General features: G+C 37.1%; 1 protein-coding gene across 1 annotated transcript; it reads left to right on the top strand.

The window, feature by feature from the left end:
* The first annotated feature begins 2,046 nt into the window (after positions 1-2,046).
* On the top strand, positions 2,047-45,745 carry hic2 (hypermethylated in cancer 2). The gene is made up of 2 exons (XM_028824366.2): positions 2,047-2,351; positions 38,238-45,745. Exon 2 carries the CDS (start codon positions 38,265-38,267, stop codon positions 39,927-39,929), a length of 1,665 nt encoding a protein of 554 aa, XP_028680199.1. The 5' UTR covers positions 2,047-2,351; positions 38,238-38,264; the 3' UTR covers positions 39,930-45,745.
* The last annotated feature ends 26,344 nt before the right edge of the window (positions 45,746-72,089 follow it).

Consider the following 72,089-nt stretch of genomic DNA (forward strand, 5'->3'; position numbering starts at 1 on the left):
ATTGGCAGATCAAAAATTGGCCCCATAAGGCACCAGGGTTAGTGCCAACTTTGTACTTGATGCTTCCGAGAACAGGGTTTAGTTCACGTGACCTTCACCATGATAGGTGGGTGCATTATTTGTAAACCACCCATGAATTTTGAACAGGTAATGATTTTACCTTGCTGTTCACATAGTTAATTAATGACTAAGAAAGTGATACTTAAAAATTTTATTTACTATTAGTATTTTGTTCCAGAGACAAATTTAAAATGGGTATCTGAAAATAAAAAAACATTCTTAGAATCTCATATTAAGTGGCAAATCTGTGCTTTATAGTCCAATCACAAGTGAAAAACTGCATTTTTATAAAACCCACTGTTGTCTTCATTTATGACCCCAAGCAATAAACAAGTCCACTTGAGTATAGGTTCAGATTCAATCTGGCAGTACTCTGAGATGGTAATCAACACAAATGGCATTATGTAAGCAAAGAATGATTAATATAACTTGTCATAAATAGATGACCACATGGAAAAAAATCCCTAGCATGTTGCACTTATGGTCATACCTGCCCTATCCAATACGGCTATATTTCCATCCATTCATCCATCATCCAACCCGCTATATCCTAACTACAGGGTCACGGGGGTCTGTGGGAGCCAATCCCAGCCAACACAGCGTGCAAGGCAGGAAACAAACCCCAGGCAGGGCGCCAGCCCACCGCAGACGGCTATATTTTGGTGTTGCTAATCAAAATGCCAATGAAACTTGCAACAAATCTTTGAACCTTAAACTGAAACTCACATAAACAAAAAGAAAATCAACAGAATTCTAGTGTAACGTAAAGTAGAGAAGGGAGCCCGAGCAGTGTAAATCACTTTTAGCATTCCAGTTATTTTTGTAAATGTAAAGAAATATAAACAAGCCTATATTTGCATGTAGTAATGAAAAAACACAGGCACACCCACCACTTTGTTGTGAAATGTGGCGTGCACAAGTCTATCTGTATAGTAATGAATACAAACAATACAAGAATGGCTAGCACCTACCATGTCCATTCCACTGTACAAAAACACTTGACATGCCAATGAACATGATGGCATGGACAGTGAGGAATCCAGAAAGAAAATGAAAGCTCAAAACAGAACAGAAAAAAAGAGCAGCTGGAATTAAAATAGGGGTCCCTGTGTGTGAGTAAATTGATATACTTAGACTAATAATGATAGATAGATAGATAGATAGATAGATAGATAGATAGATAGATAGATAGATAGATAGATAGATAGATAGATAGATAGATAGATAGTGAATGGTGCTATATGACTAATAGATGAATAGACAGATGAACAGGAAAGGTGTTATATTAGAGATAAACATGAAAGGTGTTATATAAAGAATAGCAGATAATATGACACAATTCAATAGATAGAAAAGAAAGACACTATATAATAGACAAGCATGAAAGGTACTATATAAAGGACAGCATAAAACAAAATTTATCATAGATAGATAGATAGATAGATAGATAGATAGATAGATAGATAGATAGATAGATAGATAGATCCTATAATTCTGCACAGTAGTCCTTTTTGAATATTTGATTTCTACCTTCCCATTGATATTAACTTTAGATTTTCCGTGAACCGGTTTCTGCGGTGTCGTTTTGACGTGTACATTAAAATGATTTCTCTAAGTCGTATTTTTCTCTAGGGTATCGATAATAGATATTCTGTTATTATGCTTATAATACAATTCAGCCTTGGTACGATGGATTTTAGACTCGATTGGTAATAAACTGTTTTACAGAGTGCTTTTTTTTACTTATTATTTTATTGATTTTATTATCATCCTTCAATTATTTTAGAGAGTCCTGTGACCCTTTTAAAACAAGCAGTATGCTTAAACCTATTTCTAGTCTCTGTGGACGGGGTGCCTCAAAGAAGACGTTGTGGAAATGAAAACCAATTAAACTCATAAACGCAATAGTCCAAATGTAGCAATCAGTGCTCATCGATATTAATATAAGACGTCGCTGGGCGGGCGGGCGCGCGCGCATTTAAAAGCCTTTCTCCTTCTTTAAAGTGCAATCCGCAGCGCGAGTGCGTGTCGCTGAGATATCAGTGAGGAAGTTGGCAGCTACGAGGGATGAAAAAAGACGGGTAGAGAGAGAATGAGAGAGAGAGAATGAGAGGGATGGTCCGGCGCCGGCTGCGGGCTGTTTTTTCCCCCTTCCTTTTTTTCTCCAGTTGGCTTCTATTCAAATTTGGGTCAGGGGTGAGATCTCGACGTCACAAGCTTGCAAGATGGCGCTGGGAAGGCTGTGAGATGAGAGGGTGGTAAACCGAGAAAGCGCTTACAGATGTATTAAGGTACCTTAACGTTATCTTTTTGCTTGTATTTTTTGTGTTCGGCGTTTGGGTGTGTGTTCCCTTTGGGCTCGTTTCTGCTGTTTTCGGTGGAATTGGTGCTTTTTGGAGTAAATAGTGGGGTTGCAGTCGTCGTGCCAACAAAAAAGGGTCTTGTCTTTCAGAGTGAGTGCCTACTCGGGGAAGCCAGTAATACCAGCTTGGCAAGATATGGCCAGGGCTTTGTGTCTTCGTGAACCTGCGGCAGCAGCAGCAGCAACAGCGGCGTCGGCGTCTCCCGGATCTTCGAAGCGTTTCGCGGTCACGTTTGTTTAGAGCTTGTATTGCATTTGAAAGATAGCGTCCCATCAGGAAACTGGCATAATATTCTATACTAATACTTTAAGTGCCGAAAAAAAGGAAAAAGCGGAGCCTGCTGTAGCTTTAAGAAGGGGGCAGTTTCCCCCCTCTTGTTTGGCTATCCAAAAGGGAGGGGGTGTTTTTCACGTATATTATTTAATATTATTGTTATCGATAGGCGTTCCTGTTTGATTTTTCACTGTTTTTTTTTATTGGAATCGCTTCGCTTTAAATATTAGCCCATTTTTTATTGGCGACGCTTAAATGGTATTGGGATAATTAAAACATAATAAGCAATGGGCGCAATTCGATGAATCAGGTAGAGTATCGATTTTTTTTTTCATTTTTTAACTCAGTTACAACTTAAAAAAATATTGTGGATGTGCACTTTTCTTAAGAGTGCTCGAACCGCTCCAATTTATTTGAATTTGTATAACTGCGCAAATAAAATGGTAATTCTTTTGTTCATTAAAAAAATAACTTGGACGTCAATTTTGAAACCCATCCAAACAGAGAACCGCTCGATTTGAATACCGGGTAATAAAACATAATTGTGCCCTCATTAAGACAACAAAGTCGCATTTATTTCCTGGTATTTAGAGCATGACCTTATGTATCATTTAGTTAGCTGAACCTTTGGAGAAAACGGAGCGTTGTGTGCGATGCTTACGATTCAGTTGGCATTATTTACTACACGCGGCTATTATTAATGTGAAAGACCTAGCGTAACTGCCTTGATATGGACAGGACTTGTGTGTCTATCGGGAATGTGGGCATTTGGATCCGTGCAAGCTCGCTGTTCTGTCTGTACGGGTGGACAGACACTGGCGTGTACAGCTGGACCCCTCTAGCTCAGTTGTGGAGCTCCCAAAATGCCTGGTCCTTTCACTTTGGGACACAAGCATCTCCGAGGCTTAGCAGCTTTGTTTTATGACACCCATTTCTTCTGTTGTATATAGTCTATTCTGCTTCTGTCATATGTGTGGCAGCATCACAGTATGTGTGTATATCGGGTTATATCTACAGATGTGTGTAATTTTGGAGGAGTGGGTGTGTGTATGCATGTGTGAAATAAATAACTAAAAATAAAATCAGTCATCCACTGGTGGGTGGCTTTAGCATTTTGTGGTCTCATTTTCTTTTAGGACAGTGCTGCATGTCTGCTGTTTCATTTCAGTATTCTAAACACAGATAAACATGTCTGTGTCCAAAAATGGATGTTTAAATTCAATTTCATGCATTTTTTTTTTTTCATTTAATATGTCATTTGTGTTTGGTATGTGTTGCTGGAGTAGATTTTATTATTGTGTAGAATCCATATTTACTGCCCTTCTTTTACGGTGAGGTATTTTGAAGATTATTATTGGTGGACTAGTATCATTACATGTGCAGAGTAAAGTGAAAGTTTCACTTTGATGTCCAACAAACATGCATCCATTTAGCTTATCAAAGATGAAAGAAAGAAAGACTGTGTGTCATAGAGAGAGTCTCCGTCTCTGTCCCGTTGTCACAGTACAGATTTCATTCATGGCCTCTTAGTAGTTTTTTTTTTTTTTTGATTTCCTGACACTTTTTTGTTTTTAAAGAGTTTTGCCTTTCAGTTTTAATGACTACATTTTATTTGAATTGATTTGATGGACTTGGCAATTCCTCCAGTTTGAGAAGAAGTTAGTGTGGCATTTTGTATTTATATTTAGTTACTTCCACCAGTGCCACTGGAAAATTGACTTGCAGATTGGCAACATTGTCCATGAAAGCATCATTTTATAACCTTTTTTCTTTATAAGCTTGCATTTGAAGAGTTGATATGAGATTTGTTTCTCTGCCAGTTGTGTCTTCATACTCTTGTAAAGTGCATTGGAGTTGTGTTCCTCAAAATGAAAAGAGGTAACCCTGGTTGTTTGTCAAAAAATAATTTTTTGTACTTCTAGTCTTGCAGTGTGTTGGGTTTAGTAATACTCTTAAGGGTGAGATATCAGAATTAAAGAATAACACTTTTTCCAAGAAGGCAGATTAAAGGAGTTGGATTTAACTACACCATTGCCTGTACTTGCATCTCGGGCACAGCTAGTAAACTATAGTAAACTTTGTCAATGAAGCTGTTCAGAAGCCAAGCATGTACACTTGTTTAAGGTGGTGTTCACTATGAAGGATGCTTTGTAAATTGTTGATTTAGTTAGCTTCCAGTTATGGTGACAGTAGAAATATGGAGACTTTCAGAGAGAGAATGGAAGTGACGCCAGGCTGGCATAAATTGAGATGTGTAGAAGTGAGCAGGATGACAGGAGCCCAAGGTTTTGTCCAGATTGTGCCTTTGGTCCAGTTTAGTCTCTCTTAATGTTCCATGACTTCCTGTCATCTTTATGGATGTGCTCAATGACGTTCCTAGCTGCATAAGCCTTAATAGACATAGATTTACTATCCTTTAAATATGTTAGTGGCTGCAGAAAGAAACATGAAGTGATTTTTGCATCTCCCTCTAAATGCAATTATTGGAGAGTCTCATCCGTGTTACGTTTTGTTTGTCCGAGAGGTCATTACTAATGCAGATAGTTTCCAGTCTCGAAGCAGGTTGCATTATGTTAAAGTGGCACATCAGTCAGGCAATTTATAGTGCCCAGTTGGGGGTGGGTTAGAACAATGGAGTGTTGAATCACAGTGCTGTCTTCACTTGCTGGCTAAAGTACTTGTAACAGACGTTACTTATGCAGATAGTTTAAATACTGAAATCTTTCTTTCAGGTTATTATTTCAAGTAAATCTAAAATGGCACAGGTAGTAATGTGCTATGTAGTGTAAGAAGATTTATAACTGACCTCTCCAGTGCATATTCCGAGGGCTTTCAGAGCACTGAGCACCTTCACCTCTGGGCTTGTCTACATGTTGCGGCTGTGGCGATGACACTGTTTTTCTTTGCTCCAAGTTCACTTTGCAGTGACTAGGTCCAGGATGCCTCAGGACATGCGTGTGTTAACATGAAGGGGAATTCTGCTTTGTACACATTTTGCCTCCCCTGTACCTTATACTATTGTATTTATTTTGTTCCTATTAGTGAGAGTGTATTGTACAAGTTGTATTTTAAGAGGCGTGAGACATTAGTTTGTTGTGTCTAAGTGAACATTATTTTTGTCTTTAATTAGAAGAAGTAGGTCATCTTTACCGCAGTTGAATACATTGGTGATGTTTCATTTTTTATGTGACCACAACCGGAGGCCGTCAGAGTAGTGCTTACTGTCCACCCTGCAAGATATTCTCAGGCTTTTCCCGTCATTGGTGTAGTTTTGACTTTATGTACAGCGTTTAGCTGGCAGCTGGTTTTGTGACTTTTCTAGGTCCATCATATTGCCAATGGACTTATTTCCATGTCATTAATATTTTTAAATTATATTTAACTATTTTTTGCATTGTCTTGATTCAAACCACCACATTTGTGCACCATGGCTGTAAGTGACTGCAAATACAGAAGCAAATGCTTTTTTTTTGTCTTTACAAAATCATTTCTGCAGCTTTGGTTTCTTATATAGGTATTTTTACGTGGTTGGTGGATGACCTTGTAAGTCTGCTTGTTTGTCACTTCCTAACTATCTTGCGCATGATAAACTCACAAGTTACATTTGAGATGTAAAGTTATATGGTTGAAGAGCCTACTTGGTCTTGTTTACTAAAAGTTAAACAGACTAACTGGCACTTCAGTGCTGATCTATGCTACTGCCTAACTGCAGACTGCTCTTTTCCAGAGCGTCACTGCTTGGGTTCTGCAGAAAAATATGACTTCTGCAGACTCTGCCCCAACTACTTTTACCAAATGTGGTCTGCCGCCAGTCCTTAATCTGCAAAATTTACCTCATCTGTTTGTGTATAGTTGTACGGGGGGATTTATTTTCATTGTGCAAAGCACTTTATGAAGCCCTTTACTCAATCCTCAATCTTGTTTTTATTTCGACAAAATGCCCCGCTCATCTTGCGGTAGCTGCACTTTCCTTGTCTGGAAATGCTATTGATATTCTGAGAAGGGAATTCATTTCTTTTGTACTATAGGACAGTTCTTTAGGGTTTTTAAGGTAACTGTTGTGAATGGTGATAAACTGCCTAATGTTTGGTGCCATTAAACAAACTCCTTCTCTACCCCTCCCAACACACAAGCCAGTCTGATGGTTTTTCACAACTATTGGCAGGAAAAGCGTAACAATAGGGCTTCTTCCTACCCAAGTTGAAAGTGCAACTAGCTGGTGGAGTTCAACCTTGTTTTATTGGGGGTGGGGGTGGTGGCAGTAGCTGAATATAAGTAGTACAGATACCAAGCTAAATTAAAAATTTAGCATTCATATAGTTAAGAAGGGTGGAAACTAAAGAAGGTAACTGTGGCTGAAGAGGATGTGTGTGTGTGTGCGTGTGATGAGGCTGGCGTGTCTGAACTTATTTGCTCAGCTCTGTCACAAGTTAATGATGGCCTGATGGATTGTGATTTTCTCCAGCTTGCTCTAAAGGTAAATGTCCAACTCTGTCTTTCCTTATAAAACTAACAGAAGTGAGGAGTATATTTTTTGAACTGAGCCTCCAACCAGGTTGTTCTGACACTGGCCCAGTGTTTTTACCTCCGTTGCTGTTTTTTTTTTATATAACCTTTTCCAGCAAATTCATCCACTCGTTGGTTTAGTTATGAAATAGAGGCTTGAATGCACACTAGTGGAGTGTTGGGAGTGACTGTGTCTGCACATCTTGTTACTAAACATAAAGTTGGCCTTGCTAAGTCATCATTCACCTCAAAGGTTAAGGTGATGGTCCACTTGCAGGCACAGTCCGCTAAGCCACAGCTTCTAGTCAATAAGTGCACCTCTTATATTCTACTATTCCACACCCACCTGAGCATTCATGTCACGGTGCATTTTAATGAAGACTTCCTGCTTGGAGTCCTGAATGAGCAGCTGTGGAAGATGTAATTTTCTCTCTCTATCCTCTTGTCCTTAGTTTGTACTTTGGGTTGCGGATGATGTTGGAATAGCTTATACTGCGTTGTAGAACATGCAGGTTAAAATCAAATCAATGATGTTTGTGTGTTGTGAATCTTGTTACACACCAGGTAATTTTGTCTTAAATGACAAATTTGTTCTACTTTAAATATGCAAGTAAATCTGCTAGATGGTCTACAATGGTTGATAACCAATTTTAGCTTAGTCTGTTACTTGGCATCATGAGTCATTATGGGTAAGATGGAGCTCACTGGCAAACATCTAATTTTGTGGTTTGTGCTGGAATTTGTTCTACAGAATTTAGTCATATTAAGTGAAGTGGCTTAATAAAAAATAGATTTGTTAAATATAATTTTTTTTTTTTTTGCTTTCAATGATAGCCAGACCAGGGTTGTTATACAAGATGTGTATTGGCAAATGGTGGACAGATCGGCCTAATGCCAGGAATTTTCCCTCGGGTATAGCAGCAGAAGCTGGCTGTTTTTTATTAATGTACCTGTCAGGATGTAAAGCTTTTTATTCACAAGTGGCCCATGGAGGCCAGTGAAGAGAAAAAGTTCCACAATATTATTGAAGAATACCACACAAATCCTTGCATAGTAATAAAGTAGCTCTCCCTGAATGGTGCTAACCCATTCTTGCTTGGGATACACCAAGTTTTGTTTATTTTTAAGGTCTTCTTAAAAAAAAAAAAAAAAAAAAAAAAAAAAAAAAAAAGCTTGCTTGAGATGTCCGATCCTTCGAAATGAAAAACTGCTAATAGCATGTGGATATCAAAGCAGTAAAATGTTAGAAATTTTTAATATTTTGTCTCCATTCCCGGGCAGTTGTAATACTCCGTAGCCTGGAGGTTTGATTTGTTTAAATGTTTCTAGATAGATGCATTATAGCAGACAAACTCAAAGCTTTTATGTAATTTCTGAAGATGGACATATTTTCACGTGGATTGGTATTTCAGAAAGAAATCCGTTAAAGCATGAAACGCCTGCTTATATTAAAGGAACACATGGGATGTGGGGGGCTTTCCTTGTTACACAAGGTGCTTTATGAAGTGATGGTTATATAATTGACACATAAAAAAAATCTTTGTTTTCATGAATATTTTGGGGAATGAATAAAAGACAAAATAAACAGCAGTGTTGATTTAGTATATTTTATCATTATCTGTTTTTGTCACCCATCTACTACACACAGTCTTGTGTAATTATATTGGGTATTTTTCTCTGTAATATGAGAAAACTGTAAGGGCTCCCTTAAATTAACCGTACTAGCCTGCACTTTTGGAAAACCCTTTACGTGGGTTTTTTTTTTTTTTTTTTTAAACAACAAAATAAATTAAACATTTATTTAGTCATGGGTTGAGCTTTATTAATAGTGTACAGTATTTGTGCCATTGCGTTATGTATGCCTACATACATGTTCTACCCTGCTTTTCCAGAGTCTTTCCTGGCAGTACTGGGCCCAATAAAAGCAAGAACCAACCCTGACTGGGGGTTGGTCCAGTCCATGACAGGGCACTGTGGGTTAGCGGTTAGAAGTGGGGGGAAAAAAATGATACCTGACAGTGTAAGATAAGATTCTCAGGGAGGTACGTATGGGTGAAACATGTATATATAAAAGAATTATGGAGAAAGTTATCCTTTGCACACTGTATAGTTTGATTTCAGTAATCGTGTTTCCATGTTATCCCTTCCATTCCGTACCAAGCCTGCTTTTTGTTGAGAGAGCTGCAGGCGCAGGTAATGAGGCCTTTTACTGGACCTGCTGAACCCAAGCCTGCAATTGTGGGCAGTGGCCGTAACAGATACCCCAGAGTAATTATATGTGACGCATCGGGTTACAGCAAGATGAAAGATATTTGGAGGTTAGCCCAGCAGTTCACGTGCCCCTTGAGGCTGTGCCCTGCTGCAGCTTATCACATGCGCACGTATAAAAATCGTTGTGGGCTTTCACAGTGGAGGATGAGCCTCTTGAATTTCTTCATTGTGCCACAGCTGTGCATGAGGTTTATTTATTTATTTTCTAACCTGGGTATCTGTTGTTTCTGAAGGGGTGTGGCTATGGTGGGGGTGAAAATAGAATGTAGAATTTTCTTGAAAGTGGTCACTCAATATGGCTTTATAGCTTCTGTCTACCATTAGTGGATAGGAAAATGTAGTGCATGAATTTTTTATTAAGGCTTGAAAAGGATCTTTCCAGTGTGCACGGTGTTTGCGTGAATGCAAGCAAAAAAAAATCCCTGCCTATACCTTCATGCATTTTAATCATAATTGCCAGGAGAGATCAAGCACTAGGCTTACTTTTAAACCTGCCTATGTAAATGGAACAACTTTACAGGACTTATGTTTCTAATTTCTGGCATGCTATGTGAACAGACGGAACAACTTAACAATTGCACACATCTTTGCTATTGGCAAGTGGGGGTGATCCCCTGACACTTATCTGTGTATGGTTGGTCTACCATGCACAGTGTAAGCCAATGTCATGTTGTGCGATGTCCTGTCATGGGGTATATCAGTTCTGACAATCGCAGCCACAATCACTGATCTCATCGCTGCACCATATCAAACTACCCAGCTGAAAATCGCTGCACATTTATCAATCGAGTGCAATCTCTGCCCTTTATTTTTTTTTTTACTTTTTGTCGTGGTATGTAAAATACAAGACATCAGACAGACCAGCTGCTCTTCTGTGTATGAGGTTCACAATCCCAATGCTGCACAATGGAGCTGGCAGTATACAAAGGGTTAATAGCTGTGGTGTGTTCAGCAACAATGTCAGCCTTTTTTCATTTTACTTTCTATTTTAGTACATAAAACACAAGACATCAGATAGACAAGCCTCTCTATTTGTGAGGTTCAAAACACACGAGTCCCTACTTTCTATGTATTGTACTTCTCGCTGACTGCTCATTGGTTCTTAACTCTTGCACACAGAGAGCCCACCCTTCCAACCAAAAAGAAAATAAGACCTGTTAGATTTTATCCTAGCCAGTCACAGACTATATGGTCTCAGGAGTTAGGTATGTCACATTATTGGCTTTATAGGAGCACTCCTGTGACTGGCTAAGATTATATAAATGAAGGCAACAACTTAAAATTTCAGGAAAAGTTGTCTAGAGAGAGATCATAGCTTAAGTGTTAAACAGTACTGACTGGCAGCCATATTTTGTAGTTTCCTTGAAACCCTCATTGGTTTACTGTGAATATCATTACTGTTTATTAGTTTAATATAGAAATAGGAGACCTTTTAACAACCAGCATTTCTGGTTATGCCTACACTTCAGGTATGGCTAGAGGGTATACCTTTTTTTTTTTATACAAAGATTACGAAAGAGGTTTGTGGCAATTTTTAAGTTCAGCACTTTGTTTTAAAGCTGCTGTTCAACTTTCTTTGATTCATTGAGACTGGTAATAATTATAAAAACATTTTTAACTGAGGAAAGATGTTATTAGCATTCTGCTTAAATGTGAGCTATCTATTTCATGACAACAAAGTTCAGCCTTGTGTTTAGGTTAGTCTGCCTTAATTTCCTTTTAGATGGCTGTTTTGTTTTTTGTTGGTTATGATACTAGCAGACAAAGAAGTGATTTCTTTGTACATCTGTTAACACAATCTGGAGAGTATAATGTGGTTCTACCTTGTCAAGAATCTGGAGGTGTGTGATGATTCTTTATAGGGAATAGAAGCAGCTAAAAACTTATCCTGTGTTTGATCAATGAAAGTTAAAGCTGTTCACTTGTAGACGGTCCTGTTTCTTTATACTTTGAAGTGCATTAGTGTGCTGTATATATTGAACTGTACGAATCCTTTTTTTTTATTTTATTTATTTTTTTGCACAATACTTATCTCTACTGGAAATGTTTTAGGTCCATCAAAGTTGAAAGGAAATAAAATATTAAAGTTGTCACTTTAAGACTATGGATAGAATTCTTATTGTTTTGCTGGACTATTCTCATTTTACCTGTTATTCGTGAAGCATAAAATATATATATTTGTCATTCACACCACAAGGCAGCTGCAGCAGTTTCAGCTTAAGGGTCACAAAGGCATCAAATATTGTTTTGTTAAGTACGTTTTTGAAACAAGGATGAATATCATGTGTAGTGATTAGAACAAGTTGCTGGAAGAATTTATTTCTGCTATAGGTGAAAATGCAAAAAATGAGGAAAAGCAAATGAAATAACCTAACAGCTTTCTAGTTCAAATTCCACTACCAAACCAATTCAAACAGCATACATTTTAAAGATTTTGATATGTACTTGTGCCATACTTTGATGTTCTGAAAATCAGTTTGCTGTCTTATCCTTGGTTTAAATAACATACAAGTGAAATTTTGAAGAAGTTTGAGGTGAGTACGTGAACAGGAACGTCTTGGGTTTTCCATATTATCACCTGAAGCTTTTCTGAAGGTGATAGTTTCCATTTGTGAGATAGTATTTAGTTTCTGGTTTTTACTGTCACCCAAGCAAATGTGTGTAACTATAGACCTGATGGCTGTGATGTACTTCAAGACCTTGAGAAATGGGGTGGGGGGATTGCATTCTGATCTTTATGTGCCGTTTTCCTCGCCAAAAACAGTGTATTAGCATGTGGTTTGGATGTAAAACAAACCTTCTGGTTTTGCTTTGCCACTGTTAGGAATTTAAAGAAAGTGCCCCCGATCTCAATCCCCCCAAAACCCCCCCCCCCCCCCCCCCCCCCCCCGCCAAATTCTCTCTCAAATTGGCATATAAATACTGAAATTTGTCAACATATACACTCCTTTAAATTACTTCCAGCACACACTAACTTTTCTTACAGTTTTGGAAGCAGTGAATGCAGGAAGTCCTGGATTTCAGATGTCTCTGTAAAAGTCTTTTTATTTAATTTTTTTTTTTGTGTGTGTGTGTAACTTCCTGCTCAGACTTGTCTTAGGCATGTGAGTATGGGATGGCAGGTGTCTGTTTTTGTCCCTAAACCCCCAAAACAAGCTCTTCCTAAGGTGCTATACTTCAGAATGGACATTCCTCATTATCACTCTTTATTTGTATACAAAATAAATGTGAATTTCCTTTTTCTTTCCACCAAAATGAAAGCTCTGAATCCTTGCTTTTTATTATTTATATTTAGAAGCAGGGAGCACCGGTCTGATTGCATTGAAGTTCTTTCTTTTAATTTATAAAATCCTTTTTCACAACTATTGCTCCCCTTTGCTATCCTTTTTTAAATTAACAATGGGATGTCTTATTTATTCTATGCTTCCCCATCATGGACTGTGTCCTTGCCTTTCAGGTTGTCTAAAACAAGGATGCTTGTGTGTTTTTTTTTTTTTTTTTGTTTTTTTTTTTTCTTGATCTGTATTCATGTATTTCCTGAACCCACTTAATCAAATTAATGATCCTAAATGTATATGTATATACATACGTGTTTTAGCCTTGTATTTTTAGTGTGGAACTAGAGGAATTTATGCTTCTTATTGGGGGACATGGAGGAAAATCCTGCTACTCTTATTTTAAAAGTGTTCATTATTACCAGTGATATCCCATTATGGTGTAAGCTTGGGGGATTGTCTGTGATTTGTGCATTCTTTGAAACATGATGATGTGACCAAACCACTGTAAATCACAACCATTTTAGTGTCTCATAGGTGAAAGGAATTAATAAAATAATGTAACAAACTGATGGCTAATATAAATGCCATACCAAGCTCAAATAGCAAAATTAAGTCTTTGTTCATCCTCTGATTGTAATGAACATAGTTATAGTTGTCTGCCCATCCATTTTTTCATTTTGTAATCTGTGTATATTGTTCGGGATTGTTGGAAACTTTTGCATATCACAGCACCACCTTATGCTAGGTAGCAGCCAGCCCTTGATGGAATGTCACACTTGTTGACACGCTCACATTTCCTCATACATGGACATTTTAGAGTCTTTAAATTGCCCTGGTTTGCTGAGACATGATGGAAATTTCACAAAGGGAAAGCTAGCTACAGTTATGACAGATAAAAATCCAGGCAAGTTCTAAACCAAGGGACTGTCATTGTACCTGATGCTGGTCTTTTAAAAAAAATAGAAAAAAAATGAAACGCTCTTTGTGCTCATTTAAAAAAGACAACTCTGATGGTTCAATGTCTGATCTGTATATTAATAGCAGCCTTGAAGTGCTGCTAGTGGGGCTTCTAGAAAAATTTGTATTAAATTTGTGATGCCACTTTGATTTTTTTCAAAGGCAAATAAGTGACTGTTAGTGCCACTAAAATTTCATGAATACAGTAAAAGCATGTACAGGAATTGTACTGGAGCATCTAGAATATACCCCTTTTCCTCGTGAGGCCATTACTGGTGTCCTGGGATAGCCTAAAGGCATAAGCAGTAGTGAGTGTCTGTTTTCATAGGAATTCTGAAATACTTAACCTTCTACTGAAAGATTCATTTCATGAAGGCAACTTTAACATGGCAGTGGTGGACAAATCTGTAGTCCAGACACCCGGGACTATCAGTTTTAAATTCCAGACAAACAAGCTATAGACTTGCAAAGCCAAGTGAACCACCAGGTGCTCCTTACTATCAGCCCAAACACTGCAGGGTGTGAACATGTTTTTGTCTGCCTAAACCTTACCTTTACCTACATGAGGACACTGGCTGTGGTCAATTAAAGCTGTATGACACTGTAAAGGACATATTGCACCCTGAAGGTCAAACCGCTGATGGTTTTTGATAGAGACACTAATTGCTGGGGTTAAACTTAGGTCTGAAAACAGAATTTGAGAACACAATGTTCATGTAGTATGTCAGGTTATTGTTAATATTTTTGTATACATTGGAAAAAGACCACACATTTAAAAATCGTCGATTTATTAAAATGTTCTATTCCATGATGCTGAATGTGTTGAAATTATGGTAGAAAAGTACAATGCATAAGTTTACAAATAAGTAAACAAATAAACATTGCTGTAAACAGCAGCAGGTAACCATCCACCCCGTATATAAAGCTGGGCTATCAGAAAGTGTACCTGGACTACCAGAATTGCAACGCTGATAACCCAGTAGGATACCGTATGCATTTAAAATGTGTTGCTTGGATGGTGAAGTAAAATGGGGAGATCTGGAATACTTAGCCCTCAGTAGTTTGTGGCAGTGCAAATTTGCTTTGTCAGCTAAATGTTACCTTTTCAGTCAGTGTTTATTTAAGTAGCTACTGTTTGTTGCATGAACTGATATAAATCTTGGTCTCACAACACCAAATGTCATAAACCTGACAGTGACAAATGTTACGAAAACAGTAAACCTGTATTCTTACGATAAATGAAATTATCCTGAATAATCTTTGTATTTACTACTTGATGTGGTACTGATATACTGTAATGTTGGGAGTTTGACTTATTACAGATGTAAGCAGTATTTTCTCTTTGAGATTTGAAAAATTGCTATATTTAGTACATGCACTTTGTTAATATAAAGTGAGTTGTCCATGGTGGTTCATAATTTTATTTATTTTTTTTATCTGTATGAAACTGATGCTGAAATCTCACACTCTTAACTTATAAAAAGAAACGTTCAGGCCTTGTGTGCATATATGTTTAATAATTTGTTTTGCATATTGTCAGTTTTCTTTTGCAAGGAATGGTGATCTCATGGGTTTTCTTATGGCTTTATATGCATGTTAATTTACGTGCCAGAATCTAGTCGGGTGCTGTTCCCGTGTTCTGAAATTCTCAAAGCCTTGCCCTTAAGTGTTCCGATGGACATAAATGAGTGCTTGCCAAGCTGTGCTTTTATGTCTTGTGTTGTGTTAGGACTTGTTTAGAAGCTCATTAATAATACAGTACAGAACAGTGGTTAGTTTATTGACTTGCATGATGCATCTTTTTTTTTTTTTTTTTTTTTTATTATATAAAGTTTCTTAGGTCCTGTTGCAAATACAGTAGGTAGTTGAGAAGATACTATTAAGAATGTTTTTTTCCCTGGTGCACATCTCACAAAAAAAATGCTTTGTATGGCACTAGACGCAAAGGTTTTTCATTCTTTAATGCCAACTTAAATACCCTCGACAGATAATCCTGTCAAGTCACAATTGAATTTTAAAAGGCATTTGCTGGTGCAGAGTTACTTGCTGGGCCTCTTATCTTTGTTATCCCCCCATCCCCCACCTAAAAGGAGTATGCTAATGCCTGGCATATAATGTGGCCAAGGCCTTGTTACACTCTGGAGCTGAACATTCATATCGCACATGCATGTCTTAGGACTGCTGCTTAAACAGCATGAATGATGTGAACTGGACTTAGGGTTGGTGGTCTCAGTGATAATGAACTAACTCATAAACTGCCAATCCTTAACGGTATCAGTTGCCCACATAACTGTAATTATTACTGCTTTGCCTGTATTACCTTGAGGTACTGTATTCATTTTCAGAATTCAGAAGCCTGTTGTCATGGTTGAATGCTTAAATTCAATATTTGTCGTGTTGTGGCTTTGTCCAGAATGCCTCATTCCACTTTCAAATTTTAAGATGTGGGTTTGCTTTAGATAAAACAGTATTTTATTATTTATATTGCTCTTAATGCTCATCTTATTGTGTGTGAAGTGTCTTTATAATTGTACTTCTATAAAAGTAGCAGGCATATACATTTTATTATTTTTATATGATTTGTTTTTCTTTTATAGAAATACATTTTAATTTCTAATGCAATGTTTCTTTGGCCACCTGCCTTGGTAAATGTGGGGGCTGAATCTGTGGACATGGAAAGTGTACAAGATAGGTTATAATGGGTTTTGTGAACAAGCTTTGTAAATCCTTCTTGCCCAAAACAGTAAGGTTTGGTTTTACATACCCTCCTTTCCTTTGTGTGTTTATGCCACCTGTTGAGTCTTAATGCTTCTTGGCTTCAGCTCTCTTAGACATGTTAGTGCAGTTATTTCCATTTGACTTGATTTCCAGAATGAATTTTTGTTTTCATAAAATTGAAGGAAACCAGCACGCCAAAGTCTTTTGTTTTGTAATTGTTCTTGTTTTAAATAAATGAAACCCACCAATAATTACATGCCTCATCACACCTTGGCACAACATATAGAGGCCTCCTTCCTGTTTTGGAGCAAATGTCTCACCCTTGCACCTGGCATAAACACTAAATGCATTATGCTTCTTTTTCAGGCAGGAGGCTCACTAAGGCTGCAGTTTTCTTTTTTTTTTGTATATGTAACTGTGTGTTTTGGTGTGTGGTTTAGTTTGATTTGCTTGTCAAATGATCTTAAAACTTGAACAAAATTCCCATTTGATCCCGTGTGCCCAGGGTCATCATTGCCAGCTGGCCCATTATTCACATGACTCCTCGGGATGTGCACTGTCACTGTTTACTCCCAGTCATATGCCTTTTTAACATCCCCCTTCCCTTTTTCATGTATCTTTTCATTTCTATTGTAGGTTACTGGGACTGGGCAGAGTGGTGGAGTATCTTTTCGCAGCATATTTCCTGTTTGTTTTGTTGGCATGTACTTGAAAGTGGGTGATAGATTTTTTTTTTTTTTTTTTTTTTTTTAAAGCTTCCACATTGTTAGAGTTTTACAGCAACTGAAAATGTTTATCATCTTCTGTGCATATAGTATGGGAGGAAAATATGCCTGTCACCATTTTACTTTGTTGTATTCATCATCGGCTTTTGTCATTTGGTTTTAAGGAATATTTTGGCAATGTTAGAGGGCAAAATGTGTCACATGCACAGCTTTTCAGTTTCTTCAGCCAACTTTTAACTCTGGCAAATAAGGAAACGTTAATGTGTGACACTTGGGAGTTTTTTTTTTGTTTTTTTTTGTTTTTCTCAGCCATGACACACTCCCAATATGCCAGTGTTGTCTGTAGTCGTGTCTTTCCCATCAACACTGAGCACAAATCAGACTCAGCCCATTGTAAGTCATAAATACCACTTACTGATACCAAATAGTGACACGTTTCTTTGTTGTAATGCTGGCTCCTTGGTAACAAAAGAGAGTGCATCCTGCCATATCTGTTTGTAGCATCTGTGCTGTTTGGCGCTCATTTTTCATGTTTTTCCAAAGAAAGATTTCCACCAAAAGATTTTTGAATTCTGAACAGATGTGTAGTTGGATTTCCGCTTCTTCCAAACTATTTGTGATGGGAGGCAAATTCTTAATCGGCACCTTCCAAAGAGTGTTAAGGCAGCATATTTTAGAAATAATATATACTGTATAATGTGTACTTGGATTCCAAAGCAGCCACCATTACCCTTGCTGTATTCATGGTGCACTTGGAAATCTTCCATTGGCCAGCCTTAAAATTTGTGTTTGGTGCTTTTGCTTATGAACTCTTACCAGAAAAGAAACCTATTATGTGCTGTACTACTTGGTTTTAAAACCCCTCTTCCAATCCACATGGCCAGGATTGAACAGAGCACCATGAAGATTGGATGTTTGTACTTTTATGCCTGGCAAAGATTGTGGTTTGTAAGATCACAGGCTCTGCATTATGCTGTTCCCCAGAAGGGTGTAATGTATGTGTCCTTTATTGATGCAGCATTTCAATAGGTTTCCAAGAACTTTTGATTCATATAGGTTCACTTGGACATGCGTACTCGTGTTGTGGTCTTAACACCCCAACATTTCGTACATTTTCCCAATGCTACCTTGTATTTTCCACATCACGGGTATACATGTATCTAGAAATCGGTCTGCTCCTAAACCAACAGTGTTTCTCCAAAATTTCTGTAGTATAAACAGGCTAATGTTGTGAAATTCAGTTTGAAATGATTTATTTTCCCACCTTCATTCATAGGCATAGGAATTGGAGTGCAGCATAATTGTGTGGAGTAGATGTGAAATTACTTTGTGATTTACCAGCTACAGTTAATGGATGATAAAGCTGTGGTACTTGCAGGACTAGAGAGCTGGAGGCTGAGAGCAAAGAACATTGGGTGAGGGGGAATAGTAATGCCACCATTGGAGCAGTAATAAGTGAAGCACTGATGTTTAACATCTAACTCATTTCACATATGCTGCAGTAATGTTTCAAATAGTCTGTGTTCATTTACAAGGATTCTTACACCACTTTGGCTGCTGCAGTGTGAGAAGTTATGTTTACTTTTAACCATTTTGTCACACAACACAATCTTCCCTATACCCCCCCCCCCCCCCCCCCACCACCACCACCACACCTGCCATAGAAAGTTTTACTAATGTCATGCCTTCTGCATAAACGGGGTGGCAACTTGAAAAAGGTACCACCTGCCTAATGCCAATTTTTTTTTTATTTATATTTTTTTTATTTATAATACTATGTTGACTTATGTACCCCACAGATGTTGCAAGATGGCAGCTGTTAGGTCTGTTCTGTGAATAGCTTGTTTCATTTCACCTTTTTATATAATGAATTTCATTGGAGTGTTCTCCCTCCGTTACCAGACCTCATTAAGTGCAGTTTAAAAATATATTCTAGGAAGCATTGTAGGGTTGGCCTAGCCTTATGGTATGTTGTTTTAATAACATCACATGATTTTCCAGTTTGGACCATGTGGTGAGCTGTCCAGGTAGTTGTCTTACAACTTGTGCATCTTATGACAATTTGACTTACGACCTCTATCGTGTCTCACGTGCAAGCGACATTTTTCGCCATGGCAGCTCTGTATGCCATGACTCATTCATCTCAAGCTCAGTTTATTACCTGCAGCGGTTTCAACTACATTCAGTTACATTTGTTTTACAATTACTGGAAAAAAGGCAATTGATCTTTACACAAAAATGAAGGTGATCAAGCAATATGAGGGAGGAAAGAAAGCGAATGCGATTGCATGTGACTTTATCCCATGTTAACCGGTGTGCACCACATGTGCTGTACTGCTGGGAAAGGCTCATGCTGATGACGTAACATAATACAGATGAAGAAAGGATTTGTGAAGAGGTTAAATGTTTGGCACTCGTGAGCAATAGTAATGAAGAAAAAAAATGAAATAGTAGAAAATCTACACAATGTGCTAAGAATGAGGTTAATAAAGGATATAAAACAAACAATATGACTTAAGGAACTTCTACATTACTATACATATGGTCAAGTTTAAATACATATACCAGTCTGTCTTATATCCTGATCTACTTGTGACCAGTCTATTGAAACCGAACATGGTTGTAAGGCGATGACTACCTGTATTTACAATCCAATCCTCTAGTTTTTATGTTCCTTAGTCTGTCTTTATTTTGAATGACCAGAATGGAACATGTTTTGGTATGTATTTTGGGCGCTAATGTTGGCACTGATCTCCTTTGTGCCAGTTTTATCAGCCTTTATCTGCCTATTGCATTAACCATCAACTTCCATTTCAAATTGTCAATTGGATTTGATTTTTGGGTGGATACAACTTTGATGCTGTTGTGTGGGTTAATTGCAAGAAAGTCAGCAGCCCGTCACCCTTTATTCACTCAGAACAAAGAAAATCTTTATATAGTGGTGTATTATTTATTTATTTTTTTTTCCTTTTTCTCTCATTAGTCTTCAACTGAACTGCTCACACACAATTGATACCTGGCTGTACATACCATGTGATTGCGTCACTGATGGAGTCAGTGTGTTGATCATTTAGTATTTGGTTTTATGCATCATGATTCAGTTTTGATACTGGATGAGATGCATGAGGCTGGAGCTCTGGCTGCTCAAAATGCACCATAGTGTATTTACTAGACTATGCATACTACTTTGTATTGGGCCCATTTCAAAAATATGGGTGTATGTATCTGCTTTTTCTAACATACACTCATTGTGACCACTTTATAAGCAATAAGTATCAGGTGACCCTGTTACATTTGATCTGGAAATGATGTAGGATAGATACGCTCAATGTCTGCTTTATTCAAGGCAGTACAAACAATATACACACACACACACAATTACTGTATATTTCCCTTGAAAACCCATTTATTCAAATGAGGGTTTTTGAGGAGTGGAAGCTATCTGGGCAGCATTGGGTCAAAGGCAAGAGCAACTGTGTGGTTAAAGTGCCTTTCCAAAGTTAGTGGGGTACTTTGGTAAAAGTGCCACTGCATGACACCAAGAAGAGAGAATGTGAGAAACTTGGTAACAGTAAGTCAAGACTGCCACAGCTGTATTCCGAAATGAACAGTAGTGCAGTGTGAACAGCAAAAACAGTAGGTCTAACAACAACATGCTTTGCTAAAGTAATGGGTCTTCATGTTGACAATAATGGCATGTCTATTAATAGATTGATCCAAAGTTTGTTGGCCCTGTACCTAAAAGACAGCCTTTAACATTAATTTATCCCTTGAATTTGTAAGCAGATAGACCTATCCTGCGATCAAAATATCAGTTTTGTATTATACACATTAATTCTGTAAAATAAAGTAGCAGCAGAGTGATTAACACCAATGTAACAGTAGCATTTAGATCTGCTCCAGTCTTGTAAAATTGTTTTTGGATTGCCTTCGACAAAGACCGTTGTTTGCCTTTGTGAAGTTTTGATGTTTATTTCCATTGCCCATAAGAAGCTGGGGAGATGAAGTGCATCTCCAATAGGCTTTGGCCAGAAAAGAAAATGGTCTTAATTATTGAGTCCAGACTGCTCGACATAACACTGGTCTTGACAACAGTAGTAGGTGGTCAGTGGCCTGTGTCCTAGTAAACATCATCTTTGAAGTTCCACTTTTGCAAATCATTGGCCTGTGGTCAAAGGCATTAATTGTCTGGAAAACTTTTTGGTTTTGATACTAGTACAACATTGTCACATGATCGACTTGACCTCATATAGAAATGTTTCTTTGGGCCTCATAAGTTCCTCCCAACAAGTGGGTAAGTCTTTTTGCAATTGTTGCCTTATCATCCTTGTGACCTCTGTAAAATAAAGATGCTATGATGTGTCACGCTAGCCACCTTGCCTCATGAACAGCCAACAATTTGGATGTCGTCATGCTCCCTTGGTTGGTAAGACATTTGTGAAACAAGTTGTTAATCTACTGACCCTGTAGTGTTCATGATTTTGAGAGCAAAGAAGTAATTGCATAATTAAGTCATTAATTTGGATTATATCTTTAAACATAATAATTTAATACATTTCATGAATAATGTATTAATGTATTGATTCTAGAATAATGGGAAGCCAGGAGATTAACAGTTCTCAGATTTCTGTGATTCAAGTCCAACTGTAGATTGGACAGGATTTATAAGTATGTCAGTATCTTATACACTGAGCACAGGAAAAGTGGTGTCAGGATCACGTTCGTTCTCAATTCCACCACAAAAAAAAAAAAAATCACAAAAACAAAACATTTTACATGGAAACTATACTGATTTCTCTGTTATGTTACAAAAAGATTTGTGAAAGATTTTGTCACTTCTGTCAACTTCCCAAGACAAATGCTGCCTCTTGTTAAAGTAACTTGAAGAGGGGAGCTGAACAGCCCGGTCATATCATCACTTCATTGGCTGTTTTCCATATGTGTGCATGAGCGGCGTATGCTTGCTATTGTGGAAAATTTGCTTTTTTAGGTGAGGCTGTATTGTTTTCAGTATTACCACTCATAATTTACTGCAGTCTGCACCTGCTTACAATAAGAACATCTGTCAGTAGATATAGTAATTGATTACAAACTTGTACTATGAAATTAGCAACATGGTTTAGGTTCAGCTACACCAGTCCACTTAGCTGCATGATGCTCTTGGATTTATTCTCCTACTTATAAAATTGTCTTTGACAACTACTTTTAGGTTTTGCAGATAGCTTATTTAGTTTTGTTTAAACTCCTTTGCTTGCAGGTTTACTTCACAGTCCTTCTGGTCCTTTTCGTATGCATAGATTTGGACTAGTTGTACTCTTGCAGCTTTGTTCTTAACCATGCAGTATTCATTTTGTACCATGACAAGTGAATAGTACAAGTTAAGTAACAAGCAGCGAACAATGCTTAAATAAGTACAAGGGTTCTAGCCAGTGCCAACCCTAAAGCACATAAATGCCATTTACATTGTGTGGGTGTTTATTAAAAAGTAATATTAATTCAGGTTTGAAATTTAATCAATTTCTGGTTAACGTTACATGTAGTTGTAAGTTACAACTGTTTTTTCATTTATACTGATGCACATGGCAAGCCATTTTTACATAATGCTTTCCTTTGACTAGCCAAAACTTGAATGAGATACTGCAATATATAATAGTGTAGTGCCATGTTAGTGTGCATCTACAGTGAAGAAAAGAGTTAAATGTTACTTCCATGTTGAAAAGGGAAGAAGGTTAAAGACGCAATGCTGTGTCTGTATAGCCCTCATCAGGTGTGCCTGACACACAAAGAAAGGTGTTAAACTATTTTAAATATTTTGTGTTTAAATATTTTGTAATGGAGATGGGAATCCTCAAACTCCTTTCCTGTTACTTGTAGGTGTTTTTGTGGTTGTATTGTTCGTACGATGCATGCTTTTCCATTAACAATACTCTTGGTGATTGCAGTTCTAAAGATGAGTCAGAAGTGGAGCGATATGTGATACCTTCCTGTACAGTGCTTTGAGTTTGCATATCTGCAGCCTCTTCTGCACAAATCCAGAAACAGGAAGGGATGATTGCTAGGTTACGGCAAGGTGTGAGCTACCATGTTCTATATAGTGTATGTTTTATTTATTTGCAGAGAAAATGCAGTAACGTGCATTTAAGGTTGTGTGTTTTTTTTTTTTTTTTTTTTTTTTCCTTTTTAAATGCGTGTATGTCTTTGTGTGGAAAAGATGCAGCATGTCACATTTTTAAAAAATGCACTGCACTTCTCTGTGGTATATTTAAAGAGTCCTTACATATACATGTTTATATTGGTGCTCTGTGGATTACCTGCATTTACACATCTGTGGAAAAACCTCTAGTGTGAGCAAGGCCTTAGGCGTCAATATTCCTTGTTGTACGCCTCAAGTTTTTTGAGTGAGATTTGTGATTGTGAAATTGCATTGCAAACTGAATTATATATTATTAATTTCACACAACAGTGTGAGAAGCAAAACTCAACAGTTTGGCTCCTCACTACTAATTTTATTATGACTAGTTAAAATTTCATTGTAGAAATCATATTTAATGTAATTTTGAATTCGTAAACCTTAAGTGTTTTCTTACATGAGTCTGAAGGGGGGAAAAAAAAACACCTGTCAAATATTAAGTACCTATATTTAAAACATTGTGGCTTGAAAGGTGTGTTAACACTGCAGCTCTCGGGCAGAGGTGTCAAGCACTCCATGATCATGAAGAATGTTTAGGCTTTCAGTCACTTGGCTCTTCTCTTGCATCCACAGCTGTATAACCTCGAACTGTTGCTTAACTTAAAAATCATTAGGTTTCCATTTGACTGGGAGTGGGAATTAAAGTGCTAGGAGTATTTTGGTCCACTTTAAAAATCTTGTTTTTCCTTTGTTGGCATTTTCCTTTGAATCCCTTGATCACATTGCTTAAACTTTTCAGCAAAATAATGGCAAAACACTTGCTAATCATTTCAACATCACATTTAGTATAAACATTGATTCCATTTGACCAACATATGACGATCCATAGTGCTTCTAGAGACCGAGAAATAGCAAGAGTGTGTGCACTTATGCATGGTAGCGACATAATGTGTTCTACCCTATGACAGAACAGGCCAGCAGTGAGAAGCACAAATGCATTGACAACATAAGAAATTTCACTAAGCCCACCTGATTTTTTTTTTTTTCCCCCCTCATCCCCATTTCTTCCCCTTTTTAACATATTAGTTGTATGCATGCCTGTTTGTCTAGTTGAAAAAGAAGATGGTGACAAACTAACGCAGCTGTCTAAGTAGCATTGATTTGCAACTAGTTGTATTAACCGGCTTCACTCAGGAAATTTAAGACAATGGGCCTCGGTTAAAATGCTTTTGGTTAATTGGATGTATCAGAAGTACTATATAACTAAGTACCTTTCTGTGTACTTTTTTAAATCCGCTCTAATTTTTTCAGCTGCTACACGTAATTGCCAATATGCAGAACATTTCTGCTGTAGGTCAATTCCTGCTTTTCTTAGTGATTGATTTTTGTTAGTGATCTTTGCAAAACAGAATTTTACAGGAAACTATATTCGTTTGAATTAAAAAGGGTATTTAGTAGGAACAAATTAAGTATATATTATCATTATTAGATGTTTAAAATTTTCACTTGTTACAATGTTCACTCAAGCATTTGTTTTCAGTCCGTTCTATGGTCAAGCTATTTTTTTTTTTTTAATGCCAAAAGCCAGAAAAAGTAATAATATTTGTGTTTTACTCTTAACTTATTATAAACAATGTTTAGAGGCTGCACATTTACATGGCCCATGTAATGAACTGAACATTTTAAACATTGTACAGAAAAGAACAGGTGTAAATAAACAGTTTGTGAACTACAAACAGCATGGACTATGGAAAGCTTCTTCAGTCAGAAAGGCAGATTAAGTTCTGGAGGGTCTGTATGAAAGAACATTGCCAATTAGTAGTGCTATTCAAATAAATCAAATGTATTTGCCACATACAAATTATACATACAGTATGATATGCAGTGAAATGCTCAGTTGTTTACATCTGTCTCAAAGCACAGTCATTGCAGTTAAACAGATAATTATGCATAACTTTACTGAATTTTTATAAAATTTTAATTTATAATGTTACAAAGGTGATTTAAAGTTGATTCATTCAAAGCCTAAAAACTACTAAAAATCTATACTCTCCATTAGCCTCAAAGCCTAAAATCAGTGCCGCCTCATTATACAGTGGGTATGAATAAATGTCTGCTTACCAAAGAAAAAAAAAAAAAAAGTTACGATCTTTCTTAGCTGAGCATTGCCCTATTCTCTTATCAAATTCTGAAAAACCAGCATCTCATTTGGCTAAAAAAAAAAAAAAAAAAAAATTGTGCTTCATTCTGTTCAATTGTGGCTTGGCTGTGGTTTTTTTTATTTTATTTTTTTTTGCTTAACAATCTTCATTGATTTGGTACTCCAAACTTAATGACAAGCTGTGCACTGTAAAATGAAATGCATGTCCATTGTCTGAATCATCTCGCTTTATAAAGTATGTCAAATATAACATCCCAACGATTTCCTTTTGAGTACGTTACATTTTGTATGCGAGTTTGCAGCAGGGTTTTGGAGTAAAGAAAGAAAAGATTGCTTCTTAACGGCTTGGCAACATATTCATTTGTATTGGCTGCATGCCCTATTTATCTCCATGATCATAGCTGAAGCAAAAAAGAATATGCTGCTAATGAATACCCACTCTGTTCAGCTTTACTGCCATCAAACATTAACAAATTTAAAAAAAAATGTGTTGGCTATTTGTCTTTTTTTCTATAACATTGCCAAGTTTCACTTAAACCTGTCAAACGGTTTGAGATTTTGGGATATTACTTTTTTCTGAAGGAGACGGTGGATTTTACTCTTACATCAATACTTCTCAAAATACCCTGTCTTAGCAGATATGTACTGCCCTGGATATAAAATCCTGCTAAATTTCAGCTTTTTATCTTAATGGGTGATAGTGTCTTTATTGATGATAGAAAGAGAGAGAGAGATCGATCTTCTTTCTCATGGTGCAGAAAGGTTTCTTTCCATGGCCTGGCTAGAGCCTATGTAGTGCTTAGAGTATGCATTGGACTATGACAAAAGGAAGCTTAGTTGGTTTATTCTGATGTGGTGTTGAGCAGAAGATTACAAATAAAATGTCCTGTGAATATTAAATATAAAAATACTAGGCCTGAGAAATGTTTTCAATTAATGTGCCCTATTTAACGTTTTAAAAAATATCATTGGCAAACTCCTCGGGCAGTGCTTTGCTGAGGGCAGCATTTTCATGTTTTTTTTTTCCCTCTACCATTATGAAACAATAATGCAAAAATGTTAAGTGTGTACCTAAATTACATACATATCCAGTATCATATTTATATACTACCTTTATTATGAAATTTTTCATTTAAAGGATTAGATTCATATTATGTGATTCTCAGTTATGCACCACGTCAGTATGTAGCACTGTTGCTTGTTTTCTTGATTTATACATACTAACAAAGGTGCATGGGAGTGGGGGCTATGGCAGCCCTGGTGCAATGCTAAAGAAAAGTTGTGAGGGTAAAACTTAATGTGCTTCCCCCCCCCCCCCCCCCCCAATTAATTGTTTCTGTAAGAAGATTGAATCAATGTTATATCACATAAGTGCTAAATAAGTTATCTTTGCGTGGCACAGAAACAAAAATAAAGCTCTAGTACAGGCATCGCTAAATGATGGACCTGCACTGAGTGACAGCACTATCTGGACCATGACACATTTCTGATACTATGAATTAGAATGACTGATAACATTCCTGCAGCAATTTTTTTTTTCCTTTTTGAGTTAGAAGCGTCTATACTTGTCACTCAATGGCGAGAGAATCAATTGGATTGTTACAATGTAAGGGAAAAACATGCAGATGCCGCAGAAGGAAATATCGGGGAACATGGCTTGTTCCAACCAAAGGAAAGTACAGTAGATACAGAAAACTGAACTTTTAAAGATGAATGGACAAACCAAGATATGTTCATTCTTTTTTGCAGGTAGTTCAAAAGCAGTTTGTGTCAAGTGTTCTGAAACCATGGCTTTAGTAAAAAGTTGCAATGTGAAATGCCACTAGAAGAGAAAACATGGATTGTTTGTGCAAACAAATCCGTGGCAGTCTGAAGTGAGGGCACGTAAAATAACCAGACTGAGAGCCCACTATGACAGATTCATCAGAATCCTCTCATATTCATTCCAGCAGCGTGCAAATGGATGTTCAATTAAAGTAGCGTGGATTTTTGGCAATGTAAAATATTTTTTCTGATAGGATCGTTGTAAAGGAGTGCACTTTTTAGTTTTATTCATATACCTGTGTTTTCTTTTACTTAAAATGTGAACGTGATAGGCCTACTTTTATTTTTTTATTAAATAGTTATTTGTTTTAGATGTTATGTTAAAGATATCTATTTGTATTCCATACAGCTACAGGGCCTATAAAATTCAATGGGTCCACATGTTTAAATTGCTTACTGAAAATTTAGTATAAATATATTGTGGAAATGCTGTGGTAATTATACCTTGTTTACTTTTTTATAGACATTCAATGACTATATATAGGGATCTGAATCATGGCACAAGCGTGAGGTTCAGACCTTTTAATAGGAGAAATTTTTTGTTGGTCAGACCTCTTTAAATTTTAATTCAGTACCCTTGCTGTAGTACCTCTGTGATTAACAAGCCGGTCTACCAGGTAGCTTACAGTGCTTACTGCCATAATGTAATGACAAAATTGTCCAAAATAGCAGTGAAATGCTTTATCCCAACCCTTTTTTTCAGTGTGTAGTATCTTTTCTAATTTATGCAAAGAACACAACATAATCATCCAAGTAATAGTGTTAGTTTTCAAGTGAGATAGCGGCTATGGAAATCTTTTTTTAGTGTGCCAGCAGCAAAGGTCTAGGTAGAGCAGTGTTTTCCAACCACACTTTTTGTAACCCCAAAAATCCCAAGCACACCATGATTCTACCAACTAAAAACAGCATTAAATCTCTTAGACGTGACAAACTGTCTAAAAGAGCGGGACAGTGGGGCAGCAAAAAAAGCAGCTCAGAGATTGTCGCTAGCAGACACAGCAGTTAGTGAGCACTTAGGACACATTTCCCAGCTGCTTCATCCCTTTGTCTACTCACAAAGGTGGTCCTTTCTCTGCCTCACTCCACTGACCCAGAGTCTGAGTCAACTCCTATGCCCACTGGCCCTTAGTTCTGTGAAAGGTCCTGGCAAACATGCACCCAGGTAGATGGACCCCCAACACATCTCCTGGCTGCTAAAGTGCTCTCTATGTGGTGTGTCTGCAAAACGCCAATCGCAGAGCTGCTTTTATTTCTGCTTCTTCATGTAGCCCCATCCTCCTTGGACAGGACTTGACCACCTGAGGAGCCTGTCACACTCCGGTTTGGACCTGGGGCACTACACTGTTATTTCCATTGTGCACCAGTTGAAAAACACTTGTGCAGCGTATAATTATCAAGTCGTTGATGGTGTTTAACAATTGGATAGTATTTGCGGAGTTCTAACAACTTACAGGGAAAACTTGAGGCTTGGTGGCAGGATTGGTGCTCCAGCTGCAGTAAGAAAAATCGCACACTGTTCCAGTGTGGTGTTACGATGTCACCTGCCGCACTCTGGTCCTAATCCAGGTGCTTCTTTGTCTGGTGAGTATGGCAACACACTATCTGTGCATGCTCCCAAGCTGCCTACTAACAAGTTTTAATGTATGCCCATTTATGAGATTTGTATGATTTCTGTTAAATCCGTCTTTAGCAGTGCATTCAAAGTCAACAGTCATTTTGATCGTTTAATTTTTATTTTGACACATTTGTGGCTCATACACTACAGCAATTTGAGAATGAATACATTGGCCTTGTTTTCTTTTTTGCCGCCTTTTCAACTTGCGTTTTAGGAAGGCATTCAAATTCAAGTTGTACTTACTCAAGTAGTATTTTTTGTTAAAGTTCATGTTTAAAGTCTTTGTTTAAGTTTAAATTATGGCATTATTTTTTTTAAATTTTGTTTAAATGTGTATTTCATGATTTATGTATTTTATAATTACATGTTTTAATGTTGGATGTAAATAATTGCTTCCCATCCCTAATCAAAACATATTTTCAATGTCAGATACTGTAAGTTTTTGCTTTAGTCTAATACTTGTTAAAAACAAAACAAAACAAAAAAACTGTACCATGCTGAACTTCTGCACACATGTCACTTGTTTGTTAGTGTTTTTCCTTTCAGTACTATCAGTGTACTGTGGTGTGATGGGTGCAAGGAGGTTAAACTTTCCCACTGGTTCATATAGTGAGACACTAGCAAGAAATGAACTTTGAGTTCAGCACCTTATAGCGTTACAAAATGACCTGTGCCCTCTCTAATTTAGTGTATATTTTCACTGAGTGTTCACCAAGAAAAATCAGGCAGACCTAGTGAAATTTCTTATGTTGTCAGTGCATTTGTTTGCTGCTACCCTATTCTGTCAGTGGCTGGAACACCCAGAGTCACTACCTTGCACGTGTTCTCTCCCTCTCCCTCCTTAAGAGGCACTATTGATCTTAATGAGAGAGAGTCATATTGACTCACTGTAGTAGATGACACTGAAATTATTATAAACTGTTATTATTTAACAGATACTTTTAACCAATGACATCACAAGATTAAAAGAAAAATGCAAGCTAATAATGGGGGAAAAAGTGGAGCAAAATATTCTTAGCACTTAAATTTCTCTCCACCCATCCCAGTCACATAAAAACTAGGAAATTAAAATTAGGCTATACATCTGTGGATATAGAAAAAGAGCAGAGGGCTAGTCTGGATGTCTTCAACACTTTATTGTAAAAAGTAATTAAAGAAGAAAAAAAGTCACTCGTCAAAATGATATAGCAAATTTTATTTTTTTTGGTTTTTAAATATTCAAGGTTTTGTATTTTCTGTGTAACATAAATGTGAGAAAATTGTTATACATTCTTTTTGTGTTTTTGTTCAGCGATGATTTCACTTGAACAATGCAAAATTGCTGACAGTATTTACATACAACAGTTCAAATATCTTGGGCTGTTACTGTATAGTTAAATATTTGACTTGGGGAACTTTGTGGCATCCTACACTCGAGCTGGTATGTGAACAGATTCTATGAACTACATCCCTTTGCTCAGTTCTTCACATATTAAATCATTACTTATTTTTACTGATTGTGTGGTTTGCTGTTTATAGTGGTGATTTTTAAGATTATAGAAGTACAGTGCAGGGTTTTGTGGATACTTTTTTGTGTAACTTTTTCTTTGCGCAATGTTCCATTTTCTGTGCAGCATTTTACAATTAATATGCTCTACTACTTCATTTTGTCCATGTACATTATAAACTATGATTTATGCTGAAGTTTTAATTTTAAAATGGCACACTTATTTAAATCTTTCCTACCCTACTCTAGTTGGCACAAAATCTACAAATGCTGAAACTGGGAATTCAAAATCGTCCATTCAGACTTTCTGCTGTATTATTGCTGTGTGACTCTGTCTGGCATTTAATCTGCTGATGTTCTGCTTCCTGCAACATGTGACTTGGTGCATCTGTAAAGCACCCTCATAGTTTGATTATTGAGGCTTGTCTTTGTCAACTTAAGAATGCGCACCACCTTCCAGAGTCCTGTGCCACAAGATCATAGCAGCTACTTTCTTTTTACCTAACTTCTGTTTCCACAGTGGTTAAGTTTTTATATGTAAATCAAAAAGGGAAAAAAACAAGGTCCCTATTAAATTTTTTAGTTGGAACACAGAAAATTGACATTGAAGAATTTTAAAATCTTTTAAACTAATAAGGTAAAGAGTATAAGTACCAAGTATACAAAGTTTTGTAATTTTTAAGTTGATGGATGTTTCAGGTTATGAATAATAAGTGTTGATGAGTGTATTGATTTTGCAGGGAAAGTGGAATTTGTTAGTAATGAAGTTACCCATTTTTATTTTTGGCACATCATGGTTCGGTAGGCTATAGACATTGTTCTAATTTAAAATTTTATTTATTTTTAACAAGCAAGTTATTTTAATGAAGTAATTCAGATCTAAATGTATCTTACTATATTGACCATTGAAATTTGAGTTGTTTGCTCAGAAGTGGTCCAAGTATATAAGCCCATTTGGTGCAAAGCTTGACACTTTGAAAACATGAATATATATATATATATATTCATACTACAGTGATAGTGACAGTCTTTGTATCCTTTGTCTCTCCACTTTCTTGTACTTAGTTTCAGCTGTCTCTGATCAGCAATAGAATTGTAAATGAGGGTTGTATTCAGGGCTCACAGAACTCCTTCTTGGCAATAGTTAGCTTTGAACCTTCTCTTGGGGCACATGAGAGAGCAGCAGATTTACAGGTGCACTATCATGCAGCAATGTTTCAGTTCATTTAAGGAAGCACTGTGCAGAAGTTAGGTGTATCATGCCTTCAGATTAAAACATTGGAAACCTCTTACTGGTCGTGTTTTCAAGTAAATGAAGTCAAGCAGCAATGAGTAGCTCTTGAGTAAAAATGAATGCATTGGCGATGAATCCATTGCCATACACTACATATTTTAACTTGCGAATTACAGTCTAAATTATTAGTTTTGTTAATACTGAAACTTGTTTTTCAAGCAAGAGTTTCTAGCCTGCGGTAGATATCTATAAAATTAAAATTACTTCTGCTGGTGAAATATTTACACGGAAGCGGCCAAAATGTGGTGACTGATTAGTATCACAGGATGCAAACTTGTAACTCCAGAGTGTTGGGATTCTTTGGGTGTTTTTCCTAGAGTGTACACATTCCTCAGTTTTTTTAAATTTATTCACTCCAATGTTTTAGTTTAAAATCAAAATTTCAGCTTAATTTATTAAAAAAAAAAATAATAATAAATCAGTGGTTCTTGACTCCTTTCCTGGGGACTCCATGTAGCTGCAATTTTATTGTTCAGACCAGTTTTGCAAGCAGTGAGTCATTTTACTTTTAATCAATCTTGTTTAATTAGCTGTCCTTTTTTCTGTTTCTTTTGGTGTTCTGCAGTCGGAAAAGCACAGCTGGTTGACATTTACATTTAATAAGAAATTTAGAAATCTTTATATCTTTGTTTTAGCTTCAAATCTTAACTGTTTTTTATTTTCATATTTATGCTCCCTCAGGTGTATCCTAATAATGACAAAGTTAGAGCAGGCACCCCGGTAAAGGACAAATGCTGGAAGGTTACAATTATTTTACCATTAGACTCCCTAATCTGTCAATTAGTAAATTAAGGATTAAATAACCAGAACACCTAGAAAGCAGAATGAAACTCCTGCTGATAAATCTTAAAAACCAAGTTTAAGACAACATGAAATTATCCTCATGTAACTTACATAAATGAGGACAATCTTGTAATAACTTAATTTTGTAATTTCTACATTGATCCCAAAATGCTGAAGCTGGGAAGTAACAGCAAGTGTCCATTTATATATTAAAAAAGACATTTGTTTGGAACAAACACTGATTGCCACAGGGGTTCAGCAGGGTGGATTTTGACAGCCACTGATATAAATTATACAGTTATTAGCTGAATTATCGTTCAGTATTTTTGCACTAATCCTAACACAATGTAGAATCTTTTTGCAAAAAGCTACCACTTCAAATTTTAATTTAATAGGTTAGTGACTAGAATAGGTTGGGCATAGAAAATGAATGAATGGTTTTCAAAAAAAAAAAAAAAAAATGTATTTATTTATCCATTTTTTTATTCTCCTTTTATCTATTACAGTCTCTGATGAAAGTTGTGATATACAGATCTAATGGTCATTTTGTAATGGCATTTTTTTCAAGTTGGCCCATTTCTGAAGAATGATCAGTTACCTCACAGTAGTGTAGATGGGTACCAGTAGAATCTGGAAATTTTGTAGGGGGCAACTTGGTCTTTTGAGTTGGTACATACAGTGTTTGCCTGTGTCATCTATTCATTGAGCATAGGACCTGTCAACATTAGTTATACGTGAGCTAACTGTAGGACATCTGTAAACTTTTGTGTCCCTCATCTTGTTAAGGCACTTTTAATTACTGTTTCAGACTTGGCCAGCTATTGAAATCTCTTAATGATTGGAGACTGGTGGATTTATTAAATGTATAAAAAAAAAAACCTGTGAATAGTAAATGGTTCCAAATCAGCTATCACTTTGAAACCTGTTGACCACAAAGAGCATAATTTTAAAACTTTCCTAAAATTGGTCAGGTACCTGAAAGCATCCATTCATCCATTATCCAACCCGCTGACTCCGAACACAGGGTCACGGCGGTCTGCTGGAGCCAATCCCAGCCAACACAGGGCACAAGGCAGGAACCAATCCCGGGCAGGGTGCCAACCCACCGCAGACCTGAAAAGCAAGTTTTTTCAAAGTCTAAGCCTCCTGGATTGCACAATAGCTATTTATTATTTATGGAGCTCTGCAAAAAAACATTTATTTTTTGCTCACTGTGGTGTTTGTGTAAAGTCTCTTATGGAGCATTGTGCACTGTACATTGTAGCTTTTAGTCACAACATGCACAATGAAACGCTCCTAACAGGGGCATGTGATAAACTTAGCATGGCATGATTAATTCGGTAATGCATAAATTACAGACTTAAATGTAGATACTAGATGCACGTAGCACTCAAAATTAGTTTACTTCAATTTAAGAGAAGGTTAATTTACCACAAAATCAATTTAGTGAATCAGTTGCATCAGTTCAACTGTCTAGATTACAATCATTGTAAGGTCTTGTTACATGACATATTCATGCATTTCACTTGATTCATTAATAGCTGTCTTTCCTAACAGAGTTATTTGAGAAAGGCATGTCTAGTTCTTTAATTATAACGTAGATATAAAGAAAGTATGAGGAAGCTTTCTTCAGATATTGATATCAATATTAAGCAGAAATGTTGTCAGCATTTTTATTTATGGACTAATTAGCTTAATAATGCAAAAAACAAATTCTCCATTTTACTAATATACTAAGACACAATTGCTAGGTGCTACAAATGAAACAAGCACAGGAACATGACTCTACAAACTTACTGTGATAAGACACACAATATTAAAAAATTTCCTAAGCAACATGTCCACTAAATCCAGTAGTTTAAATAAAATTTATATATATATATATATATATATATATATATATATATATATATATATATATATATATATATATATATATATATATATATATATATCTATATCTATATATATATATATATATATATATATATCTATATATATATATATATATATATATATCTATATCTATATATATCATTTTTATTTTTTATTTTTTTAAATGCCAGTTTTTGTCTGCTTTCTTCCAAATTATTTGCTTTTTATATTTAAAAAATTATGTTTGAATAGTATCCTTGGTTTCTTTTTTCTAGAAGCATACAAGTTATCTAAATGCATCCCATATAATAACTGAGTTGAAATGTGGATCACCTACCAGCTTATAATAATGGCTCCATAGCCATGCCACTTCTCAGAGTGGGAATAATTCTTGAACTGAAAGAAAATTGGGAAGGATCACTTAGCAGCTTTTTAGTTTTAGGATAGTGCCTTTAACATTAACTTGCTGGGTGAAAATGTACTGGACATTTCTGTAGTTAAACAGTCTAAGCATACTTAACAGAAATGTAAGTGGTTTTAAAATTGAAAACCAAATGCTCTTAGTTGAAATTATATATTTATACTTATGATTGATGTTATTAAGCCATTCTGCCCAGTCAAGCTAACTTGCAAACTTGTAGTGTGTTTTTATGTAATAGTTAAGTTCATCATACTGAAGTATTAATCTGCAACCTTGGATGTCAAAGCAATATTAATGGTGTGTGCCCTTCTGGCGTCATTCCACACCAAGAATAATTTGCAAGACATAGGTTGAACTGAAAGAGGCTTGAGGGTTTATACACATTATATATATATATATATATATATATATATATATATATATATATATATAGGGAGAGACACCATATTCCAAAAAAAATAAACATTTTAAAATTATACTAAGACACCCCTTACTCATTTTTCCACTCTGTTTCCCTTAACTCTTAAAATGCCATTATGTTAAATGGTTTTCTGGCTGGTACTAGCTTGGACAGCTGTTTGTTTTTCTAATTTGGGATTGTGTACCATTACCTAATAGCCTTAAGGACAATGAGTTGACTTCTACCAGTCTTCTGAGAAGCCCCCTGACTTGAAATTATGTTTTCTTCCCTAGGAGGCTTTCTGCCACCCCCCCAGTTGTTTTTTGTTTTTGTTTTTTTTATAAAGGAAAACCTCCTTGTGAGTTTCTTCATTTTGTGTGCCTCTCTTTGCAGACAGTCAGTTGGTCTTTAATGGTAAACCTGTGCTCTAATGTTTGTGTTTCAGATTTTGTCAGTACCAATTTTTTTTATGTACTTTAGGCTGTTGATGTCTCGATGTGTCCAGCCACTAAAAATGGTACCCTGGGGCATTTCACTGCCTGGTGATCTGACTGATCTCAGATGGCATGCAAAGGATTTTTGGTCAGAGTGCACTTTTCTGTCTCTTGCAAATGCCAGATGACATTTCCCCTGCCCTGTGCACAACTATTGGGTTCTTCTACCCTAGTTATTCTTCAGAGATTCGCAATTTGTTGTTTTTAATGGGTTAGGCAAAATAAGTATTTAAATTGTTGCTTATGAAAATCATTTTGTACAGCTAATGCAACTGGCCTATTTGTTGGGAATCTATTCCCATCCCAATTTTGCTGAAACCGCAAGATGTAGAGAGGGAAATGAGGTGTGCCATGGAAAGAGGAGTGAGAAGAGAAAAAGACCAAAGATAATGAAACCAGTGTTAAGTGATGAAAATTAAGAATAGTCATTTAGGATGGCAGACATATTTCACAATTGTCCCTCATGTTCAGACAAATGTGATAGTACAGATTATAGCTATTTTCTATTTCAGAAGTTTGTACTGTCCTGTTTTAAAGTTAATTAGCTGCTGCTTTTCTTTGATTAGTCCTTACAAGGCTCCCAGATTACTGACATTTTCTTAGCTTGCTTTCTACTAGTAAGTTTACATGATGATGATAGGTATGAAATTCATTCACATATTTTGAAAATGAAAACCAATCACATTAACATGTTTTAGGAATTGAAGTAATCCAATTCCAGACAAGTGTCTAACCAGTTTGTGCATTTTAAGTCAATAGTGGGTTTTTTCATATTGGTCTTTCACTTAGTCTTTATTGTGGCAGTTGTTCTGTGGTTGTGAAGTAGGTTATAGTCAATTTGAATAACGTGCATAGACTTTGTGTACAGTACTTCTCAGACATTGCTATCTGGAAGTTAGCTGGTCCTGAAAGATAATGATGCAGCTGATTAGAAAAGAAAAATGTACCACTGTACAGATTGGATTTTGCTTAATCATTACTGTTCGCAATACATCTTAAAAATGTTATTAAGTATTGAAATGGGTATTTGAAATGCAATTAAACTGACAACCTGATTGACCATTTTCTTAGTAATGTCTGAATTAGTCTGTGCCAGGCAGAAATTATGTTTTATATAAGTTTATAGGGTCATTATTGCCATAGTACAGTGAAATTTTAATGTGCATGTGCTAATCAATATGCAAGTAACTGCAAAATTTGCATTGCTGTAAAGTTGGTAATATTTGTCATTAACATAATTCAGTCGGTTAAAAGAATTGTAGCAAGGAGCATAATTAGATCAAAGAAGTTCAAACCTAAAACTCCAGTTCCTGAGTGCCTATACGGACTTCCAGTCAAGTATACAATGGATGGTAAAAGTCATCTTGGAGTTCTCTGTGAATGACCCAGCTGCAGACCTTGATGTCCTATCCATACCATGGATACTAATCACAGCGTGTAGTTGAATGCCCAGACAATGACTAGAAAACTGCGTGGCCAGTGTCTGTGTCTTGCATTGTTTCTTCTGACTGTGGACCCCACAAGTTAATTTGCCCAATAGCCTTTAAGGTTTTAGAAGCGTGTATACTGCTTACGTTTCTGTTTGCATGTACACATTGCATGTTTTAAAGTTTTATTGCAGCAATTATTGTGATTTTTGTTTTTTTTTTTTTCTTTCTATTTGCAACTATACACAGGCCTTTTCACTTGTCAGTGGAAAACATCTAATATGAAATAGATTAACCACTCTATTTAGTCTGTGAACTGATTAATTTAGAGTGATCCATAAGCATAGATTGATAGCTGGGTAGCCTAGCATAGAAGACAATAGTAATTTAATAACTAGTATGTTGATACATACAGTTAATTGATTTATTAAATATCTTATGAAATTTCTCTGTGTCTGATTTGGGTACTTCACAGTAGAAATTCCACTGGCATTTTAAGAGGAAATGAATATTTTCTGTAAACGATGTGGCTGTCTGTCTTGTACACAGGGCGCAGATCATTAAGGAAGTCAATTTTGAAGTTTTCATTTATTATTATTATTTTATTTTTATTTTTTTTGAGTTTATAGGTAGCACCATCTTCCCTTTAGTTTTTAAATCTTCCTTTTAACACTGCAAATGCTTTAATATTAAGATAGGCGCGGCAATCTTATGAACACATGGAAGAAGCTAGCAGTTTGGATGCATTTAAGGAGTTTTCTGGTACAGAATAATGTGTAATATTCATACATATTCTCAGAAATGTACACTAATTGTTCCAGAATTATTATCTATAGACATTGTTGAGCTTAACAAGATGATGTTTTGGCCTGTTTTCTTTGCTTTACACAACCTGCATGGAGGTACACTTTGTTAATATTTTCTGTGCTGTTTTGTCAGTTTTTGTAGTAAGTCTTCTGTGCCTGTCTTTAATTTCTTCCTATCCAAAAGCAAATGTCGTGGGATAAAATGAGTCTGTTCGGTTTAGTCTTTGAGCATAGTGTTTATAAAATCTTTAACTTGGTGAAATCTGACACCATTACTACACTTTTCCTCCATCCTCATGCTTTTTGGCTAATGCTTGATGGGTATAGTTTGTCAAGAAGGTAATCCTGTTTTTCCCTTGTTTGTTTATAGGTGGCACAGGTGTGAGAAGAGGTGGAAATGGAACTGCCAAATCATGCCAAACAATTGCTGCTGCAGCTAAATCAGCAAAGAGCCAAAGGGTTTCTCTGTGATGTCATCATAGTGGTAGAAAATGCACTTTTTCGAGCCCACAAAAATATCCTGGCAGCCAGCAGTATCTACTTCAAATCCCTGGTTCTTCATGATAATTTAATCAACTTGGACACTGACATGGTAAACCCATCCGTTTTTCGGCAGATTTTGGACTTTATTTACACTGGCAAGCTCTTATCAGCAGACCAGGCAAGTGAACAGAACTTCAATGCCCTTCTTACGGCAGCTAGCTACCTCCAACTCCATGACCTGGCTGCTCTGTGCAGAAAAAAAATAAAGCGCAATGGCAAACCCTTGCCAACCAAACATACCACCCCACATCCTGGGAGACCTCATCGAAACCAGAGACTATCCTCGACCCCTGTCATACAAAATCGATATTCAGGGTCAAAAGACATTGAGAAGAAGAAGATTACTGAAGAGCTTTTCAAAGACAGACTCTCTGATGATGAGGTCTATGTCACTGGTTCAAACCAAGAAGGCTTGAGCTCCCTGCATGGAGTAGCCAGTAAGCATGGAAGCAATGGTAACATCAGTAGTATTGGAGATCAAGGACTTGGCCTTGACTTGTCAAAAAAGAGTCCATCTGTCTCTGTTACCCATGAAGAGGTCAGTCCCAATGAAAACCAACAGGAATCCCCCCAATCTGCCTCAGCATCCTCAGCCAACAGTGCCTCTTTTGAAGACTCCACTGCAAACCCTCAAAGTGTAGAAGGTGGAGACTCCATGGAAATAGATGGGGGAGATGAGAACCAGTCTTTACCTGACACAGGACAGCGTAAAAGCTTGCATCACTTAGCCATGAAGAAAGAATGGCCAAAGAAGGAAAATGCATATGAGAACAGCAAAGGTGATGAGGAGGGTACCATCCCAAATGGTGTGATTGTTGGCCCCAAGCTGACTGATAAATCCAACTGTGGTTATAGCTCTGAGCATTCCTTTCAGTGCAAGGAAGATGATGTGGAGAATGGAAAGGACATTAGTGATGAGAGTGGACATAGCGAGTCTGAAAGCGGGCACACAAGTGCCAATTATGTGTACCGGCAGGAGGGATTTGAGCCTGTTGCTTATGGTGACAACCTTTATGTTTGTATCCCATGTGGTAAAGGCTTTCCCAGTTCGGAGCAGCTTAATGCACATGTTGAAACTCACACGGAGGAAGAGCTTTACATCAAGGAAGAAGATTCCTATATCAAAGACGAAGCTGAAGACCTTTCCACCCAAAACCCATCATTTGGTAATGAGCCCAGACCGTTCAAATGTTCGGTGTGTGAAAAGAGCTACAAAGATCCGGCCACACTGCGTCAGCACGAAAAAACCCACTGGTTGACACGACCCTTCCCCTGCAACATCTGTGGTAAAATGTTCACCCAGCGTGGCACCATGACGCGGCACATGAGGAGCCATCTGGGCTTGAAACCTTTTGCCTGCGAAGAGTGTGGCATGCGCTTCACCAGGCAGTACCGACTGACAGAGCACATGCGAGTTCACTCAGGTGAAAAACCATATGAATGTCAACTTTGTGGTGGGAAATTCACCCAGCAGCGCAACTTGATCAGTCATCTACGGATGCATACCTCTCCATCATAAGCCAAAGACTTTAAGAGCGATTTATTTTCTTCTTCTCCCTTCTTTCTTTTCCCTCCCTTTTCTAAGACTTTTCTCTCTAACATCTGCAGTGGGCAAAAAAAAAAAAACCAAACCCTTCCTCTGTAGATGTTTGTGAAGGTCATGTTGCTTGACAAAGAACTTTAGGTATGCTTAAATGACTCCTGTTCCATGTTTTAGTACATGCTGTGAAAGCTATATAGGTTCTGAAATTGCATCACGGCCACTTTGGATGTACAATTTTGGTCATAACTCCTCCCCCAATTCAGTCTCGCCAATCAGTCACGATTCTTCTGCGGTTCGTGTCTACAATGTTGTTGTGGTTGTCAGCTGTTCAACATGAAGGCCATCTCTATAACCCCTTGGAAAACTGTTAACCATACCCATCCACCATTCCGTGTCTTGGCATGAGTGGTGTGATTTACTTACTGGTCTAGGGTCAACTTAATAGCAGAAGATGGATATAAATTATGTTAAGGCCATGAAACCAAAGCCAGTCACTTTATTTTTTTTTTTTTGGTTTAACTTGAAATTGTATAAACAGTTAATTTGGTTCATATATTACAGCTAAGAAAATACATATCCCCCATTTATTGTGGAGTGCAATGAATTCCCCTACACTTTATGAAAGACATGTCACATTGTGACTTTCATGTCGGAGCACTGCTTAATTCTTCTCATTTTGATCAGGGGTGTCAGGGATGGCTTTTCATGAGTGGGCAGAATTTTTGTTCTTTTTACACTTTTTTCAGTGGCTGAGGGGGAGGAATAATTCTTTAATCTTGAGGTACTTTGTTTATTAAAGGAAAGATGTAATGTTTATTTGAATGTTTAAACTGGAAGGTTTGGGGATATCCTTGGTTAGGGGTTGTTTGACACAGGCTGAACTTGTTCCAATTTCTGTAGGTACTCTTTGGTGTACTTGGTGTTCCTCCCCTCACTTAATATCAAGCCATGTTGTGAATATGGGCTTGAAACCTTGCTACCTCTTAACAGTACTTAAGAACAATAAACTATGACTGGTGGACATCTTTGTTGGGGAAAGGGATGGGGTGGGTGGGGGAGGATGGTTAGTGTAATTATGTGTACAAAGTATATAAAGTACAAGAAGTTTAAGAGAATGCTTTAGTTTGCCCATCTTTCATCAAAGGTTTTGTCTTGCTATTTTACAAATATGTAGTATTATATATATATATATTTTTTTTTTTTTCCCCTCTCTCTCCCTTTTCCCCCCCAAACTCCTTCCTTATACCTTTTTGGGTAAGCAGGTTGGAGGTGTATCTTTCTAATTTGTACTGTAATAACCTGAAACACAAAGAAAACTGCAGAACTTGTTAGATTAAGACCTATTTAGTCCAAAGAGCTAATGCACGCCAGCAAATAAACGCAAAAAATATACTACTTATAGGAGCTTGGAACCAAAGTTTTAACATACCTGAACACTGAACAGTCTAATCAGAAACCTTATGCTTTTGTCGTTTTTTTACTAAGCAATCCAGTTTCTTCCATTTATTTAAAAGAAAGTAACCGAACTGATGTTTTTTAGCTGAGTCAGTCGCCACACTTACAACCAATGAAATGGTTATTGATCTGCAAGTGAAACTTCTGTTGAATGGTGGGCACCTAAAACTGTAACATTTTTTGCAGTTGGTTGGATGTTTACAAGAAAGATGTATTTTTGTTTGCCTGTTTAACAAAATTCCCCTCGCTCCGTTCGTCTGAGACCAAAAATTTTAGTAAACTAAAGTTTAAGTAGTAAAGTGTGATTCTTAAAGCTTCCACTAAGGGAGTCTGAACAGAACAGGGCAGGACCAGATGATGGGTGCAGTGGTAGTTGGGCTGAGGAGGTGGATAGAGAGTTAATCCAAAATTTTTTTTTTTTTTTGGGGAAAGGTCAATATTCAGTGGGCATGGTGCCATAAGGTATAAGGTTTGCCACATCAAAGTTGGGTGCGAGTTTCCTTGGATGCAGATTTGGCAAAAGTCTGTGGCAGGCAGATGTCTTAATATTGTTGTTTTAACATGGGAAGGGGTCTTTAATACCTCTTGCCAAAATGGACAAGTCATGCTATTACTGCAAAGAAATATCTGGTTGTATTCCAGTATATAAATTATGTAAATGTGCTGGATTTGGTGGAGGCATTGCTTTTGCTTTATTGTATTTACCCCACCTTTTTCACTCACTTAAACCCTCACAATAAATTTTTTTGTGCAGGAAGTAGGTGGGTTTGGTTCCAGTAATTATCAAAATTCAGTATATTTCTTTGGGGGTAGGATTATAATTTTATTTTTTATAATTTAATGAAACTGAGTCCTGGAATGGTTTTTAATCAAGCCATCTTTCAGACACTACATAGAATAGACGTTCTGCTTGTGCCTGCTTCCAGCATGCTTGGAACTGGCTTGAAACATATTTCTACATTTGATATTTTTATACTTTTTTTTTTTTTTTTCCACTTACTGTTGCTGCTTTTTGTATATACTGAAGAATATTAAATAATTTGCATCACTGCTATGGCCCTAGTCTCCTCCCTAATAGTAGTGGTACTGCATCATCTTCACTACATATCTATTTGTTAGCTTTGCACCCTGGTGACCTTTTTGAGGCAGTCCTGCATCCTTAGCACAGCCCCAGCCCAAAAAGCAGAACTGTGTGTAGTTTTTTTTTTTTTTTTTTTTAAATAACCATTTCAGTGAGTCAGTGACTCAGAATCATATTCTTATTTTAATATTTTTTTTTTTTTTGTCTCAGCACTTAAAGCAGTTCAGCAAAACGTCTGTGAAAAGCAAGGGTATTGTAAGGCTTATATCCTTACATCTAAGAAAGTAGGAGCAACTGCAGTAGAGCAAACTATTAAAGGAAGAAAAAAGAAAATTCCAAACTGTGACAGTAATAATAATACTCAAGCTTCAGGGATGGTCTGGCACTCTATGGTGCATGACTCTCAACTACATTTGTAAGACATAGTATTGTAGCGAACGTTTTCTGTATTTTAATGATGAAAAGGAAAACACTAGTTTCTTATTTAAGATTTTAAGAGAGGGGGAGGGGGTTTACTTTTTCAAATTAACGCGAATCGCCTTGATGAAAGGCGGGGCAGCTGAAGATGAGGTTTAAAGAGGAAAAAAAAAAAAAAAAGTAGTGAGTAGTTCCAGAATGTTTTCAGAAAAATAGTAGCAAAGTTGTATAAAGAATTAAAGAAACGAGAAAAAAAAGCTCATACCCAAATCCACAAACTATTTTTTAAACCAAAGCACATTTGAATGAGTATGAAACCTTGCGTGGCTCAAAAATGGAAAAAAAAAAAGAAAAATTTCTTGTGTATTTATCTCATTGTTTACATAAACTTTTTACAGTTTCAGACCTCAGCAGTTGTGGGGACTGTTTGAAATATCTTGTTACTTTTCAGTAGATTTCTGCCAAAAAAGAGGTGTAAAAGTGTGATTGAGGGGAAGGAAATCAAGGGGTGTGGGGTGGTTATCCTATATACTTGCCCCCATGTTCTGAATGTTTTTATTTTTATTTTTTTATTTGGTCTTTTTAAACGTATTGTGTGTGGCACTGTTAAGTTTTTGACTGGCCAGAATTTGTTTTCACCTTAACCTCCTCAAAAAATAAATTATAAAGGGAAAGTTGTGACTTCATGAAAGGTAACATGAATTTCAGCTGGCCCCACTTCTTACAAAGATGGTGCAAACACTTGTTAACAGTGTTCTTTTTTTATCAGATGTTTTATTATTGTCAGTAATGAATGTATTTATTTCTCAGAACCTGTGTTCACACTTTTGCTAAGGATTCATTTAGTTTGTGAAAAAAAAGTGTAAGCCGGGTCTCCTGTTTAGTGTTTTTTGTTGGGTGTTTTTTTTTTGTTTGTTTTTTGTTTTTTTTGTTTTTTTTTTTTTTTTTAGTTAAATAACAGGATTTCAAACATTAAAAGATCTCAGAGACTCTAAGCATAGCCATACACCACAACCTGTGAAGTAATTACAAAAAATGGACTTTTTATATAGTTGTTTTAGTTTCTTTCTTAATGATAACAAACAGTTTTGTTTGTTCAATTTAATACCTTTATCTTGGCTGAGTTGTGCACGTCCTGAACTTGGCTTTACTCTGCGTTGGTGGCACACGGCCCTGCAATTGCTGGGAGTCTCCTTGTGTCATTTGCTGTTAGAATGTGACGACAAATTCCAGGTCTAGGCAGCGTGTGTTGGTATTTTTTTTTTTCTTTTGTCCTTTTTTGTTTTCTTTATTATTGATTTCTCTTGTGAAAAGCAGGGGTGTTGCCAAGCAGTGACCGTCCAAGGCTGTCCAATATTTAACTGCAGAAAATAATGAACGTCACATTTTTAAGAAGCCTCTTTTTTTTATTATTTTTATTAACACTTCCATAAACTGTACAAATGTGGATTTTAATAGCTTTACAAATGCACTTTTAATACTTTATTTTTTTACATTGTTTTGATTGTTTTAAGGCTTCGAACAAGTTTCATTTTGCTTTCAAGTGTCATTATTTTTGTATTTAATTGGTTTATTGTTACAAAGCTTTAAAAGGAAGGGGAGTTGCTTTAAACCATTTAAAAGGCGCAAGTGGTTTCTGTTTTTGCTTTCTTTTAAACAAAAAGTATGTCATTAAGTGATATTCATGTGTGATTGGGATGTGTTTTTATGTCTATACTAGCCCACATCCCTCCTCCTCCTTCCACTTTCTATTACCTTAAAAAAAAAAAAAAAAAAATTACCAGTGCCAGTCTGCTGGTCAAACATAAGTGCTTAAGTCCATATCCCTGGGCCACAGAGCACCTTTGTGTTCATTATGTGTCGATTAGTTTGGTTCCAAGAATGTGTACTTGCTTATATCCCTCAATTTAGAAAACTTTTAAAGCAAATATGGAAAAATTACTCTCTGTTGGTGGACATGGACTACATGTGATCCCCATCATCCATACAAATGTAATTAGACTAATTTGTCAATAAGTGCTCCTTGAAATCCTTGCCTGATTTTAAACAAAATGGCAGATACAAAATGTTTTTTTTGTTTACTAATCTACTTTAAAGCTATAAGGGGGTCCTTAAAGGGGGTTTGATGTGGCCTGGTTTGAATGGTGTAGGGGGCTTAATTTAGTACATTTACTTTAACCATCAGCATGCTGGTGATATTTCTCTTATTAGCTTGAGTCATTAAAGCCAAAAAGCTTATTACATTTTTCTTTATTTTTATTTTCAAGTGACAGGAAATTGTCAGTGATATTGAACCCACTACATTTTGTTCCGTTTACTGATCACCGTTTGAATGTAAGACAAGCATCCCGTCCTTCCTCTCCCCTGCCATTCTTGCACATATCAAAGCCGAATTGTAGATTTTTTTTTTTTTTAACCCTCTTGTTATATTTTTCTTTACATTTAAAACCTTGAATAGTTGTTATTCCAGGTATGTTTATAGTACAGTATATTAAGACATTGAAGTTGACAAAACCAATGCTTTGGCTGTCCATTTGAGAGACTTCATAACCCTTGAATGTTCCTAACTGCCGGCAGCACCCCGGCAAAAGTTAAAAAAAATAAATAAATAAAATAAAATAAAAAAAAAGTTCTGTTCCAACTCCTCAGAGAGCTTGAATTCAGGTCAGGGCTGCATAGTTTGTGCAGCTCAAAACTCAACGTGTCATAGAAAATATAATACATTAGGAAAAAGTGTGCTGATCTCAGCATTCACAGTCTTGCAGTCTTAATGTACAGCAATGAGAAAACTGTTATTTTATGATCTTTTCATTAAAAGCTTGATTGAAAAAAATGATAACCTTTGAGTGTCTTGTGATTTATTTCCTTCATCCCATCCTTTATTCCAAGAGAGTTAGTAGTGTGATCATTTGTGCTGCTGTTTTTTGTTTGCTGCTTTATTTTTTCTTTTCCTTTACCAGAAAAGACTCCATCATCCCATTTTTCAAACCTATTTAGTCCATTTCAGAAGCTGAACCCAATTCCAACTGGTGGATGGACTGGTGTCCTTGCAGGACAGATTCCAAACTTGCTCTTGATGTTAATTGTATTTTGTCTAACTCCTCAATACAATTTATTGGAATAAGAGTGTTTTAATATGTGAATTTAAATGCATTTGTAAGTCTTAGCTAAACTGTGTTAATTACTGTTTTTTTCAAAAGTGTTACTGGATGGTAAATTTTAAGAATTTGAGTGAGATCTATTAGATAACCTTCTCCCCAAATATATTTAGATGGGATTCTTATGCACTTATGGCTTTTAAAACTATTTCTGTCTAGGATGTTTATGTATTTGATGTTTTTTTTCCCAGTTCAAGTACTGTATCTAATATCTGTTAATCAAAGTATGCTTCCTTAATTTAGTTGTTTTGTAAAAGTATTTATAAGCTATTAATTTATAATCCTCTTTTATATCCTGTGTTTGTACAGAAAGGAAACTGGCAGGTTAAATAACTTATTGAGCCAGCATTCTTATCATTTCAAGTAGTCTTTACCACCTCTTCAAACATTCTGTAAAATAAGAAATAAGATTAATTGCAGATGGACACCACAAAAAGAGAAATTTGGTCTTCACTTTCTTTCCATAAACAATCCTCCACAGGGCAGTTTTTTTTTTCTTTTATGCTGTCCTTATGGACACACAAACTAACAAACTGGGCAGCAGTATTCTCTACTAACACATTGCCCCTTATGAACAGTGGATTTTTATTTATTTGGTTGTGCTGGTGGCTGTCTCAATATTGGAACTTACACATGAGGCACAGAAATCGCAAGAGGGCATGTTTTGTGGTAAATAAATAAATAAATTTAAATTTGTATTAGAAATTATCTAGAATGTTCAAAACTCCCTTGAAATTAATTTTTCAAAAATGTAAATAATGGGAATCTACATTTGTAATGTGTGTGCATAGTGTGAAAATGTTACTTGTATGTAGACAGTTAATGGAAAAGATTTCTTGTTGGTGAAGGGTGAAGTAAGATAAGCTTTGTAGTTTTATATACTCCTCAATGTCTCTAGCTGTACAGTATAGAGAAGCAATTGACTGTTGCAAATGGAATTGTGGGTTATATTATAAAATCTGAAGTACTGTGTGCAGTTATGATCTTTGTTAAGACAGAATTTTGATGGGAAGAGAGACGAGCTACTAGACCAATTCCAGGACTATGAAGAAAGATTAAAGGTGTGTAGAATTCTTATTATAGCATGGATTCCAGCTATTACACTAAACTGATTCAACTATTCAACAAACTATTTAAACTGATGACCATTGATTTCCCTGTAGATACTAGACAATTGTCCTTAAATATTCTTTACATAGTCCCAAGCCCCGATTAAATGGGGAGGGTTACATAAGGAAGGGCATCCGATGTAAAATTTTGCCAAATCAATATGCGGACAAAAAACAGTGTCCACTGTGGCAACCCCTAATGGGAGTAGCCGAAAGAAGAAGAGACTCCTAGATGGAAACCATAGTGCAGTTTAGAGTAACTCATTGGGTCTTCCATATATCAGTGTTCCTTTCAAAGTATTAGTTGAAGAGGAACTCTCAAGCTGTGATGGCTGGAATTACTGTGTTTTGCATTAAATGTCATATACTTTTAACATCTCCATTGTTGTTTTAATGCGAATTCCTATAAATTCCCATAAAGCAGAGATTTATTCAAGACTAGGAGCTGCACTGCTTCCTGGGACTGGCATCGGCACCCTGGGCTAGTATTGTTTATGTGGGAATGTTGTGAAAACATTTTTGAAATTTTTGGAATATGAACAAGGCAAAATAAAACTAGTCGGGCATTCTATTCAAAGAAGCGGGTTTCTTTTGCAATGCTATAGTAATAAACTTTAGAGCTAATTTATATTTTGATTGCAGTGTTGTATAATTGTAATTAATTGCAAGCTTTTTTGTTCCATTCACCTTGTTTCAGGGATCCTGAGCAATCATCTGTACTAAAGTACAAGAAAGAAGACCACATGGAGAAAAGCGCAGGTTGTTGCAAAGTCAGTTTTATTGAAAGGAATGTATTATAAGCTTATATTGGTGAACTAGAGAGCTGAATTATTTGTTCAAGCGCTTATTTTTTATTGTAGTTATTTGTATGATGTTCAGCATTTTTTTTCACTCATACACTTGGTTTCTATTTCATTTCATTGTCACTACATATTGAGAGCACTATGTGAATTGTACACTTTTTAAAATTTATTTACTGCAATTTTCAAAATAATTTTAAACCCATTTACTGGAGTGCGGTTTTGAAATTTTGTGGAAATATTGGGATCAGTGCTTTTAAAATAATTGGCCTTCCATTTAAAAATGTTTAGCTAACTGCAATAGCAGCAGATGAGTAACATTTAACAGTGTGATTAATTGTTTAAAATGTTTGTTGTTAATTTAATTGGAGTTTTGTCCTATAGTGCTGGGATAGCTTGCATCTCCTTCTGAATCTGAAACTGAATCAAAATATTCCAGTAATGAAAATGTGCATGAATTTTAAACTGTTTGTAGAGAAATACTTCAAGATTACATGCACATTTTAGTTTTTGTTACAGTGGAATAAGAAATTAATGTTATTTTTAAAAGTAGTATTTAGAATTAACTGCACTGTTTCCTGTAGTGTAGTTAAGTGGATTTATCAGCGATCATAGTCCTAAAACACTGTTGAGGTTCCACAAATTGATAGTGGCACCATTGAGGTTTTGTTTGTGTGTGTGTGGCAGATTTAGTTTATCACTTTTGTTTCTTGGAAATATAGTAAATGTTAAACTGAGATCAGATTTTGTTGCTAAATTTTACCATGACGTAAAATTGCAGTATCTTGCTCTGCATCTCCCCTGAACAATTCTAATTGTTTTATTCATATATTGTAACACTTGTGTCTTCAGGGGAGCTGCAAGACAGAATATTGACCGATTTATAAATTAAACCTTAATTAATAACGAGATGGATTCATACAGATGGCTTGCTTCCTATTCCACAAAAACTGGGTACTCTGCTAAAAAAACATTTTTGGTTCTTGACTTTTTAGGGTTTTAACTCCAGGTGCTTCCTTGTAATCCTTGTAATAGAAATACATCAAACTGTACTAACAAAGTTGGACATACTTTATATGAATCTCGCATCTTATGATGATAAAAATTTATTGTGAGATGAAGACAGAAAAATGTTAATATTAAAAAATACAATTTTAAATAGAACATGTTAACCCCATAATCAATATTTATTTTCTTTTTACAAACGTGTTTGTCATGTTGAAGTAGCAGCAAGTTTGGCAAAACACTTCCTTTGTGGTAACTTTGCATTTAAGTATAATTCTCTCTTCAATCTGACTTTTCCTTAATCTGATTTATCTTTTTTTTTTTTTTTTTTTTTTTTTTGTCACAAATTTGGTGTTTAATATTTAATGTGACACACCTTAGAAAGGCCCCCTTAGCCTTGTGATTCAGCACCAGCCTGCACAGCCACTGTCTCTTTCTCTCCTGCACCTTCTTATACACGCTGAGCCTCGTGCTGATAGTTTTGTACCTATGCGTTGTTTTTTTTTTTTTTTTTGCTATGTCATGCTTGTGCAGTGGCTTTATTTATCACTACGTATCTCTGTAATTTTGAACAGTGTCTCCAGGAATAGGTGGGAAAGCTTAAAGCAATTAAAGTAATGCAATATATAGCACTGTGCTGGTCTGCCTTGAAAGTAAGCCTTCTCAACACACAAGAGTGGCAAAGATGTGGGTTTCTCGCGTAACCCAAACATAGACTAATTAGTGACCTAATTGATTAATGATTTATTTTTTGCTGTGGAGTATTCAGGGATTAAAAGTTATTTAGGTGTTTGAGAGTATTTAAGTGACTTTTAGGAATGGTTTAGTTTTCATGAATGGTTTAGAATTGCAACAATGTATCACTGTTTTTATCTTCCTCTCTGCTTCACTAGGATGGTAAACTGGAAAGCTCTGGGAGTTTGTGTGGCACACTGTAGCATATTTCAGTGTGCCACATGTTCAGAAGAATATATAAATATGATGGATCAAATACCCACACATCAGACAGTCTGAATGTATTATCATCTTATGAGGAATCTTTTATCTGGATCACAATCATTTGTACTATTTTTTTTTTTTTTTTTTGTAGGTCAAGCTCTAATCATTTTATAGCATAAGTGTACCTCTTAAACTATGAATTAGCATTGACCTTGCCTTCATAAACATATATCTATCTATCCAGACTACTGAATATCGGCAAAATGTACCTTGTTTCATTGCAAAAAAAGCTGAATTCATTACTGCTGAAATAAAGCACACCTGTTGGGTGTGTGGCCACTTTTCATGCAAGAGGAGACTTCTGAAACTGTCGTATTTCTTCAATTTTCACTTGTCCCGTTGCTTTTTGCTCAAAAGAGCAAGTTCATTATTTTGTCTCTCTTCATGAGTTCTAATTTACATCTAGCTATGAAACTGCTAACCTTATCTGAAATCTTCTGAACTGTTTTTATGCTAGAAAATCCTTATCACACACTAAATTTTACCTTTTAGTATTTAAAACATTAATCAGTTGTTACCTTAATTGTTGAAAAAAATGTACAACTTTCAAGTTAGAAGAGTATGCATTTTTGAGTACAGTTGCCCTTTGCTGATTTTTATTCCTTCACTGTTACTTTTAAACATCATCATGGATAGTAAAATTCTGAATACTAAATTCTGCAAACTAAATATTCCGTGTTGCTAAAGCATCAGTCAGATGTGCCCTAAAAATTAATTTTTCTTCAAAATTAATGAGCTCTGCTTGGTACTGCAGTGAAAGTTATAGACTAGGTATGGAGTATGCTTAGAAATTTTTAGTTTTGGCCACATCTGCATTCATTGTTAGTTTGTTGCTGCACTAGTGTGTTCCATCTTTTTCCCCTCCTTTCTTGTATATTCTGTACACAACGTCTAACACCATTCATTATTCTCTTGTTTATGTATTAATGGAAAGCAATGTAACATTTGGCAAATAAAAATGAATTTTAATTCTGATAGGTAGCTTTTTGGTGACTCAGATAAAGTAACTTAATTTCTTTATATATTCTATTGCTGTGTTTTTTTTCTGTTTTGAAACATTTGATCTGTCATGTATAAAAATATATTGAGTGTACCTTGGCTTGTTAGATCAGAAAATCACAGAGAAATAAACTGTGAATAAAAAGAGACCTGCAGTAGCCGTTCACCTGAGTTTTGACACCCTTCGCTGTGTGCAAACCAAATTAATATACAGTTAGGTCCATAAATATTTGGACAGACAACTTTTTTCTAATTGTGGTTCTGTACATTGCCACAATGAATTTTAAATGAAACAACTCGGATGCAGTTGAAGTGCAGACTTTCAGCTTTAATTCAGTGGGGTGAACAAAACGGTTGCATAAAAATGTGAGGCAACTAAAGCATTTTTTAACACAATCCCTTCATTTCAGGGGCTCAAAAGTAATTGGACACTTGACTCAAAGGCTATTTCATGGGCAGGTGTGGGCAAGTCTGTCGTTATGTCATCAATTAAGCAGATAAAAGGCCTGGAGTTGATCTGAGGTGTGGTGCTTGCATGTGGAAGATTTTGCTGTGAACAGACAACATGCGGTCAAAGGAGCTCTCCATGCAGGTAAAAGAAGCCATCCTTAAGCTGCGAAAACAGAACAAACCCATCCAAGAAATTGCTACAATATTACAAGTGGCAAAATCTACAGTTTGGTACATCCTGAGACAGAAAGCAAGCACTGGTGAACTCAGCAACGCAGAAAGACCTGGACGTCCACGGAAGACAACAGTGGTGGATGATCGCAGAATCATTTCCATTTTGAAGAGATACCCCTTCACAACAGCCAACCAAGTGAACAACACTCTCCAGGGGGTAGGCGTTTCGATATCCAAGTCTACCATAAAGAGAAGACTGCATGAAAGTAAATACAGAGGGTGCACTGCAAGGTGCAAGCCACTCATAAGCCTCAAGAATAGAAAGGCTAGATTGGACTTTGCTAAAGAACATCTACAAAAGCCAGCACAGTTCTGGAAAAACATTCTTTGGACAGATGAAACCAAGATCAACCTCTACCAGAATGATGGCAAGAAAAAAGTATGGAGAAGGTGTGGAACAGCTCATTATCCAAAGCATACCACATCATCTGTAAAACACAGTGGAGGCAGTGTGATGGCTTGGGCGTGCATGGCTGCCAGTGGCACTGGGACACTAGTGTTTATTGATGATGTGACACAGGACAGAACCAGCCGAATGAATTCTGAGGTGTTCAGAGACATACTGTCTGCTCAAATCCAACTAAATGCAGTCAAATTGATTGGGCAGCGTTTCATGATACAGATGGAGAATGACCCAAAACATACAGCTAAAGCAACCCAGGAGTTTATTAAAGCAAAGAAGTGGAAAATTTTTGAATGGCCAAGTCAGTCAACTGATCTTAACACAATTGAGCATGCATTTCACTTGTTGAAGACTAAACTTCGGACAGAAAGGCCCGCAAATTAACAGCAACTGAAAGCCGCTGCAGTAAAGGCCTGGCAGAGCATTAAAAAGGAGGAAACCCAGCATCTGGTGATGTCCACGAGTTCAAGACTTCAGGCTGTCATTACCAGCAAAGGGTTTTCAACCAAGTATTAGAAATGAACATTTTATTTCCAGTTATTTAATTTGTCCAATTGCTTTTGAGCCCCAGAAATGAAATGATTGTGTTAAAAAAAAATGCTTTAGTTGCCTCACATTTCTATGCAATCGTTTTGTTCACCCCACTGAATTAAAGCTGAAAGTCTGCACTTCAACTGCATCTGAGTTGTTTTATTTAAAATTAATTGTGGTAATGTACAGAACCAAAATGAGAAAAAAGTTCTCTGTCCAAATATTTATGGACCTAACTGAATGTTATCTATAATATCAGTGAGTGGCTTAGCTTCTCTCATCTCATTTTAATTATGAGTGGAAAGTCCATAAGACTGGAAAATACAGTATTACCTTGATGGCACTATTTCATCCAGCTGGCAGCCATCAGTGAGGCGTTTTGTTTGTGTCTGTGTAATTCATAACCCCTCACCACAGCGAAGTCCTGTAGTCTTTGCCTCTTAGGACCCAGCAGCTGCCGTCCTCTTGTAGCTGGCAAAGGGTCATTAAAAATTCAGGCTGATACCCTGGGCTGCAGCTGCAGGTGGGGGTTTAGGCGGGGGAGGTTGCTATTAGGCACTGGGTGTGTTGTAACACTTGGTCTCTTGAAACCCAAGTGTGAGTACTTATTTCCTGTATACCAAACCTCCGCTTTCACTTGTGAAGGCCAGCTTGGCCTCTTTGTGGTTCGCATCTGAGACTGAAGTGGGTTCATACTGAAGGTGGTTGGGATGGTATGTTAGAGAAGCGCAATTTGGCATTTTCTGATGTAAACCCCTGGGCGAGCATTGCATGCACTCACACACACAAAGGCACACAAAGACAGAGAGGCGAGAGAGAGAGAGAGAAGGAGGTCCTGAGGGGAGTTGGCATCCTTGCTGGTCTTTGAGAGCTCTTTTCAGGAAGGCCCCTAGCTGAACCTCAGCCTGTGTCACATGCCAGATGACCCTGAAAGAGGTCACTTCGAAGAACAATGAGCAGGGCATTGTGTTCCTGCATCCATTGGCACCAGAAGCTGCATTCAGAATGCTTTTACCATGAGGTTTCTCTTAACAGCCGCTCTCCGTGCTACCTCCCAAGCCCCCCCCTTTTTTTTTTTTTTTTTTTAAATCTGTTATGTATGATGGAGTATGTTCTTTTTCAGAATATTAAAGTATCTGAAGCAGAGTGTATTTAGATAGTTTATCACTTATTGGCATGATGAATTTAATTGGAGAATTCATTTACATATTATTAATGTGTACTTATTAGCAACTTAATCATAACTGCATGATTTTGTGGTTTAATAATTATACATTCACAGTCCAATTGCAGATCCAGAAAATGAGTATTGATTAAAGGGTTCTTAAGTACATCCTCATTTTATGTAGTGTATTTTACCAAGCCATAAGGAACTTTTAGAAGGCCCAGGGGAGTACAATGCCAGATCACTTTGCATCCGTGCATAGGAAGAAAAAAGGCAAAAAAAAAATTGGCTGATCAGTCACGACTTGTTTTTGGTTACTGAGAGGAATCCTGCTTACCTAGCTGTGTGCCCCACAATAATGTCAGACCACTATCGGCCAGGAATGTAAGGCCTGAAACTTAAAGCCAAACATTCCTATATCCCTCCACTTGGGATTGGTCAGGAGTTAGAAAGGGAACTGCTCTTTGAGTCATGGCTTCTCAATTTCCCTAACCCACTACAGAACTAACCTGTTGTCAGTTTCTGAGTTGCCTGCTTACTACTTTTGATTATTGCATTAGTGGATCAGTACTGTTTTGGTACTTGTCAAATGAAATGAGGTTAGTGTAAAAGGCTCACCATGTTTCTGTAATGGCTTACTGAAGTTCAGCTCTTGGTAGGGTGCTAGGGCTATTGAGTAGCCACTTAAGGAAAAGATTTTTTTTTTTTTGTATTTATTGTTGTAGAGCATCTTGCACCTCATACTGTATAAAAGAATGTAGCTTTTCTTAAGGAATGAATCTCAAAATACCAAAGTTGCTAGGTTATTCCCCATTCCCCACTTACTGTGCACCCTAAACAAATTGGTTAACATGTATGTGCTTGAACTGTTAAGAAAAAAATGGTCAATTATACATGTATATGTAGTTTTTAAGTGCCTTAGGGTGATATTTAACATAAAAAGGTGCTATTCACATTGAAAATTGCTACATTGCATTGTCACTGGGGCACCTATTATTGCCAAAGTACTTGCATGTGTCGATATAGTAATAGTACAAATGAGAATAGACATTAATTAAGGAAACATTTACATAAAGTAAGTATTCCCTCAGTTCTCTGTACGTAGTTGTATATTACAGGCAATGAGTTTACATATTTATGTTTAGTATGTGCAGTTTTTATTAAAGCATTCAGGAATGTCCTTTGTACCATATATGTAAATATCCATAATGACTGTATGTGTGTCTGTAAGATGGTGAAAAGCCTTCACTATAGGACTGCTATAGTTAGAGGAGAGTAAGGAATACAAATACACATTCAAATAGATGTTTTTGGTTTAAAACCAGTCAGTGGGCCCTATCATTAATCCTCAGTGATGTTCTTGATATAGAACCTTTCACCATAAGTAGTATTTGAAAGTACCACAGTTAATCAGTACATGTCAGTTTATAGATCTAAAGGATTTTTTTCCCCCATAGACGAATAACATGAAAGTGCAGGCATCGGGTGATGGCAATGCATGGTTCTTTTATGGATATCCTTTCTTTTTTTCTTCCATCTCCCCTGGAAACTCCCTTCACACACTTTTCAATTCAGAAATTAGGAATTCCCCTTTTACTATATAGTGTAATTGAATTTTATTACAAAGGCCTTCTCAGTGCCATTTTTTTCCACTTTAATAGTAATACTGTGTTGCTAAACTACTCATCCAAGTCCTTATTTTTACATTTCTTATTTTATAAGGACTTGTAGATTTGATGTCTACACTGGTTGTTTTAACACCATCTCATAACAAATTAATCCTAAAATGTATTTCTTCATTTAACTGTGGGCCCTTGCTAGACCAGATGTCAGGTGCTGTGTTCTTGCTTTATTATACTGGATATGCCACCAGTGTTTGAGAGAAGTGAGAAAACTGATTTGTTTGACACAGCAGAAGCATGGATTTTTTTTTTTTAAGGAGAACATTATTGAAGCCATTTTGGAAAGAAGAGTCCTAGAAAATTACGGTGTGACAGTGAGTGGGTGAAGGAAAAAAAACAAAAACAACAAAGACCCACCCTGAACATTTTCAGGAAAGCACTCTACCGAGTGCACCACAAAGTTCTTGGCTTTGCTCCTGTAACACTTTGGTAAACTCTTGACCCCTTGCCATTTTCAGCTGCTTCTACCATCAGAGAGTCAGAGTAAGGGCAGCACAGCTGCTCGGCGCCAAACTGGGGTGGGTGAGGAAGGGAGGGGTTGGGGAGTCTTGTGGGACACCCCTGCCAGCTGCCAGAGCTGTTAGAGGAAAAGGGGAGGGTAGAGAAGGGTAACATAAAAAAAAAAAAATCGCGCAAGACCTGCAGATTTTGTATCCTTTATTCTCTAGCATACTAACTGAATACAAACGTCAGATAGACATAGACCCTTGCTTCTGAATATGTGATAATATGCAGACATGCTTGTTAATGCACTATATTCTTTTGCTTTATAAAGTATCATTGTTTGTGAGGTAAATATGCATATTTGCATGTGATGTGCAATCTTTTGTGAAAGAACTGTGTGAAAGATTTTCTATGGAACCTTGTGTGCTAGCAATTATGCCAATAGCCAAATTTAGCAAGCTCTTCCCAGTGTAGCAATTGGGCACAATTATCCAAAACATTCAGATATATCATCCTAATTCTTTTAATTAGATTAACTTTACTTATGTGACGACAACTTTTGCACAAACAAAGGTGCATAATAGATAAACTGGTACACTAAACAAACTGAAACAACCCCAATCCCACTCTACTTGCTTTAGTGCTTGAATCCATGAAAAGATCTGCATATGTTCAGATAGATGGTGTATTATATATACATTATACTGTGTGTATAGATAAACCATTTTTTAAAATGATAAGTTATCTAGTTAAAGGGTCTAATGTCTTTAATAGTTTAATATGTAAGCAATTTAGGTATTGCACAGAATTAGAGGTGGCACTTGAACATTTATTGTATTTTGGCTGTTATATTTAAAATCCACTATATTTAAGTTCAGAAACGTGATAGGTGTGTGTATGTGTATTTGCTTGTGAGTACTTCTGTATATAACTTTTATGTCATACAAGTAATTCTGCATATATCAGCTCTATGGGTAACGGTGTAGTAATGTTCAGCACAGTACACAATTATAATAATATACTATGACTAAACATAAACTTTAACTTGCAGGTGGACAGATAAATATCAATAATTTGTGTTGTGATAGAAGCCAGCCATTGTGTGCTGAACTCCTTTCAAAAGGAGTAAATGGGCTATCACTTTCAAGGTGTACCACACCTTAGTAGCTCCTGCATTCCCATGCTGAAATGCTGTGGTGGGAGTTTCCATTTAAGTGGGGACTGCTCTTTATCATTATGGTGATGCCCTTTTTCTGTAGCAACCTTTTGCCATTTGGATACATCCTTCAGAATATATGAACATACACATATTCAAAAATGTATTTCTGATTTTGGCTAAGGAGCTCACAGTGCTTAATAATAAAAGTAGTATTCAGACTGTGTGTATGCTTTGCAAAATGTTTGAATGTTGTTCTAATCTAATATGTAATGTGTATAATGTGTATAGTCTCTCTGCATCTGTTCTTGTTTGTTATACAAAATCTATGCAAATACATACAGTGCATAGAGCCCTCATATATGTATACTGAGTGGTGTACTCTGTGTAGATAAACAAGCACATTTATAATTTTGTTATTTCACCATTATCTAGAGTTGAAAAATGTTGTCTCAACCTGCAATAAACACCATTTACACACTTTTAGAAGCATAGTTGAAGAAAGATTGTCAATTGACAGACCCATGGGATACTGAAATTATTTTTAAAAAAATATGATGTATTCAACTGTCCAGCACACTAAGATGTAAACATACCCTTCCATTTCAGTATGAACCAGCTAGTCTGCACCTCCTGTACATATAGCATGACACTGTAAGGTTTTCTTTTCTCAGTGTTTCATATTCTGTTATTGAGTCATTTATTCTTAATCATTGTTAATAAGCAGTGTACACACAAGCTTTGTGAGTTATGAGCTTTTACATTATGAGCCACCATTTAGCACTTGGCTCATTCATAACAGCACATACTGTATAGTCTATGCTGAAATGTATACACTGTTAATTGCGAATTGGTCTATACAATGTTTACACTTGGTTCAGAAGTAAACATTTATTAAATTAACTAACAGATATGTGATGTACCTAATTTGCACGCATTTGCAAAATAAGACATTGCTAAAAAATTGAGAAAGTTATGAATTTGTGTGTGGTGTTTGTTTTTTTTTTTTTGTTTTGTTTTTTTTGCGCCACCCAACAGTGTCTCAGTATTGTATGCACTGTAAAGGCTGATATTTTTTTCTTTGTTCTAAACAGAAGCTTGTTCTGGGGTGGGAGGTTGGGAGCATGTGCTGATCGTGCGTTCCTGCACTCACTACATGATAAACCACGTGGATTGGGACCAGAGAGCAACAGGTGACACTTTTTGTTTTGGGGTATGTTAGATTTGTCAACCACAGTCACTGGTGTTTGTCACTGCATCATGCTGTCTGATGGAGCTGGCACTTTACAAAGAGTTAAAAGCTGCCATGTGGTCAGCCTCAGTCTCAACCCTATTCTTTTTCCATTCTGTTTTAATATATAAAACACAAGACATCTGATAAGCTTCTTGTCTTGTTTGTGAAGTTCAAAACACATGAGGTCCTTATTTTTTGATCAGATCTTCTGAGTGAGAATTTGATTTTTTTTCCAATTTCAAATAGTATTAGACATAATACTATTTGTGGGGTTGGATTTTTTCTAGTTTCTCGAAGTCTATGTGCTAATAGTGAAGTAAAAGCGATTCTAACTTTCTATTTACAGAGGTACAACATATATATATATATATAAATATAAATATATATATAAATATAAATATAAAATAAGCTGTTCTATAAGCCTTGAAGACTGACAAGTGACTTCAGCATAACATGTCGTGTGTGTTTTTTTTTTTTTTTTTTTTTTTTTTTTTAACTTAATCTGTTTCTTTTTCAATGTAATTTAAAAGGCCCGTCTGTTTCAGTATGTTGTACTATATACATGTATCACCAAATTGCTATAAGGCAGCAAGGGAAAGGGGGAGCCAAACAGTTTTTTCTCCAGGAAAATCTTGGGTAAACTATCTCTTGCAACTTGAGATTTCCATTAATGTGTCCTCAATCCATCTGCTCTGGTTTTTATCCCTGTCTCTTGCAGGCTGTTGTTTTCCAAGCTCTATGTATATTTCTCTGCATTATAAACATTTCTAAACCTTTTGAATTTAAAATAAAAATCAAATAGTGTGTCACTAATGTGACAAGTACACCCGTGTGTGGGCACGTATTTTAAGAAGTCGGGACAAGACAAGCAATTTAATGAGGGGTTTTCAGTACCTTGAAGGTCCTGGAGTTTGTTTCTATTTGGTAGGCCTTTACTTTTTCCAGAAATGCACACACGTGGTGGTATAAATATTCAAATAGTCCATTGGGATGAATAAAAGATCTGGTGACCCAGTAATCTCTGCTGTGGAGCAGATGATGCACACTGTACATGCGTGGGAGTAATTTCCAAAGATTGGATCTCCTCATTACAATGAGATTGTATTCCTGGAGGAAATTGACATTTATTTAAATCAGTTAATCCCCAGTCTGTGTTTACAACCATATTGCTGTTATCTGGAAATAATTCTGTATCTGGGTGACTGTTGTGTGAGACAGAAGTAGCAGTAATATTGTCTAAACAAGAAGCAACACCTTACCACTCTTGCCATGATAAAGAAGAATGTATACTACATTACTTAATTTTATTCAGTAGAAAACACAAACCAGCTTACCTGATACACTACTTAACTATGTTTCCATATCATTTGTTCAGTGACTCAACCAATTGCAGATTTTTTGTTGGCTTCTAGTTTGATTTACTAATCCATGTTTTTTGAAAAGTGATCCAAATGCAGTGCTCAGTGTTTCCTGTTGCCAGTCTTTAACCTGTGCAACTACAATGTGGTGTGGTGGCTATTGGTATGAAACACATGTGGTTTTAGGACTAATGGTGGTAAGAAGGGTAATACTCAATAACTTAATGTGCTTTGAGTTTAAATACACACTAGAGTCTTAGGGGAAAAAAAAAACTCATAGATGGCATGGTGGTGCAGTGAATTCTGGTTCATTGTTTCTCAGCGATGTGGGTGCTGGTTCTCACCCTTCCAAATGGGTCATGTACAAGTAATTGAGCTTCCTCACACTTTTCAAGATACCTACATGTTAGGTTAACAGATACAAATTAACTGATCAGCATGAGCAAGTGTACCCTGTACTGACCTGGCATTCCACCTAGTGTGGTTATCTTGTGCCTGCTGCTTTTTGGGTAGGCTCCATACTACCCTGTAATGGAATTAGCAGATTAAGAAAATGTGGGATTCATTCATATTTTAAAAACTGGCATGCTGTCCTGAATTAGTTCTTGACTTGCACCTGATATTGCCAACTCTTTCCCCTTGTGACTCTAAATTGGGTTAAGCAGGCTTGATGATGGATGGGCGGGTATTGTGGTGGTCTTCATATATGTGATTTAAATATAAATTTTATTTACCTATTACCTGTCTTCTCATTGATCAAAGGCAAGATAAGATACTGCACAATTTGTAAGCCTAATGAATAAAGATTATATTTTTGATACAGCAAGTGCTCATCTGATTTGCCAAAAACACAGCAGGGGCAGTTGGGTCCTTCATGGTATTACAATATGTGACAGGTGCTTGAATCCTTTTTTTATACACTGCTGTTCATATTAAACATAATAAAAGTAGTTTTAAAATTTTGTTTACCGTTCTTCGTAGGCAACAGCCTTGGTACATGTTTTGTAAACAATTTATAGTGCTATTCTATTCATATTTATTCTGCTCAGGTCCTCCTACTCCTGCACTGAAGTAAGAGGGTTCAGAAAATGGATGGATAGATGATTATGCTTTGTGTACTTTCACACTTTATTGCCTTACAACCTTGGTTTGCTTGTGAACATCAACAGTGCATTGTGAGTACAGTTTTGGTTATTTAGTTGGTCACCTTGACCGCTAAGGGTGTATTTCAATCTTAATTATGCAACATAAGGGTTGTGCTGTGAAAAGCTCATTTGTGTCTCGGCTCCAAAGTCCCTAAATCTCAGCCGGGTTACTGTTGAATTAAAGTTTGAATGTCCTCCTCGCATTCCCCGGTTGGACCACCAACAGAATTGGAACACAAAATAGGCTCTGTTAGAGAAAGTGTATCCTGCGGTAGTAAGGCATCCCATATGAGTCTGGAAACGTAAGGTATAAGGCGTTAGGCAGACCTGGACGGGACACCCGTAGGACGACACATGCCCATACCGATGCAATTTTACTAGCAAATAAAAAGATCTGTTAAATGATGTGGCCAAAAAAGAAAAAAAGCAAGAAGAATAGCTTCAGACCTCCGAGTGGTGCCTTAATATATACCTACTGCGGACCACCTGTATGGGACAGGAATTTATTTTGGGGAGGATGAGCAGGTCAGATCTGACACTTTACTCCTGTCTCCCCATGTCTTTTCTAGTGTTGCGGTTCAGTGTCACTGGTGACCGCTTTTCATAGCAGAATTGCCCGTCGAAGTGACCGATGCGACTCACCCTGAAGACGGCTATCTCGCGAATTGCCGGTTGTGTTTCTATTTCATTCAAATAGTGTTACTAATTCGCATCAATTATAATCATTTCTCAACCGTGGAAAACCCCCCCCCCCCCCCCGCTGCGATGTGGAGGGAGGTCCGGCATGTCAAGCCAATGCCGCCTCGATGCATTCAAAGATTTCTGCGTTTACGTAATCTTGCCGTCACTTTTGTTAAAAACTTACTGCTCGTGTCTCATAGACTGTCGGCATACCATTACTACAAAGCCTTTGCTGATCACTGGAAATACTTTAAATAATAAAAAAAAAAAAGCGCACCAGTTTATTTTTCATTAAGACCTGCCACCCAAGCACATTGTTGTCGCCTTTTTCTCCTCATTTCCTAAGAAGGGAGCCACAGAACTCTGATTTTAATTAGTACATATCTGCATGCTCTCATTGCGGCTGGGAAAGCACTCATTATGGAGCGTAATTGAGGATGAGGAATTGGCCAAGGGACCTTATTGTGTGTCTCTCTGGCACTCTGCCCAACTTCCTCTTGTGTTGATTAGGGAAAAAAAAAATATGGTAATCAATTAATCCAGAGCTTACAAGAGCTCTGTCTTAAAATTTAAAAAATATATATTTGCTTATTCTTTTGGCAAGTTGTGCATATTTTACTTGGCACTCTTAAATATTGTCCGCACTAGTAGCTTTCTCTTTCCCAAAGAATTTTCAAAGGGGATGATGGATTTTTGGTTTGCAAAGTTTAGCAATTTTAGCTTTATTTTGTGCCTGTGTGCACATGTGTATAATATGTCATATATAATATTGTGTGTTTATAAATGTATATGTATTATATAATGTATGTATGTGTATATGTATATATAATTTTACATGTTGGCATAAATATTGTCCATCTCTTTTACTATGTAGTGGTGAAACTTTACAGCTTTAAACACAAGACAGAAACTAACACTGGCGGGGTGTCACGCCCTAGAGTGGCGTACTCCAACATTCTGGACCAATTTAGAATTGCTAATTAACCTTACATATGTGTTTAGGATCAAAACCATGTTGATCTTGGGGAGAACATGGCAACAACAACAACGTCCATCCCAGGTCCTTGAAGCTCTGAACCCGCAGTGCTTACTAATGGGCAACCATACTACCTGGGGAAAATGCAAGCCCTACAAGAGACAATGACTGTGCTTGAGATTCCTAAGGATCCTAAAGTGCCAAAGCTGTAACACTTTACTATTGGGCCACCATGCGGTCTAGACTGAAGTACCCGCTTCATTTGACGAAAGGTGGAGGTCTGATGACCTCTTTCAGACAATTGCTGGGCTTGATATTAGAATCAAGGTTATTGATACTGTTAGGCAGGGACTATAACCACTGGGACCCCCATGCTTTGGAGTCCTTGGTGAGTCCCTCATGGACCTGTGTTGAATGTGCAGACACTAAAGAGAGAGGGATCAAGCTTAGGTTTCAAGCCTATGACCCTAGAGGTATGAAACCGCAGCAATAATCACTGCATCACCCTGCATTATTAAATGTACACAGGTATGTGCAGTATATTTGCATAATCTCTTGTAGGTAATATAAAAACATGTTTAGAGAATAGAATGGTGCAAGCTGTACTAACTCTGAATCCTAGCCCAATCACTACATGTGCCAGATTTCTTGAATTAGTCTAATTTTTTTCCCACATCCCAAGAGACATGAATGCTAAGTGAATTAGTGTCTCTAAATCATTGTGATGCAAGTGTTCCATAAAATGTCTCCATGGGATCTTCTAATTTATCTTTGGTGTTTCCTCTCACATCTCTAAGATTTTCACATTAAGGGTGAGTGTGCCCTTAAATGGGCCAGCACATTGCCCAAGTTGAGTCCCCTGTCTTGTGCCTAATGCCACTGGGACAGACTCATTCTCCCCATAACCTTAAAATAGTGTTAAACATGGACAGATGGAAGGTTTTTTTTTTTTTCCGCTTGAAATAGATATCTGCCAGTAGACCTCATTGTAGCACTATGCTTACTTTGCATCTGTATTTTGGGCTTTAAATGTAGTAAACCATGAACGGTAGTATATAAACTAAGGATGTTTTTGGAATTGGGGATGTGGGGTGGGAGGGGGTGGTTCATGATTTTAATACTAAAAATGTCATTCGATGCTATATTGGTATGGTTGGCAGAGGACTGAACTAATCATTGCTGCTGCTGCTGAACATATCTCAATGAGAAGACCAACAAACATTCATTCCTAATCATGAACTCCACCATGCCATTAACTTCACATAATGTGTGGTGAATGTAAAAAGTTTTCAAAAATGAAGAGCTCTAGTTTTATATATGTCTATTTTGCATATGGTTTGAAATACCAGTGGTCCGTAATTCATTGCCTTCACCTGTAAACATTAAAGATGTGCATGTTCTTTAAATGGTAATTCTAAATAGGCCCAGTAGTGTGTGCTGTATGATGGTCCCATGCCCTGTATAGGGCTGGTTCCTGTCTAGAATGCCCACTGTCTTCCCTTCACACTGAGCTGGGTAAGAAAGTTAGAAAATGAATAAGAGGCTGCCCCAGTTGCTATTGGCATGTTCAGTGAAATGATTCTGGGACATTCTGCATCATTGCTGTTGTGCTTCTTTCTCATAGCAACTCCGGCTGACTGCTGTAGGTCGAGTTGTGCTGAGCAGCAACCCATTGGGGGGTCATAGTGTACGCCAATATTGTCTTTGGCATGTATCCTGCTAATGTTGGGGAAGCGCAGACGTTACCTTCTTGGGAGCCAGTAGAAGGCCAGCTGTTCAGACCTACACATTCTTAGCGGTTCAGAGCCCGTGGCTCCCAAGGGAGACGAGGCCACATTGATTTATTTGCTCACTTCCTTTTTGCTGGGATGTTTTACTCTGGCACTTTTGCTTGATTGCTCTGTTTCTTTTTTGAGGGGGCTGCATAGCTACTCATTCGTTTAGTTTACAAATGGAGTCTTCATGGGCCTCATTGGAATTGTACTGGCCTGCCAAAGGAAGGGCTGTGGACAGTTGGCTTGATATGTGGAATTGCTTATGAACAAAGGATCTGCCCTCTCTCTGTGGATATGGTGGAGAAGGGTGTCCGTGTGGTTTACAGGAATTGCAAAGTAGAGGAGGAGACCACAAACTGACATTTATCTCCCTCATCTGGAATTCTGTCCCCCCTCAAAAGGTTGTACAGCTTATTTAACTGAATGGCTGCCAGGTTATTATTGCCCTCTGTCTCCCACCACTTTTTTTAATATAAATTTCAAGGCTACCACTATAGCAAAGTGGACGGCATAAAATTACCTTTCAGCTCTGGAGATCTAAGTTCTCTACCTGTGCTATTCACTGTTTTAAGTAAGGATAAAAGAGGAGGTTACTCTGTAATATTTAGTCAATTTATTGCTGGGCAAGGATGGGAGAGTGTGTGTATAAAAAAAAAAAAAAAAAATATTAAAATCCAAAGTCAAAGAAGGAAGTGAAGGTTCAGCTGCAAGGTGCTTGAAATGCAGTTACCTGGGACCAAATACGGTGACTAAAATGGTGCAAATCATGGGAACGTCCCCCCAGAGAAACTTTCTGATTGAATAGCCTGCACTTTCCTGAGTCTTTTTAGCAATAGGATGCTCTTAAGTTTATAATACTTAGCTTATGAATACGTTTTCATTTTTTTTTTGTTTGACTCAATATGGCGTTCCATGCTGAAGTCCTTTATTTTTTATTGGCCAAACTGTCTGAGTTAGAAATGGATACCAACTTGGCAATCCTTATTCAAAAAGTGTGCAGTGCAATGGAAGGCGATGGTACTCCGAATTTCTTTCTACTTACAGAAGACATGCATGTTAAGCTGGTTTGTAGCATTGGATGAATGCTTGTATCAGTGTGCCCCTGATCTCCCATTTAGGTATCATTGTTGCTGATGCTGCTGGGGTAGACTGTTGTAATAGAAAAACCAGCTTCAACAAGTATGTGTAAAAGTTTACATTAGGTAATTGCTTATCTTATTTGCATCTAACTCCATCCATTTTTAAATTAGTGTATATAGAGCCCAGTTTAAACAAAAAAAAAAAATTCTTAATAGTAATGGCGTATTAGGCTGTTTTGGGGCCTACCAACTATCTGACATCCTTCCTTCTCTTCTATAACATGTAAGTTTGCCGAAGCCTTGGCTTTGTGGCACGCGCCAGTGACAAAACTGCCGTGTGCTACATGCGCCTCCTGTGCCCCTCAACCAGGGATTTGTTTTAATGAAATTCTCCCTGCCGATCCTCTCCTGAGGTGCCTGGGGGTTGGCCATGCAACTCTCCTCTCAGGAGTTAAACCTAATTACAAGCCGCAAGCCATAATTACAGCGGCCTGGTCCCTCGGCGGCATGCATTAAAAATGAATAGCTCTCTCGGTAAGCTGATCTCAGTGGAATGTGCAGGAGAGATGAACGAAGAGTGCGAGATGGCAATGGAAGAGTTGACTTTTTTACTACAACAAAACCTGCACACGTGCCCACCACTTTGTCAAATGCCCACTCCAGATGTCACACCCATATACTAATCTTGCCTACCTGAGCCATCACCAACCAACCAACTTAACATTGGACAAAAAAAAAGGGTGTGGACGCCACCTGAATACGCCATTGCAATGGCTAGTAAAAATGTGATAGAGGGGAATAAAGGTATAGAGAATTGTTTTAATAAAGGTAGATTATCATCCGCTTGATGCTGGATCCTGCAAATTCTGCTTTTAAATACACGAAGCTGCTTTTTTAGCCCAAGGTTTATATGTTTATCATGGAAAAACCAAGTTGGACTTGTACAATGTTCTTTTTATCCTAGATGCAGGCTACCTTGAGCCAAACTTGGATCCATATATTCTAAAGAGACAATCCAAACCAGTTCCTTCAGGAAGTGTATGAAAAACTGCATCCACACTGAAGTCGTAGAATAAAATGTGCCATTGTTCTAAGTGAGGTCTTCTAATAGCCACTGCACTCATTACACCAATGACACTTTAGACTGATGGTGGTTTTCATTAATGCAAGAAATGGCTTGGTCAAAGCAATGAGCTACAACCATTGGATTGGACGTAGGCATCTCTTAAACTTGTAGCCTATACTTTTCTAATTTTAACATCTCCACATGGGCCAGCCATGTGTGTTTGACTATTTAGACTAAGGACAGACTCATTACCCTAAAACGCTGTCCTCAGACCAGCTACATATTCCTCCATGGCAAGACTAGTGGCATATTGACTTAGACCAATGCATTTGGTGCAGAAGCATATCTATTTATATTGTATAGATATCCCCCCACTCTACCAAGTAAATGAGTTGTCCATTAAGTTTGAACATAGCCCCTCTCCCCCAGACCAATAGCACATCATCTTACACTGAGTGAAGACCCACTTGTTCCAGTGCCCACATTTTTAGCTGAATGCAGTCCCACTTGGTTTAGAATTACAGTATCTTGAGCAAATATACCCCCGGACCTGTGATGTGTTCAAACAGGATTTGTTCCCTCTCTGCACTAGCAACGTATTGGTTCACAATGGATGCAAACTCTTAGTTTAGTTGCATTTCCGTTTCAACCAATCTCACCACCGACCCTGCATCAGGTTATACACTTTCAGTTTGAAGGAATATATATCCATTATATTAAGGGAACCCTCACTCTGACCAGTGGTAACCCTTTATCCTTCCCTAGACCCTACAGCCCAAAGACACATTTGAAGGTTCAGACGTGTCATTAGTCGGGCACTCTTGCCACATGTTTCTTAAATGGCAATGCTCCCATGAGAGTCGCATTCACCTGTGCTAAAGCATGGTGGCCTTTATTTTCCCTCACTCCTCCTCAAGCTTTCTGGCCTGCTTTTTCCCTTTGCTGTGGAGTGTGAACTTCCACCGGTTTAGTGTTTCGCTGTTTTCTGGTCCCAGTTGAATATTTAAGTACTAACAGGATGTCTGCCAGTATTTAGGCTGTGACCTCAGGTGTGGTTGGCTGTGAGATCATTCCCTACTTTTTATATTTGGATGTTGGATTTCCAGATGTTAGGATTCTAACACTGGTAGCTCAGTCCCCTCAACCCCCTCCCTCCCCCCCAAAAAAAGCTCAAATAGCTTTCTGTAGTGCTTCAGAGGTTGTATGTAAGGAAAGGGCATTTAGAGTGGCAACAGTACCAAAGGACTCTGTGCCAAGCTGAATAAAGTACTCAAGATGCCACACTATGACCACATTCCTGGTCAGGTTATAGGTTGGCCTACAGAAGGCAGCAATCAGTACCCACTAGCAGATGGGGTCCATTAGTGACTATAATCAATATTTTTTTTTTTTTTTGATGTTGGAAATAATCTTAGCCATCATGGCACCCAGGCTGTTTCCTCTACAGGAGTATCCTTAACAATGGCATGCCAAACTGCTTTGTAATTGGAGGCGTGGAGGGAGAAGGCCGCCGTACCTCCACCTTGAGGGCCCCTTGTGTTGACACCAACTGATTTCCATGGCGCTCTTGGAATGCTGCCCGACAAGCCCTGGCAGGTAGTACTCTAATCTCATCCTCTACCCCCTAAGGCTGGTATGTGCAGCTGGCAAATCTTTAGCTCAACCCAGAAGCCAGAGCAGCCCAATATGTCATCATTGTCCCGAGTTCAAGCCAGGAGTAACCCACCCCATGGAGCTTAATTACCGTCAAGCTACACCCAGCAATCTGCCAGCAGGTTCTCCTTCAATAACTATGAAACACTTTTGTTTTTTAGCACTTCGGTCATTTTTTTTCTACACACAGTCAAGTCTCACTTAGGTTTTAGATATTGTATTTTGGGCATTTTAAACAGTGTCACTGAGCAGTCTTAAGTATGGTAGGCCTGATCTTCTACGAAATATTAAATTTAAGCAGACTGTTAATTGCAAAGCAGATAGCAGTACTGCTAAGGGTACATTATATTGAGGAAATTGTTTAATTTAATTTTGTCAATCAGTGGCTGCTCCACCTTGCAGCTTTAGAGATTTAATTGGCAGAAATGGCAGGTCAGAACACTATACCTGTCGTAAAATGTAACTAAAGGTTAAAATGTAGTCATATTTTTAAAAATCTTGTTCTCCGATTAGCTTCCATGTGTGATCTGCAGAGAGGATGTGGCAAAAAAATTGGCCTCACCAATAGTGAAATGCTTTATTTATATATATAAAAAACTGATCTCTTATACTTGGAGTGGGTGGGCAAGATTCCATGACCTCGTCAGGAATGCCAGATTTGGCCGCCATGTTTAGGATTTGCCAAAAAGAAAAGGCTTCATTTTGCACAGAAGTGTGCTGAGGAATTTGGTCTTTTTTTTTTTTTTTTTTTCTTTTTTTTTTAATAATCGCTTACTAGGATCCGGCCTCACTGATAAGTGAGCTGTGGTAGAGTGATGGCGGGCTGTTGAGATGTAAAGCCTTTTCTTATCAGAGATCAGAGGTTTTCAAAAGCCTGCTAGATAAAGAGCAAAAGAAAGTGGTGTGGGGGCTCTCGAAACAGAGGCTTTCCAGATCTGCTGCATCTTCTCTTCTCCACTTTAGTCCTGTTCTTCATTGGCATAAGTGGCTGATAGCAGAGATGTCTGCCTCTGATGTCAAACACGAGATGATTGGGCCAGACCACTGCCGACAACGAGCTGTTGGATCTGGGAATGCTTCTTGTAGTGCAATGTGTAAAGAATTGGGTTTATGCTGTTTTATTTATATGATATAGATATAAGTATGTACTATATATATGTATGTGAGTATATGTTTTGAAAATGTGTATATGTATACATATCTGTGTGTATGTATGTATACATATCTGTGTGTGTGTGTGTATATAAAATGTACTGTTTTCAATTAAGTCTTTATGCTGTCAAAGCATACAATTGCCTGTTTATAGGAATACTCCATCTAAAAATGTTACCTACCCCATGTAGTTTGTGGTGATGGCTGATAACAATTTCTTTATTTCGTGTTTTTGAGGAGCATTGACATAAAATTTTTGAAGAATGCCACCCAATGCTGGACAAACAATATGAAAAACTGACATGAGAAATCTTGAGTTAATCTTGTCGCATTACTCACAGTATAAGTCATCTAGCTGTATGTTCAAAGTAAATAAATCTGGAAAATTAAATGAGTCCACAAACAGGAAGCTCCTTTGGACACCCCTCCACCCCCCATTCATTGGTCAAGAGTTAGTCTTAAGTTCAACAGTACAATCCCGTGTGAAGGGGCTTACTGTTAGTGAACTATTTTCATTTTCCAGACTTATTTACTGTGTGTACTGTGAGCAAACATGATGACTTGACTTGTGAATTATGCAACAAGAGTACCATTAATTTTTTTCCTGGATGATTTTGATAGTTTTTGCTGTTGTCCAGCATTGGTTTCCATTAGTCCCATTCTATCAGAAACGTTATTTCCAGTCACCATTAAAAACAGGAGATTAAAACTTTTTCTTGCCCATCACTACAAACTATGTGTGGATGGAGTATTTATTTAATCTGTTTGTGGTATTTTGTTTTTTACAAATTGTCTATGTTTTTTTTTGTTTTTTTCTCCCCCCCAACTTCTGTGTGGTGTATGGAGGAGCCAGCATCGTGAGTGTGTAGGTAATGGATTCATCAGAGGAGAACATGGCACAAGACAAGTTAATAGAAGATTACAGTCATGGTCAAAAGTTCTGAGAATGATACAAGTATTGATTTTCACAAAGTTTTCTGCTTCAGTGTTTTTAGATCTTTTTGTCAGAGGTTTCTGTAGTATACTGAAATATAATTACAAGCATTTCATAAGTTTCAAAGGCTTTTATTGACAATTATATTAAGTTTTGCAAAGAGTCAATATTTGTAGTGTTGACCCTTCTTTTTGAAGACCTCTGCAATTTGCCCTGGCATGCTGTCAATCAACTTCTGGGCCAAATCAGAATTTGTGAGTTTTTGTTTGGCCACCCACCTCTTGAGGATTAACCACAAGTTCTCAATGGCATTGAGGTCTGGAGAGTTTCTTGGTCATGGACCCAAAATTTCGATGTTTTGGAGGATGTTTTGGTTTGGCTTGGGGAACAAGAGTAACTTTTCCCAACCATCCAAGATCCAGTTTGACTAACAATTCCTTTTCCAGCATGATGGAACACCGGGCCATAAGGCAAAAGTGATAACTACGTGGCTGGAGGAACAAAACATTGAACTTTTGGGTCCATGGCCAGGAAACCCCCTAGACCTTAATCCCTTTGAGAACTTGTGGTCATTCCTCAAGACAAAACAAAAACCCACAAATTCTGACAAACTCCAAGAATTGATTATGCCAGAATGGACTGCCATCGGTCAGGATTTGGCCCAGAAGTTGATTGACAGCATGCTAGGGCGAAGTGCAGAGGTCTTGAAAAAGGACAAACACTACAGATATTAATTCTTACTCTTAATTGTCAATAAAAGCCTTTGAAACTTATGAAGTGCTCATAATTCAGTTTACCACAGAAACCTCTGACAAAAAGATCTTAAAAAAAACTGAAGCAGCAAACTTTGTGAAAACCAATACTTGTCATTCTCTAAACCTTTGGCTACTAATGTTGATCGTGGCTGAAGAAGGAGACATGTTGGAGCCACAGAATAATTAACAATCGTTTTCAGGGCCACACACTGCTAGCACTGTCTTAGGTACTTGTCCATTCCTCCCTTACACTCCCTTTAACTGAGCAATTGAGATGCCACACAAATGCCACACACTTTGCTGATGTGGCTACTAGCTGATCTGTATCTTGCTTGATTTTTTTCACAATGGATGTGAATATGACATTACATTTTATGATGCTGCCTAAACAATACTGTGCAACTATATTATTTAATGACCTTATTCACTTGCCCAGCTTCCACTGCACATCGATTCCCATATTTGTGCATGTACATTTGTTTGGAATATGTCACTACTCAGTGAGCTTACCGGGCCTGATTTGTAGTGTATACTACATTCTTTCTAAGGTGTGGCCTGAGTTGTAAAATTCTCCATGCCAAATATATTCTTTCAAGCTGTTGGGATAGTAAAATTCCCATTTTTCATTGTAAAACTGAAATGATTTATTTGTTAAAGGTAGTTTGTCTTTCTTTGGGATCTTACGAAAATCATCATGTAATGTAAAATAACACAAGTCTGTACTACAGATTGGGCAGCACAGTAAAACGTAATTATTACAGTGTATGTTATAGTGAGTGTGTCCCTGCATTAAAATACTACACATGCATGGGGCAAATCACTTGGTGCTGCTGTTAGGTAGGGACAGAGTGTGGGACAGGTGGATGTCATTTGCTGCAGTCAAGCTTTCCTGTCAAATGCAGTAGCATGGACTGAAGTTAATATGGAAATTTTTGTCAGCACTGATTCTCATACATTGAAATTATGAGTTGATCAGGACCCCCCACTCCCCAAACCCCCATTTAGTTTGTTTAGTCAGAAAAAGAATAGATCAGTAAGCATAATCATGGTCCAACATCACCACATTGGAACACAGCTTCAGAAATAGTTTCTGTTCAATTCGGCAAAGGATGCTTGACAACATACAAATCTCCTTCTGTGGAGGAAATGACATCATATCTCCATGGGAACCCCTCCAAGTGCCATCTAATAAGAGAAACTTTGTTCTATAATGTTAATTTAGCTCACTTGATGCGTATTA

This window comes from Erpetoichthys calabaricus, chromosome 18 (assembly GCF_900747795.2).
Source record: "Erpetoichthys calabaricus chromosome 18, fErpCal1.3, whole genome shotgun sequence".
In the NCBI taxonomy this organism is placed as follows: Eukaryota; Metazoa; Chordata; class Cladistia; order Polypteriformes; family Polypteridae; genus Erpetoichthys; species Erpetoichthys calabaricus.

Bases quoted from the DNA above. Each gene is read 5' to 3' on its own strand.
- hic2 (XM_028824366.2), top strand. From the start codon at position 38,265: ATGGAACTGCCAAATCATGCCAAACAATTGCTGCTGCAGCTAAATCAG.